Source organism: Mercenaria mercenaria, chromosome 14, assembly GCF_021730395.1.
Source record: "Mercenaria mercenaria strain notata chromosome 14, MADL_Memer_1, whole genome shotgun sequence".
In the NCBI taxonomy this organism is placed as follows: domain Eukaryota; kingdom Metazoa; phylum Mollusca; class Bivalvia; order Venerida; family Veneridae; genus Mercenaria; species Mercenaria mercenaria.
Window position 1 is genome coordinate 4,893,941 of NC_069374.1, and position 68,421 is coordinate 4,962,361.

Below are 68,421 nucleotides of genomic sequence, written 5' to 3' on the forward strand. Positions count from 1 at the left end.
CTCTTATTTGCGCTTAATATCACTTTTTTAAACATGATATGATTTAAGACAACAGCTTACTGTAAACCCACTGAAGAGATTTATCTAAAACAAAGCTTATATTAAGGGTAGACTCTATTAATATCCTTTAGTGATAGCTCCAGTTTGATTTGTAAAACAACATGGTCACTTGGTTGTGGGCGTTGTTAGTTTCCATATGTGTTTTATATAAACACCTTTTTGAGCTGTAAAATTCAGATCAGCGATCATGGCCTTCTTATTTGATAAGCTTATTCATGAAATGGATAAAATATGTTTTGAAGATATAAAATATATAATGTATAATGTTTTTGCTAAACTTTTATATTTCAGAGGTTTTGTAACCATGGCGTCTTCAGTACAGAGAGGCACCAGTAAGTAAACCTGAGAAGCACATGTTGAAAACAAATATGAATTTAAGCAATTTCATTTGCAAAGTGTTTAATAGCTAACTGATACCCTTCGACACGTTGACCGGTTCATTTCATACCACGTTCATTTCATACCACGATAACGAAATGTAGCATGTATATAGGATTTATTTGGATGTCGTCTTGGGTTAGTTGGCCGGTTTGTCCTTTGCAAAACTTTTTGATGCGAACTACTTAACTACTTCTGTATAGTACTTCTGTATAGTAGTATTTAAAGAAATCTAAACTTGTTGCAAATGAATTGTATTGTTATTTGCCTGTGGATGTAGGATGATTTGTATTATTGTATTATTACACATGAGTTTTTGCCATGGTTCAAACTGCTTCCATCTTAAATGGATTCATCTAAAATTGTCGTTCAGATGATAAAAATTAAGTGTAGATATGCGTTACATTTTTTCCGGGATGGACGGAGGGGTGAGGTTTCCTATACCCCAAGTTAATGCGGTTTCCAAAGGGATTCCATTGAAACTTTCACAATTGACTATGAAAAGTAGATATGTTAGTCTTTATACACCCGAAGGGATGTTTTATGTTTAACTCCCTGTGTACATCCGACCGTCCGTTAGCAAGTTGTGTCCGCTTTGTAACTCATGAACACCTTGAAGGATTTCGAAGAAACTTAACAAAAGTGTTCACCACGTCGAAACCGCATTGCTGTGCTCTTGTTTTATTTTGTGAGGATGATAGGGTTGAAGAGATTTGATTAAGGTTAAGGTCACTTGAAACTTGGTTAACTGTCTTCCCAATAATTATTTATAAGCCCCATTCCCCCTATCACATTCCCCATATCTAATTCCCGTCATTTGAAAACAAATTGAGACTCAAATACTTTCAGACAATTGAAAGTGTCCAGTGAAAATACATACACTGGATCACAATGAAGTGCAGATGTGTGAAACATGTTCTTGACTGAACGAAAATAGAAGGCAAAAAAAATAACCATCACTCCCACATTTGTGGGAGATAATTTCTCTGCACTTTCTAAATGGATCAAATGAAATTTTATCTTCATGTGCGTGACTTTATTTTTTGGATCATGGAGTTTTGCCGGCCAAGCCTGTGATAACAGTATTGTAGGGATTGAACGGTATACGGACCGTCTATCTTAAGTTTGAATCAGATCCATTTAGTTATAAAAGGATTATCAGATTATAGGGATCCGACTTAAATCCCTGATATTTTTAGCCCACTAGAGCACGAAGTCCTCAGAATGAGCTATTGTGACTGATCAGCCACCATCCGTCGTCCTTACCTGCACACTTTTCTTTACAAGACATATCTTCTGAAACAGCTGGTCAGTATTGCATCAAACTTGGTCAGTAGCATCCTAGCATGGTCCCCTGTCAAGTTCGTTCAAAGTCCCAGTTCCTTTTAGGTGCCAGCAGAGCTATAGTAGAAAAGTAGAAGATTATCTCTCCAAATTTTGTTCAACTTTTTTGATTGGTGAAGACCAAGCCTTTTCAAATATATGCATGGCTTCCTTTTAGGGGCTACCAGAGCTAAATATAGAAATACCTTTAAACAACCTTCTGGATGCACATAACCACCATTAGAAGGAGACCTTCAAAGACGCTAAGCCTACTTCAGTTATCTGTGTGTATTTTCCATCCAATTTAAAAGACCTAAGAAGCACAATTGTTTGTCATCCGTCACATTTCTGTTATCAACCTTTTTCGACCACCGGACCTTATTAAGGTTCTCCTCCAATAGCCTGTTTAAACCCTTACTCACGTGACCGATCTAGGGCCACCATGGTCCCCTTGCATTTGCTTTTAGGCTGAAAGTCAAAAAGTATTAAAGCTGCATACTTGAGCTATGAAACTCTGGTGAACGAAACAGGGTCATCATGACCCTCTCGTTTTCTAGCTTTCTAATATTTTACTTTCTCATTTATTTCAGCGTTCTCTCTGACTGTTGGATTATCAACCTTTCCAAAAATTGCCATTAAACCAAAACAGCGTATACAAATATTTGACTATATAAAATCACAACGTTTACTGTACAAAAGATCTCCCAAAGTAGAAAAATTGATTTTTTTGTCGTAAGGGCATAAAAAATTTCAGAAATCTGTATAAAATTTGGAATTTCTATATCTGATGAAGAGACTTAAACAGATTCTTCAAATATTCTAGACCATGCAGAAGGACCAAACGGTGATTTTAAAATAGTCTTCAAAATTTTTTTCATAACAAAATTTTCAATAAAATGTGGTTTCGCAGAAACAAAAATCTGCATTTGGGGAATATGACAGAAAAAGAAAAAAGGAAGGGCTCTTGAGATTTGATGAAAAAAAGAAGGAAAGAAAGAAATCGAGAGGAAGAGTAACTTTTCAATTTGTCTGATGTTTTATCAATGAAAAAGTACAATATTTATGATTTTCCTGCTGACTGCGGCCTTAGTAGTTTTAGAACAACTAAAAGTTATAAAAATGTGATGAAGAGATTCAAGTTTAGCAATAAACCGGAGTTTTCTAAATTCTGACAAAACTTCCTAGAACATTCAAGGGGGATGAAAGTTTCAAAGAAAAAAAATTCATATTTTTTATTGATTTTTTCCCATGATAGTATATAATTTGTTTTTTTTGGGCATTTTCCCCCCATTTCCCTTTTGACCTTGGTCGGATGGTCAATGCCGGAAAATTTTAAAATCCACAGGTTTTAAAAACCCAAAGTAATTGACCCAACCAAAACTTTTACTAATCGCGAAGCCGAAAACTTAGGGTTTTTGCCCCAGTCAGACCTACAGTCTTCGGTTGCACTGGGGTACATTTGCCCCTCAAAATTAAACGACACCGGTGTCTTTTTCTTTAAAAAGTTTATAAATAAATACGTTTGTAAGCCAATGTAAAGCGACACGGTGTCGTTCATTGGTATTTACTTTCATTCATAAAGTTAACCGTATGTTTACATTTGTATAAAATTGTTTTAATTTCCCCTTGTACGTTTTGCGTTTTACAGTATTTAATATAATGAAAAGGGTATTTACTTAAATTTTTTTTCTTAAAAATTCCCTTGGTTTGTCAAATATAAGAAACATTTTTTTGTTTTTTGATTAGCAAAAGTACCGATCATATTTTGTTCACAAAAACCCTATTATTTTCCATTTACGGACTTTAAAAAAATTTGTGAAATTTAACCCGAAACCCTTTTGGGTGTTTAAATATTTGACTACTTAAAAAATAAAAAACGTTTTGTGGCGTCCTTGAATAAAGTTTTTTTTATTTCTTTTTGAACCTTTTTATCTTCACTACAAAATCTCAAATATTATACTTTTTTTTTTTTCTGATTCAGATTTCACAAGGTTCAATTTGGTGGGATCAGCGAATATTCAAGTATTTCTTTTGGATCTAATTTAATTTTTTTGAATTTGGTTTAAGTTGTTTTTAAATCTTGTATTTAGTTTGTTCTAGGTTTTTAGCATTAATAAAATTTTACATAATTATAAGAGGTTTTCGAAGTACGCATTAATGTATTTGTTTTTCCAGATCAACGACCACATTTTAACTTTTCAAAAAACCGGGCATAAAAGGAAAAATTTTAAAAAATTTATGGATTACATTTTTTTGTATCATAATTTAAATTTTCCCCATTTAAAAAAATTTACATTATTTTACAATATTTAATTATCTTACATTATTTACATTATTTTCATTATCTTAAATTTATATAAAACAATCAAAACTTAATGAAATGATAATAAGAAAAAAATTATTGGGGCAAAAGAGAGAGTTTAGAAAAAGAAATAATGAAAAAAAAATAAAAAAAGCTACAAATCGGGTATTATATGAATTTTAACCAAATTTACTGAAAAATAAAAAGTCAAAAAGAAAAATTTCAAGTCATTAAAAACATTCCCGGGAAAAAAAACAAAAATTAGCGTTACTGGGTGATGAAATGAAACTAAAAACATACCGGGTGTCCCCAAGTTTCCAAAAAACCCAATACGATTTACCCAAAAAGACATAGGGTTTAAATGATGAAGATGAAAATTTTGAAGACACTAGGAATTTCCTGAAGAATTGCAAAAGAAATAGGTGAAACAACGATGAAAAAAGAAGAATTTGTGATAAATTTAGATTAAATACGAAAAAGATGTATTGTCAGTTTGGGGGACTTACCTGTATTATAGGTTAGTAATAAACAAAAATAAAGATGATTGGATAAAAACAAGAAAAGGGGTTTTACGAAAAAATAAAGAAGGTCTCAATATAAATAAAATGTAAAAAAATCCGAAGAAAAATTAAATTTTTCAATGCGAACCATGGCTGTGGTGGTTTTTTCGGTTTTAAAATCAGAAAAAAAAAATTTTAAAAATATATGGTAAACTTATCAAAAATGATTGATGACTCAAGGAAATTAAAAAAGGGAAAAAGGGAAATAAGATTCATAACCCATATAAAGTTTCACCAAATGGAAATAGGTAATTTAATTTAACTTAAAATAAAACTTTAGGTCCAAAAAAAATTTGCTAAGGTAGAATAATGGAAAAGAGTCTTAACACAAAAGTTGATGAGTTTTAATTGATTTGATTAAAAAAAGATATAACAATAATAAAAACATTCAAATCTTCAATAAAAAATATTTAAAAAATTTAAAACAGAAAAGTCAGGTTTATAAAATAAAAGATCTATGAATTTAAAAAAAAGTAATTGGGGACAAGGTTATGACTTTGTCCATGTAATCCAGAAGAATTGGTTAAGGGTTTGGGAGTTAATTTGTGGTTAAATTAATCCCGGGAAAAATAATGAAGAACAAAAAAATAAAGGGTTTAGAATATTGAAAAAATTAAAAATGAATTTCTTTTCCCAGAAAAACATGAATTTTATTAAAAAAAAATTTTCTTGAATATAAAAATTTGGAAAAAAAAAATAGTATTAGTTTTGAACAGTTAAAGAAAATAAAAATACCCCGGTGATTTACAATCAGTTTATGTTCTTTAATTTTAGAAAAAATAAATTTTTGTTTTTGGTTTTGGAGTTTTAAAACATGCCTACTCTTGGCATAATATTGTGATGAAATGACAAAAAAAAATTTCGTTATCTAAGGGAAAGAATGGAAGATATCATATTTACAAAGGGTTTCTTACAGTTACACGATTTTAAAAAATTAATTAGGGAAACATTAATAAAATAATGGTGATTTATGAATTTTGATAATTCAGAAATGCTCCATAATTTGGATTTGTTTTTAAGTTTTTTAAGATTTTGTTTAAATTACAAAAATTTTTTAATTGGATTTGGAAATATAAATTTTCATACTTATTGGATTTGAGAAAAAAAAATAGAAAAAAATGAAGGGGAAAACAAAAAACACCAAATATAACAAACTCTGTGGAAAAATTTATATTCATTGTGATCTTATTGATAATTCACTTGTTGTGGTAATTTCAGTGATATTTTTTATGCTTTAAGTACTGCAGATTTAACAAGGTTACCCCTTTAAAAAAGAACCACAAAGAGTTATTCTGAAATTAATAAAATATATTAAAATTCAATTAGAAATAATTAAGATGTTTTTGGTGAAAATTTTTTTAAATGAGGTTGAAAAAGTTTTACAAAATTTTTAAAAGAATTAATTAAAACTAAAGTTTTAAAACTTTTATTAAAATTTGTTTTATATAATGTCAAAAAAAGTTTTGAAAAAAATAAAGGAATATTTATTTATTTTAAGTACCAGGAGAAGAAACATAAGGGAACAGGTATTTTTGAATTTTAAAAGAAATTGCTTTCAAGTTCAGCCGCATTTCATTTGACAGCGGAAAAAAAGTTTTGGAAACAGCAGGAAAGCGCACTTGAAAGGGAACAAAAAGGGTTTGGAACAAAATTTGGGAATTGGCACAAAAAATTGTTGAAAAACTTAAAAAAAAAACCTGCCCGGCAGTTGGTAATTTAATTGTAAGGTTTAAAGAAAAGAATAACAGTAAAAATAATAAGGGGGAAAAATTAAAAAAAATTAAATAGTTTATTGTCAGGTTTCTGGGACTTTAGTCGTGCTGGAATTACTCAACAAAAACGATTAACAGATTAATTTTAAAAACTAATTTTTACTTTAAAAAAAAATAAAAAAAAAAATAAAAAAAAAACTAGAATAAAAAAATAAAAAAATATATAATATATACATTTTTTAGAACGAAAGAATTGTAAAAGTAGAATTAATCCTATTCAATTAGATCGCTTTAATATTGTTTTTGGGAAAATAATGTTAAGCAAAAAAAAAAAACGGATATCATTTTAAATTAATGAAAGAAGTTCATTTGTTTGGGTTTTAGGGTTTTTTTTAAAGTAATTTTTAAAGTAAATAAGCTTGCTAATGTAATAATTTGGATGGAGATAAAAATTGCTCTAATTAATAATGCAGCTTCTTAAATTACAATTAGGGGTTAAAAAAATAAAAAAAAAATTGTTTAGATTGTAAAAATTTTATACAAATAAAAAATGTAAAAATTGGGTTAAATTGGGTTGGGATTATCAAAATAACTGGAAAAAATGATTTTTTTATTTAGATATACGTACTGCTGCGTTGCTGATAATTCGGGTTTTTTAAATTTAGAAAAAATTTAATCGAAGGGGGAAAAGAGGTAAAGCTAAGATTCCATTAAAAAATTATTCTTTTTTTCCCGGGTTTAGAAAAAAAAATTTTTTACCCCCAAAGAAAAATTAAAACCTGCAGCGACAGATGATGATAAATTTAAATTTTAGAGCTAAAGGCTGACCCTGGTAAGAATTTGAAACAAAATTTTCTATGGGTTCACGTTTTTTTTTTAATGAATTTGGTTTGATTAATTTATGAAAGATTTAAAAAAGCAATGGCTACCTTGGGGAAATGATAACAAATCAATGATCCCGACAGACGAACATAACTTTTAGAAAAAGTGGTGTAACAAAACCAAAAACATGTTTTTGTTTATTTACAACGACCGACAAAAAAGCACAAAGACAGAATCCACATTTATTAGATCATTTAAAGTTGATGCAGAGATGATAATGTTTGTATTTTGACTTTGTTCCTTAAAGTTGGTAATGGGTTTTTTATCCAAAACAGAATACCAAGTATATCAAGAATATATGATGAGAAATTTAAATTTTATTTAAACAAATAATAAGATACTGGAAAAGTTTTTAAAATAGATTTTTTTTTAAAATTTTGTTTGGATTTGTTCTTTTTAAATTGGAATAAAAAAAGGGAAATAATAAGAAATCCTAAGAAATTTTACATTAACAGTAATTAAATTTGGGCCCGGCAGCACATGTCCGTGTTTAGCAATTGTATTGTATGGGGAAAAACAGTTTTGAAATAAATACTATTGGAAATAAAATTGTTTTTTTTTTAAAATAAAAAAAATAAAAAGTTTTAATGTCAAAATTTAAATTTTTGAATATAAAGTTAACCTTACAGATGGACAAAAAAAAAAATTACCCGAGCCCAAACAAAAAAACCCCCAAAAAATTTTAGTTTAAAAAAAGAACTTTTTCGTGGAAACTTCCTTTACTTTTTAACAAAAAAAAAATTAATCAAATTAAAAAAGCGTTGCAAAAAAAGGGATTAAAAAATTACCAATTTCAAAGAAACAAATGTCCAGTAAAGGTAAAAAAGGGGGTTTTTTTAGGAGCTTTGGCGGGTTTTGTTAAAAAAAAACAATTCTTCCAATGGCACAAAAATACCCAAAAATATTAGCCCCTCACTTTGGGCGCTTTGCTGGACGGGCCCATATGGGTTTAGTAAAATATTTGGGAAAGGGTTGTTTTCAGTAGCAAGATAAGAAAATATGTATCACATATCTTCCCTAATAAAGAAAGCATTGTGGGTTTTCTGGAGTGAAAAATTAACCCAAAAACAAGACGGTGGTTTTTTAGGTATGTTGGCTTAGTCTAGGAATCCCTTGATTACATCTTTTTTAAAGTGGAAAGGGGAAATGGTCGGGTATAAGTTTGATTCTCAGAGAAGGTTTTCAGACAAATTTCCCTAAGTAAAAAAAAAATAAATTTATAAAAAAACCCAATATCTAACTTTGAAATTGACAATGGGAAAAAAATTTAAAAAATTAAAAACTTTGGGGGTTTTTTAGAGAAAAATTTTTACTAAAATTAAAAGAAAGGTTTTGAATTGGAATTTAAAAATTTTGGACGACTTTTTGGTCGGGAACACTTGGGTTTGTTATTTAAAAATATATATTCGATCCGTTTGGGATTTTCCTCCCCCAAAAAAAAGAAATTCAGTTTATCCCAAATGTAAAATACAAAAATTTTTAAATATCAAGAAAAAACAAGTATGTTTTGGGGAAATTTTTAGTTTTTTTTTCATTAAAATGTTCAAGAAAAGTACGTTGGATTTTTTGTATAAAAACAAAATTCTAATAAAAGAGAAAAGAACAAAAAATCATAAATTTTTTTTAAAAAAAAAGGAATTTATTTAACTAAAATTTTAAACGGGAATAAAAAAATAATGGGAATATTAATAATAAAAATGAAAAAGTAAAAAAAAATAGAAAAAAAAATAGAAACAATTAATAAAAAAACCCCCATGTTTTTTAAAATTAACCCAAGTACCGATGGTGGATTTTTTCAAGGGAAAACTGAAAATGCTGTCCTGGTTTGTTAAAAAGGGAAATAATGTAACAATTATTTTTTTGCATTTTTAATTTATTTCTTGTTGATGCAATTAAATTAGAAAAGGAGAAGCTAAATTAAAAATTAAAAAAAAAAAAAAGTAATTCTTAAAAGTTACGATGAAAAAAAATAACAGAAAAAATGAATCTATTTTTTTAATATGCAAATAAAATTTAAAGTAAATGATGTTTTTTCATTAATTCTTTAAACGTTAAAAATATTCAGTTAAAAATTTATGGTTTTAAAATTTAAAAAAATTTTAAAAAAAACTTTAAAAAAAAACTTTAAAAATTTAAAAAATTAAGCAAATGTATCATACCATTACAAAATTTAATCTTTATATCAAAACATGAAAGATGTTTTATTTTAACTAATGGAAAGATTGGTTTATTAAAACCGAAAATTTTAAAAGGGTGTGTTATTGGGTTAAATTAAAACAAAGTATCTTTAAATTTTATGAACTATGTTTCTTAACAAATTTTTTTTATTCCCTTTACATTTTTTTAATTTAACTTCTTTTCTAAAAAATAAGAATATTTTTTACTTCTTAACCCGACAAATTCAAAAAGGGGAAGCCAGCGTTTCATTTTAAATTTTCCAATTACTTTTTATTATTATCGAAAAAATTTGATTTGTTATCGTAACACTGTTATCAAATAAATTTTGTCCTTATAAAAGTCTTTTATGCTCTTTGTTTTTATTTCTAACATAATGAATCAGGTCAGTAAACAATAATTTACAATTACCCCCGTACTTTTCCCTTAAAATAATTATAATGAAAATATACAAAATATTTTGTAAACCTGAAAGACATTCCAACATAAAAGGGCTGTTTTAAAAACAAAATTTCTTTTATTTTTGTAAAACCCAAAAAGGGTTTGATTTTAACCCTGTTGAACTAAAAAATGAAGGTTTGGTATGTATTTTTTAAAAAATATTTTTATCATTGGTTAATTTAATATTAACCCTCTTGGTAAATTCTCCATCGTCTTCCCAAAAACAGGTTTTCATTAAATTAAAAAAAATCCCTTTTCAAATGAAATTTTTTTTCTTTAGATCTTTTTTGAGTTTAAAAAACAATATACTTTTTTAACCCGGACTTTGTCAAAAATTTAAAACTTTAGTATTTTTGTTATTTTAACCTAATTGTGTTTTTAGTTCAAGATTTTTATAATGAATACATAATTTTGTTTTTTAAAGTTGGAACCCCAAATTCTTTTCTTACTTTTTTTATTTTAAATTCTGTTTTAAAATTTTTACTATAATCGAAACCATTGATCTGGTATTTTAAATTTTTTTAGGAGCTAAAGGTAAACTTTGGGGGTTTTATGTAATTCTTTGGATAGTCAAGATCACATTCAACTATAAAGTTATTTTAACTTTTTCAATTTAATTTTTTAATTTTTTTTTGGGTATAAAAATTAAAGTTCCAGAGGGAAAAGGTTAACAAGCCCAACCCTAAAGGTTTTGGCATCGAGGCATAAGTATTTGCTTTCTTCTTTTTAATTATAAACTTTTTATTTTATGTTTGCTTTACTGTACTGTTTTTAAAAATTAACTTTTCCTCCTCTCGTCCCTTTTTAAAAAAAAAGTACTTCAAAATCATTTTAAAACTAACTTAATTCCCGTCATTTTTAACATTTCATCCCAACAAAAAAAGGGCTACTAAAATTTAAAGACAAGGGTCTAATTGTAGTACTCCAAACATAATTTCTAAAATTTTCGAATACATCAGCTAAAGTAATCTCATTTTAAATATAATCATGATATTTCCCCGTGTTTTTTTTTTTAAATTTTTTCCAAATTTTTTAGCATGTTCCCATTCATTATCGAAATTTAGTTTCTTTAAATTGAATAAAACTTTCTTTTAAAAAGGGAAAATTTTTTTTCTTTGAATTTTTTAAAAAGAACCAGTAATCATATGGATAAACCTTTTGTCTTTTAAAAATTTAACATTTTCCCAAACAAATTCTTGAATTAAAAATTTAAATTTTGGAAAATTTTTTATGGTTATCCAATGATTGGGCATAAATTTGGAAGAAACAATAAAGATCAAGCAGAAATCATAAAAGCCATATATCTTTTCCTATTGTTTGGGGAAAAACATTAATTTTTTTTTTTGAATTTCCCCATTTTTTGCATAATAAAAAGCCGTCATAACCCCTTAAATTATGAAAAAAAAACAGGAATTTTATGTGTTAGTTTTTAAAATTTTAAAATTAATTTTTGAGTGAGACTTCCTCGAATTTTCTGTTTTTGACGTGATCACGTCTGGCACTTACCTTTTTAATTTTTTTTCCCCATATGACAAAACTTTGTTTTTTAAAATTTGGTTTTAATATTTTTAGGCATTCTTAGTTCTTTTTTAAAAAGTTTTTAAAATTTTTTTTACAAATTCCCCCTTCCTAAAATTTTTTTTTAAAAAATTATAAAGATTGGGGGCCCCATAAACTGGGGGTTTGGTTTTAGTTTTTTGTCAAAAAAAAACAAAATTTATAGCGTAAACAAACTATATGATTTTGATATGGTCGTAAATGAAAATTCAGTTGTGGGAAAGCGTTAAAAAATTTTTTTGTTTTGATTCAAAAACAGCATAAATTACAAAGGTAGCTAAACCTTTTTGATAATTTTTAAATTGTACTTTCTTCCCTCTTTTGGCATTTTTACACCTTGGGTACCCTTTAAAAGCTAAACAGTTTGGATGGTTCATTTAATATTCTTTTTGAGTAAAGTGTTGCAGACAAGATCTACAAAAATGTTTTTTGTTTGTTTTTTTGTTTTGTTATTATTAAACATTAAAATCTTTTATCCAAACTAAAGTTGGACTAAATTTTGAGGTTTACAGTCATCATCAGTTAATTTTTTCATTTATTTTTTCATTTATTTTTTCATTAGTAATTAGCAACATGTCACAGTGTTTTCTATTGAATTTTTATTGTACAATGGAAAATTACTATTTTCTTCATAAACCCAATTTTAAATTTAAAAGATATTTCATTTAAAACTTCATTTGGTATTTGATTTTAAAGTAACAGGAAATTTAATTCCAGTATAAACAAGATCGTTTATAGTTTTTTATATTTTTAAATATTTTTAGGTTTTTTCAACAGGAAATTTTTTAGCTAAAAGAAACCCTCTAAACATTTGTTATATCTTTTTAATTTATTAATCCTTTTTATTGGTGTTTTAAGGTTTTTGGAATTCTAAATAACTTGAAGCAGCCCAAAGGGCTATACTTATATCGTTTATATATGACATCAACGATTATTTCCACCCCTTTCCCTTTAGAAATCCAATTAAACCATTCTATTTATTATTTCATCAAAAGCTTGATGTAAAGTTTTTTTATTTCGTTTGTGTTTTAAAAATTTCTAAAAACCTTTGATTGAAAATAATGATTTTTTTAAAAATTTTTATCAGTTTTTTAACCATTTTTTCAAAAATTTTTTTTAAAACAACGTTTTAAATTTTTACTTTTAAAGTTTTAAATTCAATTTAAGTATTTCAAAAAGAGTCTTTATGTTTTTAAAATTTTAAATTTTATTTTTTGGTCTTTTCTTATGTAATTTTAATTTCAAATTTCTTATAATATTGTTTTTTAGATCCTCGTTTTTCCTCTATAAATTTTTATTTAGAAAAAAAAAAACCTAAGGAAAAAAGGATTTAAAAAAATAATTAAAAAAAATAAAATAAATAAAAAAAAAATAAAGTTTAAATTTTCTTTAAATGAATTAAAAAATTTAAATTTTTTCTTTTTCGCTGGTTTTTTAAATTTTCCCTTTTAACTTGGTTTTTTTCCCTTTTCAGCACATTTTATTTCCCCAATTAATTTTAAAAGGCTTTGGATGCGCATAGTCTTTTATATGTTTTTTTTTCATTAGTGTCACAATCGGTTGCAATAACTTTTTTAGGGTTGTTTTTGAAAATTTTTTTTGGTTGGGCAATCACATAACTTTCAGCATTTTCTTCTTCAGTTAATAGACACGCAGTTCCATTCAAATAAAAAAAATTTTTTAAAAGATAAGGATCTTAACAATTTTTTAATTTTTCAGTGACATATTTTTATATTCATCGCTAACATTTTTATTAAGTTTTTATTTAAAAACATTTTTCTTTTAAGAACTTTTTATATGAATTTTCATCTGGGTTCATTATTCTCCCAAATGCTAGATAATTTTGGCAAATTTTTTTACCTTTCTATTAACCATCTATATAAATATACTTTTTAGAAAAAAAAAAACTTTAAAAAACACCGTAAAATTTAATACAGTCTTCTTCTTTTTTTTCTTTTTATCTGTTAAGTTTTAAAATTTCCTTTATATGCATTTCAAGGGGGGTTTAATAAATTTTTTTTTTCTGATTTTTTTAATGTATTTTAAAAAAACCTGAAAACTTTTTTTTTCTTCTTTTTTACTTTTCCAATCCGTGCTTTTGTTAAAGTTTTTTTATTTTGTGGGGAGTGATTTTTTAAAAAAAAAAAAATTTTTCGTCAAGTTTTTGTCGTTTGTAAATATGGTAATTTCTGTGGAAAAAGCGCCAACTGCTAAAAATAGGAATGCTGGGAAAAAGTACTAATGAGTGAACAACCAAAAATATCCCTTTAAATATAATCCATATTTTCTCTCCCCAAAAATTTATAACTTTTTCTGTAAGCACAGCTAGTTTAGTTAAAATGGGAATAATTTAATTGATCTATTGTTTTATTCCATTTTTTTTGAAAATTGATTTTTTTTTTGCTCATTTATATAATTAAACTTTTTATTTTCTAAATTAAATTTGTTCAGTCGGGTAAATGGTACCCAACTATTTAAAATTTTTTGCTATAAACCCTTCCCTTTTTTTCTAAAGCTTTTTTTTTTCTTTATAAATTTTTCGTCTAATAAAACTTTTTCTATTTTCTAAAAAATTCTTGTTAGTAGGTAAAAAAAAATTCTTGTTCATAAAATAAACCCTTTAAATTTTTTCATCTTTAAATCTTTAAAAGGGGTATGTTCGGGATTTGTATTATTTAATTTTATAAAAAATAAATATTTCCCCTGTCCAGTTTTTGGGTGATATCCTTTTTCAAAAAAGTCTTTTAAGTTTTTTCTTAAACGAACTCGAAAACCCAAATTTTAAATTTTGCTTTGTCTTTGGGGTATCTTTTAAAAAACCATATTAAAATTAAAAGTAAACAGTACCTTTTTTTTTTAAGTTTTATGCTTCGGTTGGTCTATTTTTTACTAGAATGTTTTGTTTTGTTTATTATCAAAACCCTATCCTGCCAAAATTTTTTTTAAATAAGTTTTTTTAAGTTTATTTTTCTGTAAAATTTTTTTCCACATTATTCTTTTTAAAATTTTATTAAATCTTTCAATAACCCTACAGCCCCCTTTCCTTTTTATTTAAATGTAGGGACATATTTTTTTTTAATTTTTTTTTTCAAAAAAAGATTCAAACTTTTTATTATAAAAAATTTTTTTCTTCATCTACCCATAAATTTTTTTTTTTTTTGGAAACCTTGCAGTTTCGGGGGCTTTTTTCCCTGAATTCTATTTTGAAATTATTTTTTCAAATGCTTCATAACAGATTCCCAGTTTTTTTTCTTTAATGGAATACCCAAGATATTTTCTAAATATAAATTTAAAAACGTTTAAAAAGTATTTACTCCTTTTTTTATATTTGAAAAAAAAAACTTGATTAACTAAATCAGCTGACCCGTATCATCAATATCATTAACTATCATCTTCGTTTTTCCCAAATTTTCTTTTAATTGGTTTGGTGTAAATTTTTCTGCTAATTCTCGCTTTTTGGATTCCGGGGGTATACTCTACCCCCCCTTTTCCCCCTTTTTTGACTTTTGTTTTTTTCCAACCCGTGTGTATTTCGTTTTAATTATAGGTTTTTAAACAAAAGTTTTGCAATTTTTCTCCCAAAAGTTTTGTTTAGTTTTTTTTAAATTGGAAAAAATTTGCTTATACATGTTTCCCTTTTTTTAATCACGTCATAGCATAAATCATGGTCCTACTCTGATCCCGTTCATTGACAGGGGGTCCCCTTACTAGGGGGTTTCCCGGCCCCCAATAATTATACCTGGAGTGTTTTTTTTTAAAAATTCTTAGGTAAAAAGGGAAACATTGCTTTGTGAATACTAAAATTACCCCCCTGTACTTTTTAAAAACTTTGATTTTTACTTTCACAAGATGAAAGGTAGTTTTTCATTTTTTTCCCCCTTTTTTGTTAAAAATTTTTTGGGGTTTATATTATCATAAACTTTTTCTTTCAAACAATATATTTATTCTGTAAACTCATCATATCATATTATTTTAAAACTTTTAATTGGGTTTTTTAAAACCCGTGGATTTTAAATTGCCGATGACAGTCCTGACCCAAAGGGGCAAAAGGTCAAATGGGGTTTTTAAAAAATGCCAAAAAAAACAATTTTCTATACTACTTCCCTTTAAAAAAGACATTGAAATTCATGAAAATTTTTAAGAAAAAACGTTTTTTCAACAATTTTTTTATTTTTTTTTACCCCCCCCCCCCCCCCCCCCCCCCCCACCCCCCCACCCCCCAAAACGTGAAGGAGATGAGTGAAGAACGTCTGTAACGCCTTTCATAATGTTGTTCGGGAATAAAATTGACTTTTAAACACTTTCAAAAGGAAATGTAATGAAACTATAAATGGACAGGTGCAAAAGAGAGGATGTGCATTTCACAAGAAGCATAACTATGAATTGAACAGTTTAAAATTATCAACTATATCATGTTTAAATTGTCCGGTAACATTTTTTTTTCGTTATTTTAAATACACGAACCGATTCAAAGCACCTTTAGCTTTTGAGCGTTTTTCTGTTACATATGAATGTCAGCAATATATATTTTCGGGAAAAATGCGATCATAGGGCAAAACAAACACCGTCTGCGTGGAACCCTCCAAGGTGAGTAAATAGAGAAGGGGAAAATATGGTAATACAAGATTTTGCTTTTACAAGTATGCCTGACCTTTTTTTTAAAAAAAACCTTTATTGTTGGGTACTTTAATTCTAGCCTGCGTCAGTATTGCTTTTCTGATTTTTAAATTTAAACGCAACAATCGGAATCTGTTTACGTATTTTTTAGCCCAAAGGCTACTCATATACCCTACTTTTTTGCAAAAAAAAAAAAAAACATTATAAAAAATTTTGGTATAAGCTGTTTTAATTTTAAAACCCCCATACTTGATAATCAATGGTCAGAAAAAAAATCAAAGGAAAACCTTTGATGCAAAATGTTGATATTCATGTCAAAACATCTCTAAGAGCAGAACGCATTGTGAACTAAGAACTGTGATTCTATGGAACATGGGCCTATTTGATACATACATGTATTTAATTTATCAATTCGCAAACAGGTGAAGTCTGTTATAAAACAATTTGAAGAAACAGGCACTGGACATACAGGCATTACAGAAGACGAAAACGGCCAGGTAGGACATTATGACATTTATGACAAAGCATGCTAGAAAATATAACTTTAAGAATTAAAATTGACTTATATTCTGCACGGAGGGGCACCTGGGGTCTTCCTCCACCATTAAAGCTGGAAAGTCGCCATATGGCCTATCATGTGTCGGTGCGACGTTAAATCCAAAATTAAATATCTTTTTGTCATATAAAAAGATATCAAAAGACGAAGGTGGAATATCAAAATAATATTTACTCACAATTTAGACCCAAAAATGCACCAGAGGCCACCATTGCAATAATAAATTTAAAAAATGAACGTGGGAATACCTTCTTATCCCCTCACGTACCTCAAATTGTGGACAAAAATGCAACAGAGACCATCATTTCATACCTCTGTTTCAAAAATGACTAGGGAGAGACCCTGTGATTCCATTGTCGGGAGGGGGTTAACCCCCATACCTCTAACATTGGACTAAAAAATGCAGCAGGGACCACCATTTTATTAATATATTTCAAACATATTCAGGAGGACACGCCCTGACCTACCTAACGTGAGGGGTTGCCCTCTTCGTACTCAACCCCACTCGGCTCGCCGATGCCGCCTTCATTCTTTAACTGTTGCCGCTCACCGCACCCCAATGGAATATTTCTGGAACCGGATCTGTTATACATACACTTTGTATTCTTAAAACGATATCTGACATATTATTGTACTGTTTTATAATCTCAGATTTTTAGTGAATATAAATAAATTATGAATTTACGGTTCGTTGGTATAGAAAGAAAAATGCTTCTAAAACCCTAACTACTGGTTTCAGATTTAGTTAACTCCACGTTTTATAAGAGATGTCTAAAAAGTATTTGTCGTTTTTTAATGTTGTCGTGTTGGCAGGGTGAAAACACGACAACACAAAAACTCGACAAATACCTAATTTGTCGAGTTTTTATGTTTTGGTGTTGGCAAGGCGCAAACACAACAGCACGACAAAAAAGGGTGCCAACACGACATTTTTATACGCACCAACTCGAAAACTTGACAGATAAATTTGTCGTATCTGTGCCGTCTAAACGTCCACTTTTCACCAACCGACACGAAAACTCGACAAATTAGGTTTTTGTCGAGTGTTCGTGTTTTCGCTCCGCCAACACGCCGACACGAAATGGCAGAAATCTGCCACCATAATATTTTGAGTACAACTTGACCGGGATAATAGCATGATTGGTTTTATGAAGTAGATGACACCTATTGTATTGGAAAAGTCAAGGCTCAGTGCCATGCTGCCTGAACCTTAAAAACGATTTCTGCGCAATAACATGAAAACTCCTTGACATAAAACCTTGAAGCATGACTGGGCTTATGAAGTTAATAACCCTATTGGTTTTGGGACCAATAGGTTGAAGGTCTTAGGCACCTGTACATAGAAATTTAAGTTTGCTCAATCTTTTGAGAACTACTTGACCAAGAACCTTCTTAGCTAATAGCATGATTTGGCTTATGAAGTAAATTACCTCTGTTGTTTTGGGAGTGAGTAAGGTAAAAGGAAAAAACAAAGAAAATATCAAACAAGGAATGCCATATTCCAAGAACGCAGCCTCCCCAAAACGAAACCCACAGCACGCAGACGTGCACACTATAAACACACACAAAGGTCAAGGTCACAATGATCACGGGTCTGAAAATAGGACAACCCATCATGGGCGGGGCGGGTTGGCATATATGTTTTACAAACAGTTTTACATAATTTTACTGTTCTTCAGTGTATAATAAAATGAAAACAAACTTCATAAGTATCATTTGCTTACTTTTGTGTTTTGCCTATTTTAAGTAAGTATGGACAAAAACATAAAGGTTACCAAAAATAAAAAAAAATGTGTAAGTATACATTTAAAAACAGAAAAAGCACTGTTACACCTCAAAATGGTAGCAACGCATTTTGGTAGTCATTACAGTGGACAGAACATTGAAGTCAATTTACGGTCAATAACTTGATAACTATTTGACCTTTGTAGAACCTTCAAACTTCATAGATTGATAGGACTTAAAGTGATGACCTTTTGATTTTTGGGTCACTTGAGCTAAGGTCAAGGTAACAGGGGCCTGAACATAGAAAACATTTTCCAATCAATAACTTGAGAACCACTTGACCCGGAATATTGAAACTTCATGGGATTATTAAACATGCAGAGTAGACGACCCTTACTGATTTTAGGGTCACTCGATAAAAGTTCAGGGTCACAGGGGCCTGAACATGGAAAACCGTTTCCAATTCATAACTTGTGAACCACTATAGACCTAGAATGTTGAAACTTAGTGGGATGACTGGACATGCCAAGTAGACGACTCCTGTTGCATCAGTGTCATTTTGACTTTCGCTTCTGTCCCCTATTGGCTCCTTGCCTATACCACTGTGCATTGGGGGAGACATGCGCTTTTCTACAAAAGCATCCTCTAGTTTTAATCACGTGTGTTCCAATGTTCCAGCTTTACTGAATCTAGGTCCGTTATCTTTTCAAAGTCAAAAGGTCAAAGTCGGATGAGCGGCTAAGTTCCATCATGACTCTCTTTGAAATAATATTGTCCATTTTCCACAAAATATTCTTTTTTAAATCATGAATTTATTATTAATACCGTTTTGCGTTGGATTTGTACAAGTCAAACGCATTTTTTTTTTGTAATCTACCAAATTACGTTAAATGTAACGCATTTTGTAGTGACTACCAAAACTCGAAAATGCGTTGCTACCATTTTGATGTGTAACAATTTTGAGGTGCAACAAAACACTATAGGTTGTCTTGCTTATTTCTTTAATTACAGTGTAACATTCAATTACCTCCTTTTATCTGCAAAAAATGAAAGTTAAAATACAAGACTTGAAACCTTTACATTATTTATGATTCAAAGTCTGCGGTAATTTTTCAACAGGTTTTTCTGCTCGATGCTTTTGTTTGGATTCATAGGTAGCTTATTAAAGAAACCCCCTATGTTGGGAATGAATATGGGATCTGTGGGGTTAAGTCCAAAGTCAGCATAACTTATTTAATGTGCATGCTTTGAAAATTCAACCGTGGCGCAATGTTCAAAGGCGTTGGGCTATTTTACCTTTTGTAATGTTACAGTAGTAATTGTGAAGTGCGGCGGACGATTAATGATTGAAAATCACTTAAACTTGGCCTATGAATTTCGGGTCAATGGAGGCAAGGTTCCGCTCAGTAACTTAAGTTTCGAGTGATGGATTGAACTAGAATTAGATTTATTTATATAGAGTATCTATCTGTACTATTTTTTTGCTGGAGGGGCCTCCGTGGCCGAGTGGTTAGAGTCGTTGACTTCAAACCATTTGCCCCTCATCGATGTGGGTTCGAAACCTCATTTGGGGCGTAGAATTCTTCACGTGAGGAAGCCATCCAGCTGGCTTACGGAAGGTCGGTGGTTCTACCCAGGTGCCCGCTCGTGATGAAATAGTGCACGGAGGGGCACCTGGGGTCTTCCTCCACCATTAAAGCTGGAAAGTCGCCATATGACCAAAAAATTGTGTCGGTGCGACGTTAACCCCAACAAAATAAATAAATAAATTTTTTGCTGGAATCGTCAAAAAGGTGGTTTCTGGTATATAACTTTAGTTACGATCGATATACTGTCACCAAACTTTGTGTTCAGCAATTATTTTACGAAGAGCTAGCTTTGGATTGTGTTTGTATTTAGGGTGCTGTTGAAACATAATTTCTGCTTGATAACTCTTACTTAGGAATGAGATACTGGGATGGACGTTTTTTAAGCTTTTTAATATTTATAACCCCACAAAACATGTTTGGGGGAGGTGGGGCTATATAGGAGTCAGTTTTGTCGCGTCCGGTCGCGAAATCTATTATCTCAGTTATTACTAAATGGATTTGATTCAAACTTAAAATAGATGTTCCACCTTATCACCCTTATCATGTGACACAAGGTGCATATAGTGGGTTTTCAATGGTTAAAATTTGGGGTCAGATTTTATTAAATCTTCCTGGATTTTTTGAAAGTGGGTTTATTTTGTTCTATGAACCTTCTACTTCAAAAAAAGTATCATCCTCAAATTTCATGTCAATATTTTGGCGGCCATCTTGAATTCAAAATGGTTGCCATGGAATTCCGTGATATAACCAATGAGAACTATATATCTTGGTCAATTGTAGGTGTATAAGAACCCTAAGAGTATCAAAATGTTTCTAAAGCATTGCCAGTCCCTTTTCAATTACATTATGTAAATTTACTAATTTGAATATTTATGAATATTAATGAGTATGTATGAAATATTACCAAATTTCGCAAAATAAATGACATATATTAAAGTTATACAAATTATTTCTTGGTAAGTTGCAGTCAGTGAAGACCTCAAACTGTACCAAATGAAAGGTAAGACACTGTGTCCTTAATATTTTATCGGTTTAAGGTCATATCTAGCAGATACCAGGCTTGAGTTTAATCATAAATGGGTGTGGTAAGAAATTGACTTCTGAACACGAAAATCCATTGTGTCATCTTATCTTGATCAATTTAAGGTATATAAGAACCTAAAGAGTATTAAAATCTTCCTAAACCATTGTCCTTCTCTTTCCAGTTGCTTTATTTAAATTAAATAATTAGTGTATTCAGGAATATTAATGAGTATGTAAAAATATGACCAAATGTCGCAAAATATGGACATATATTACAGTTATACAAATTATTTCTTGGAACATTTTAGTCAGTGAAGTAGTCAAATGGTACAATATCTAGCAGATACCAGGCTTGAGTTTTATCATAAGGGGGTGGGGTAAGAAATTGACCTCTGAACAAGAAAAGCCATTGTGTCATCATATCTTGGTCGATTTTTGTTATATAAGAACCCACAGAGTATCAAAATGTTCCTAAACCAATGCCCTTTCCTTTCCAGTTATTTTATGTAATTTTATGTAAATTAATTAATTAGCATATTTATGTTCATATTATTGAGAATGTAAAAGTATGACCAAATTTCGCTAAAAATGGGCATGTATGAAAGTAATACAAATTATTTCTTGGTAAGTTTTAGTCAGTGCAGGTGTCAAATGGTATCAAATAAAATGGTCCACTGTTATTTATAATCCTGCTCAAAAGTAGTTGAGACATATAGCCACATATATCAAATTATTCCTTGGTCTAAGACAGATATAATATGTATGTATGAGACCGCGACTGGATCCGAAAATGACGTCGTCAGTATGGCGACTGATTACGAAAGTAATACTGCTAAACAATGTCTGAAAAAATCGGTAACATTGCTTATAATATCGGATATCGTGTCATTCAACCAGCCAATGTGACATTTCAAATGAAATTTACATTTTCTCTGTCAGAATAAAAAAATGTTTAATTTATCTTAAGACATTTTTTCTACCCCACCCACACAATGCATTTTTATATGTCGCTTCTACCTCTTGATATTAAATATTTTCAACTATCCTTATGGTGTTGAATTTGAAGTATGATTATTTCCGAAAGTAATAAGAAATATAACACACAATAAGGGACTAAAAGTTACCAATATCTGCTTTGAATAAGTACCGAAGTAAAGGGACTTGGCGAACTTTCAGCGCAAATCAGTGTCGGCACAATTAGTTGTCTATGCTCTGTTTATAAGATTGTGCAATTTAGATATATTGTTTGCAATTTTATCTTTATCAGATTTAAACATGATTAATACAATTGCGCCAAAAAAGTAATACAATTTTTTTTAACTTAATGCAAGTGTTAAATTCATGAAAGTCTTCTTAATTACTCAAAATTTCTAGTTAATTATACTTGACATCAACACTGAGAGTGTTTTACTTAATTCGTCATCAACCCCACGATATCAAAGCTATCTACACACAGTATTATTTATTACCCCTTCATTCAAATGTTCTGGGCTTTCCGCGATTACAGTCTGCTTAACTGCTTAATGCAGAATGAAGGGGATCAGGGGCAGATGGTAATGATGAAGCAATCTTTTCATTGTCTTTCTTTCAATAAAATTTAAACCCAAACACTACAGTCTTAGAACATGTTAAATACCTGATCAAAGTAAAGCATATAGACAGCAAGCTCAAAACGTAAAAGTAAAGGAACGTAGTGCGGCAACGCCTGCAAAATAACGCTTGTATGTTTAAAGCAGTAGGTTGGAAAAAATACTCGCACTAATATCCCAACCATATTCCGATGTTATAGAACAGTATACATGAAATTAAGCCCCTGACAGCTGAATGTCCTTTTCACGCACGGGAATCTAAAGACACGTTATATAAAACACAAAAATGATGGGGTAAATAATTTGTATGAAAAACCGCTGTTCCTTTAGTATTATGGAGTTCATTTAATTACCATAATAGAATTCCGCTTAAGCTGGTGCTAGGACGTAAGGGGTATTTCATCTTCCTTTCTAAACCTCTGATGAAAATACTCTGTCTAACCAAGTCTTCTATTTTTTTTTATTAGTTGATTTCAATACTTTCAAGGGATCTAGGAGCTTTTAGCAAACAATTTACGCATGTTATCCATGATATTGCAGAGAGCAGAACAACAGCAGAATATTATTAAGACCCGACGAATCAGGACAATAGAAATATATCAGAGCAGCTCAGTACCTGTTTAAGAACGACCTATCATGGTTTTGTAGCATCCAGCTGACAAAGGGCTGAATACCAAATATGCACAGTATCTCCAAATAAGCGGGTCAGATAAAACATTTTATCATTTTACCAAATACATTTGGGAAATTTTTCATTGAATTTGATATAAATAACTACTGTTTTGATACATCTTGTAACAGAAGTGTTTTCAAACTGCTATTTAATTAAAAAAACACACACAAGTCTAAATTACGATAGTGACATATCGTAGAATATTCTCTCAGTTGATAATAGCGGTATTAATGCAAAATAACATATTGATAAGGTTCATTTAATTCTTTAAAGTCGCTCTTGGAAAGATGTATTGATAATAATATAAAGGTACAGGAAAAGGTATTTATTTAAAGTCGCATATAACCGACAGACAACATAACTTTCAAAGCTATTGTGCGGCAAACCAGGCATCTAGTACTAGATAGTTACTTGGGCTGATATGTTTCAAAATATTGTATGGGCAACATCCCCATTTAAATAGAGAAAAAATAGAGTAAGTCTGTGTACTGAAATGAATTTTTGATATAGAGATATGTCAATTCTATGCGATGCAGTATTGTAGTCTTTGCATTGTGTTAGTTTCATTCAATAACTGCTTCTCCCCGGCATAAAAATATCAACTATTTAAGCAACAACGGATTGTCTGTATTTGCAAACAACAGCAAGAATGCATTATTTACTGTTAAACGTTTCCTATTTCATTCGAAAAAGTATGCGATAAGCTAGGTAGAGGCAGTTCTCATGGAATAGTAATTACCTCTACAAGATCTGATCTAACCGGATATCAATATTGTTCAAGAAAGGAGAGGGATTTACAAACTGCCTCACAGGTTCACATGGAAAAAATGTTTAACAATGTTACAAGAAAAAAAGGCTTAACTGAAATTAGATGCACAAAAAGTGCGTTTAATTAAAGCGGTTTCTTTCTCATTCATTAGATTATTTGGTAAGTAGGTATAAAAAAGCAAAGAAATCATATGAAACTACCTAACAGCAAACCTTGTATCTGGCTGATTTTATTTTTTCTAGATTTTGCAAGACTTTATACTGAATAAGAATGTTTTTAGCAGAATTTACATAATCGTAGTCGCAATACATGTTCACGTGGTGTAAAATAGCAGTTTACTGTAAGTTATATGATTAAACAAATAAGAAGTGGGACATGTATAAGAGGTTAAATTAGCTATTAAGCGAGCTTAATGTGATTGTAAATGCAATTAAGGAATAAAACATCATCTAGCTGATCATCTCTGCAAACTTTAAAAATAAAAACTTCAGGGATGTGATGAGTGACCAAATCCTGTTCTTTGGAAGGACTCAAGGTGTAAGTTTTATTACTATTAATTTTCTGATGTAAAACGTAAGACTTCTTTATTAATCGAACATACTGCGCCATTAAACAAATATTTGGTCACTTTTTTTCCCGTTATTTAGTCATTTTCTTACTTTTATGGATATTTTTTTATTTCAAGCATAATAAATTCCATCTTCTATTTCATATAAGTGTTTTATCTGCTTGAATGAATAGAATGAAAATTACATTTGGTAAATATATATTTTTAAGGACATTGTCACCTGTAATTATTCAGCAGTCATACATTTTCTTTCTTTCTTAGTTTCTCTTTAGCCACCATATTAATAACGTCTTAATTTTTTCTAGTCTCATGTCCGGAAAGAGATACCTGGGAAATTACGATAACTTACCTCAATCTACAATTTGGCATAGGTCTCTTAATTTTTAGCTCACCAGAGCACAAAGTGTTCAATTTGAGCTATTGTGACCGGTCATTGTCCGGCGTCCGGCGAGTCCGTCGACGTGCGTCGTCCTTCAACATTTGCCTTGTGAACACTCTAGAGACCACATTTTTGACACAATCTTTATGAAACTTGGTCAGAATGTTTGTCTTGATAATCTCTAGGTCACGTTTGAAACTGGGCTATGTGGGGTGAAAAACTAGGTCAGTAGGTCAGATCAATGGAAAAGCTTGTGAACACTCTCGAGACCACATTTTTAGACACAATCTTTATGAAACTTTGTCAGAATGTTTGTCTTGATGATCTCTAGGTCAGGTTTGAAACTGGGTTATATGGGATTAAAAACTAGGTCAGTAGGTCAGATCAATGGAAAAGATTGTGAACACTCTAGAGTCCACATTTTTGATCCAATCTTTATTAAACTTGGTTAGAATGTTAGTCTTGATGATCTCTAGGTCAAGTTTGAAACTGGGTCATGTGGGGTCAAAAACTAGGTCACCTGGTCAAATCAAAGGAAAAGCTTGTGAACACTTTAGAGGCCACATTTGTGACTCAACCTTTATGAAACTGGGTCAGAATGTTTATCTTCATCATTTCTAGGTCAAGTATGAATCTAGGTCATGTGGGGTCAAAAACCAGGTCACTAGGCCAGATCAAAGGAAATTCTTTTCAATACTCTAGAGACCACAATTTAAGTTTGAAACTCATGGGAATTAGTCAGAATGTTTGTTTTGATAATCTATAGGTCAAGTTCGAATATGGGTCATATGGAGTCAAAAACTAGGTCACGAAAAGCTTGTGAACACTCTAGAGGCCACAATTGTAACCAAATCTTTACAAAATTTAGTCAGAATGTTTGTCTTGATGATCTTTAAGTCAAGTTCAACTCTTGGTCATGCGGGGTCAAAAACTAGGTCAGTAGGCCAGATCAACTCTTGTGAGCGATGTATAGGGCCATCATGGCCCTCTTGTTCAATAATTTTCTCAAAGCGGCCCATATCTTCACAATTCGCCATGTACTATAATAATTTGGATACTCATGCTTTTGTAATTATTTGGTAACATATTATTTTCACGGACATTACATGATGTAATATTATGTAACTGTCCAAGAAAATATGTTTTAAAACAAAATTCAGTCATTCTGAAAATGAATCCTGCATAGAATCACACAGTTATGACGCTAGTTGTAAAATTCTATATTAGAACAAAAACTTATACTTGTGTAACATAGATTCTTGTAGCGTAAATTACAACAGTTACATAGCCACTATTATCACACAGTTTTAAAAATCTTGAAGTTACCACATATCATAAATTAGTAATTATACCAAGCTAAAACTAGTAGTTTGTTTATTCAAGATGCATTGAAAAATAATGGAAAAAACTGGCTCTTTTGAAGCAAATGGTGGCCATTTTGAAATAAAAAATGGCTTAAATGACCTATAAAGTTGATGAAAAAATTGACATTGGATCCTAACTTAGATGTGTCATTAAAATAAGATAATTATGCACACAGTATAGCACATTTGAAACCTTCTTCTTCAACATTTAGAACGTATTTAAAACAAAAAATGGCGGCCATTTTGTTTTTAAAGATGGCCGTCATAAAAGTAACATGAAAATTTGAGGATGATACTTTTCTTTTTTATTAAAGGTTATCCTTTCATAAAAACACAGTTTCAGAAAATCCAGGAAGATTTAAAACTAATTCACCATTCATAACCCACTAATAACTCTGACTCCATTTTTTCATGAACTATGCCCCTTTTTACTTAGAATTTAAGGTTAATTTTGAGGCATTTTCACTATATATCATTCTGATTGGCTTAGAGCCAAAGTGAAGTAACCTTTTTTAACTTTTGTACTAAGCTACTTTCCCTTAAATTCCAAGAAGTCTTTTTTTAGAAACTCTAATTTCAGATTTTCAATATTTAAGGTATTTTTCTAACCTTTTTATAATTAGTCCTTTGTAAAACGTAAATGTGGTAACATGTGTCGGTAAGACATTTTTTGTATTCACTTTTAGTGTATCTCTAATATTAGAGATTTTTATATTTACCTCATCCCTCATCCTGGGCACATATACTAGTATAACATATGTGCCGAGGAAGCCCAGAATAAAGTACTCCAAAAACGAGTATTTAAGTTTTTTTTAAGTATTAAGTTTTTTTTTACGTTTTATATTATTCTACGTATTTTTAGAATTTCTTATGGTTGCCATTTTCTGTGACAAGACCGTATTTTAGGGGTATAAGTCACTCCTGTGACAGTTCTAGTTTCTTCTTCTTTCTTTTCCTATTTTGATGATACTTAAGTTATAGAAATGCTAAAATATTAGAATACCCTGGTTTCGTGGAATTCCCATGTCTCTTGTTAAAAAATGAATCGTTGAAATAGTACTGAGATATCCATAAGATGAAATGGTATTTCAAGTTTGTGAACACGATTTTCATAAGTAAATTTTCTACTAGGTGAATTTAGAAACCATAGAAATTGAAGACAAACTATCGTCACCATGGTGTGACACAAATTTAAAACTGTTACATACTCGTCATCCATATTATTATTATTATTATTATTATTATTATTATTATGCTCATTCGTGTAATAAGTTAAATGTACTGTTATTTTGACTTTAGCAATTTAATATCTCAAAAGACAATTTCTTCCTAAATGAAAAATGAATTCTTGCACCTTTTGACATGATAAACATATATTGAAACGAAAATGAAAGATAGTTAATCAAAATACTAGTAAATCATTTTCCGTGCTTTGAAAAGTCACAACATCAGGGACTTCATTTCAGACGTTACAAAAAGTACAAAACCAACCAAACTTCTACTTTACTCATATTCTAGCCATTTCTCTTGTAACCTACAGCCGCATTGTCGAAGCATTGTAAGTATTTTGGCTATGCGCCAATCCGATACAATGTCACTCCAAGTGACCTCTGAGAATGAATGTATTTAGATGTTCAATGTATTCGTGCTTTTGAGTAATTAGAATTTATTCTTTATTTTCAGGACAAACGTATTTGGATGACATTCATTATAGATGTACCGGAAGACAAGGAGGTCATCTCCGTTAAAATCAAATGTCGTTCTATAGATGCGTTGAATTGTGAAATGAAAAGAAAAGAGAAGAATATATATTCAGTAGATATTGAATTACCTGCGCAGTATGACCCGACTGCTTGCTACTGGTATGAATTAGTTTTCAAGGATTCTGTCCTATATTTCTTCAACAGTTCGACGAAAGTAAAAACACTTCAGTTCACACTAGAAGATAAAACTGTCCACCGTGATGTTCTTTGGGAGGAAAATAGCATAGTCTCACATTTGCTTGATTTAGTGCAGTCGATTTCTGAACAATACAGTGAAACTGAAGTGTACATGCAGATTGAAGATATTTGCTTGCAAGGGCGTTATCATGATGAGGAATTCATAATAAAGGCCTTACTGAACAGTAATGTATTACACATGCATAAGTATCGCATTCGATTTGCATTGGCGGTAGGAAGGCTTTGCATGACCTACCCAAAAGCCATTTCCAACACAATAAATTCGACAGTTGCTAATGACATTCTTGATGCATTATTGCAGAAACGCCTCGCAGACTTCCCAACTTCTTGTTCGGTTTATATGCCAGCGCTATGCAAACATCTGTTTAAAATAGGATATAGCAAGGACTTTTGTATGCTGATATTTTTAAGTCGTGTTTTTCCTTTTCTGTCCGGAGACTTGGTACTACAGGCTCTTAAAGAATGCATCTCTAGCAAAGAAAAGTTTGTTAATGACAATCCGTATTGCGAAAAAATTGCGCACGATTTATGCAGATCATTCTATATTGAATATATCAAGACGGGAAGTAATGCTTTCAAAGAAATCATTGAATATTTATTCAGACATCTACCTTTGGAAATGACATTACCATCTTATGGACAACTTACCCAAATTTCAGAATATGAATCTGATAAGATTACACCAAGAGAAGAGGATGCTCTTATAGCAATTACTGCAAGTATCAAGTCTCAGGTACTGCACTGTTCAAACAAGGCATTAAAAGAGAAGAAAGTTGTATCATTGTTAAAAGTAGCCTCTGCCTTAGGGAAGTTTGAACTTTGCAATGATAAAAGCATTCGAAACAATATCGAGGAAGGAGTGATGAATTGTTTTTCATCACACGGTCTTAAAGAAACCACGGAGCTTAAGCAGGAAGTACATGCATTTCTACATGAATCTAGGTGTTTTGTGGAGTTGGAGTCTCAGTTGTTGCTGTTGAAATGTATATCGGAATCCAGAAACCCAGCTGCTCGAAGATTATTTATAGAGTTAAGCGAAGAGCAGTTCCTTGCAAAAGCCTATGGATGCCTAGAAGTTGACGTGTATAAATCATGGCTGCTGAACGAAATTAAGACAAATCAAACGCGCAACGAGGACGAGCTATTTTATACTTTCCGGACTTTGTGTGAAATACTAAAGCTGCCTATTATGTCCGAAAGAGCAGAAATTGGAAAAGAACTTGAACTTGTGACTATGAAATCCCTGGAGCGGTACACGTTGAAGGAGATGCTGAATCACGTAGAAAAGATTGAACATTTCTGTGACAATGAGCCAACCGTTTCTCATTTGTATAAAGAACAAGTTAAGGGGCTTTTAAAGGACAAAGGTTTTTCACCAACGGAAGTACTAAGGCTGTTCTGCTCCAATGGATCTTTGAGAGTAAACACAAAGTAAGTTACTGCCAACCACGTTTAATGTTTAAATACAACTTAAAACTAAACTCTGTTTGGTTTTAATGTGCTAAATATCATTCCAGGTTAAGAAAATTTGTTTAGAATAAGTAGCAGGATTATTTTCTAAAAAAAATGCCAAAATTACATGGAAATGACTAGTAGTAATTGTAGCGTTTTCTTAACATTTTCTAGTAGCAAATCTTACTTCATTCGTCGGCATCTCAATGTTATGTTTTGATTGTGCGCTGGTGTCTTCACAATCATTATGTGATTCCACTAGTTTGTTTACAACTTGCACAGTTTTCCCCACAGATGGAAACAACCAGATTGAAGGCGAGATAATCGTGCATTTGTGGACTTACATGTTCTGTGCATCATGTCTAATGAATTTTTAGCTTTTGATTAGTTAAGTTTTAAAGAGTTAACATATTTTCCGTTATGTCAGATTTTTATTGAAGCTGCAATTGATGTGTTTTACATTATATATAGCTTTTGCCTGCCATTGTCTGTCCAACTATATCTTGAACGCACTTCATCACTGTAAACTGGCCGTCCTCAGGAATTATTAATTTTTATTCGTTGCGGTGTTATGGTCTCTTAGCTACCTGGTTTATTATTACCGGATCATAAGGACAGTTTCCATACCATGCTCCATAACTTCTGTTTTAACAGACTTATTTCCCCTTTTTCATTTGGAAAATATCAAAAACGTTACCCTTCCTGTCTCAAGGTATTTTGAATATCTCTTGCACCAGTATAGGTATTATTTTAAAAGTTAAATCAGCTTTACATGGTCTGGCAAACTCCCATACCATTACACATAGCTTTTACTTGTTTTAACTTTGACATTTCATATTAATGAAACTTATGCTCATTTAAATTGAAATTTAACACGAACCTTTGCGATGACAGTGCAGTTTAACACTCCAATTTCCATAACGATGCCTTATATTTTACAAAGTTCTTCCCCTTCGGACAAAGAAAATTTGGCAGAATTGTTGATTTCTGTAAATAGCTCTAGTTGACGTTGAAGTTGGCACAAAAGTATTTGAACTGCAGTTCACAGAATCCGACATTATATCTTCAAAGCTGATGCCATGTCAATAGAAGCAAAATGGACCTGTCTTGCCCGGGCACATACTCATTACCCCTAATGCGAACTCATTTAAACTTGAGATGTTAAAATAAGGACGGATAGACGGGCGGTCACAAATGCAGGCAGAGAGAATGTATCTTCATCCCGCATTCTTGACGGGGAAAAGTAAAATCGCATTTAACAAGTTAATGCCATGAATAGGACTAGAAATACATCCTGCACGCCCACGGACAGAATGTCTAGCTCGCCAGCTGTCTAAAAAGGAATATTTATTATACTATTTGGCGGTGTTAGAACTGATTTACACTAGTACCTTTATTTGCATATGGATTTTCTTTTGACCAATCATAAAAATATCTATATAACTTAAGTCCACACAAAACTCCTTACTACGTAGATATTGGTCAAAATACACCTAAAATTGGATATAACATGCATGTTGTACCACAGAAAAGCGGTCTTAATTTTTCCACACGGTCAGTAATAAAAAGATTACAATATAAGCTATTTATAGTAACAACAAAGGGAATAATTCTAAAAGCAAAATTGCCTCATGATGATGAACATATGTGCGAAGTTACATCAAAATCCCATTATGCGTAAAGAAGACGTACTTCAGACAAGGTCATTCTTTTATCTGACCTTTGGCCTCTAAGTGACACCTTGACTTTAGACCCAGGGACCTGGTTCTTGTGCATGACACTTCTCATAATGGTGAACATTCACGCCGAGTTACATCAAAATTTCACCAGTCATGAAGAAGAAAAGTTCCGAACAAACTTCAGTTTGACCTTTGACCTCCATCTGTGACATTGGCCTTGAGATAGGAACATGGGACTTACGCTTGACACTCCTTCCATTGGGGCTAAACATTGAATTTGGTTCATACATGTCAAAGTTATGGTCCAGACAAAGTTCAATTTGACCTTTGACCTCCAACTGTGACCTTGACTTTTGAGATAGGAACATTGGGTATGCGCCTGACACTATTTCTCATTGAGGTAAACATTCATGCAAAATATAGATAAGATTGGCCCATGCATGTCAAAGTTATGGTCCGGACAGAATCGGACGGACGGACGGACGCACGCACATACACCAACCCGCCAGAAAAGGCGATCGCAAGAGGGCTCAACCACACAGTAGTGTGGGAGACATATTGATTCACTACTGTGTGTCTGTCTGTATGTGTGTGTGTGTGTCTGTCTGTCTGTCTGTCTGTCACAAAGCTTTCCGCACTCTAAGTCGAACATTTCTCATCCGATCTTCAATAAACTTGAACAAAATATGTCTGACCATTAGTCCTCGGCCAAGTTCGCTAACTAGCTTAATCGGCCCAGGCGCTTCAGAATTATAGCCCTCGAACATAATAACCAACAACTACCGGCGCAGCATTGTAGACGGTTACTCCCCTCCGCTACCACCGAACTGCATTATACACAGACACAGAATGGTGGACCGGTTACTCCCAACATGTGAATACAAATAGGCCACAAACATTATACAAAGACAGACTTACTATTCAGATGATTAGGCAGTTGTGGGAGACATGCGCTTTTCTCAAAAGCACCTCTAGTTTTTTCATATTTCCTCATGTTGTGCAACATTCATAAGCAAAATGATAAACGAAAAAAAAAATGGGGGTCAGTGCAAAAGATTTTTAGATATTACATTTCCCAACAAAACTTACCGTCGTAATTTTATTACAATTTAACGTCGAAACTGAGGCAGATTAGTTTAATTTACGTTCTTTATGTTTGGTCATTTATAAATATCATTTTAATATTAATGTAAACTAGTGGCTTTAGTAAAACGAAAAAATATACTAACTAACTAAATGTATTTTATTACAATTTCTTTTCACATAGATTGATTTTTCTGTAATATCTTATTCTAGTGACTGTTCCCAACCTATTAAAAATACTTAACTCCATCTTTTGCTGCTTTTTCGTGCAGACAATAACTTTCAAAATAAAACATGTAGGCCTTCACATTCTGATTGGCATTCTATGCTTCGAAAGGATCTTTTTATAGATTTTATTAGCAATAAATTGTTCGCAGGATTTCGGATACTTCTTCTCATTTACAATCTTATTTTGATTTCTTTAATGGAATATATTTTCATTATTCTTCTTCAAAATTTTCAACAGTTTTTAGCTCAACTATTCATAGAATAGTGAGCTATTGCACTCGCCCATGCGTCGGCGTCCGCGTCCGCGTCCCGATTTTGGTTAAGGTTTTGTATGTAAGCTGGTATCTCAGTAACCACTTGTGGGAATGGATTGAAACTTCACACACTTATTCACTGTGACAAACTGACTTACATTGCACAGGTTCCATAACTCTATTTTGCTTTTTTACAAAATTATGCCCCTTTTTCGACTTAGAAATTTTTGGTTAAGGTTTTGTATGTAAGCTGGTAACTCAGTAACCACTTGTGGGAATGGATTGAGACTTCACACACTTATTCACTGTGATGAACTGATCTACATTGCACAGGTTCCATAACTCTATTTTGCTTTTTACAAAATTATGCCCCTTTTTCGACTTAGAAATTTTTGGTTAAGGTTTTGTATGTAAGCTGGTATCTCAGTACTTACTAATGGGAATGGATTGAAACTTCACATACTTGTTCACTATCATGATCTGACATGCACTAATCAAGTCCCATAACTCTACTCTCTTTTTTTTCAAAATTATGCCCCTTTTTTGACTTAGCAGTTTTTGGTTAAATTTTTGTATGTAATCTGATATCTCAGTATCCACTAATTGGAATGGATTGAAACTTCACACACTTGTTCACTGTCATGATCTAACATGCACTGTGAAGGTCCCATAACTCTACTTGGCATTTTTACAAAATTATGCCCCTTTGACTTAGCAGTTTTTTGTTAAGTTTTTGTATGTAAGCTGGTATCTCAGTATCCACAAATTGGAAAGGATTGAAACTTCACACACTTGTTCACTGTCATGATATGACATGCAGTACAGAGGTTCAATACCTCTACTTTGCATTTTACAAAATTATGCCCCTTTTTCAACTTTTGTATTCATTCAATTGACAAGGCTGTTGAATAGTCGAGCGTTGCTGTCCTCCGACAGCTCTTGTTTTAAAAGCCCTGCCTGCGCTGTGCACATTGTACACAGGTTCTAAGATATCTTTCACAAGATTCACCCGATTGTATCCGGCCTTAATTTCTTTTCTGTGATGTTCTTGTTGAAATAAAGTAAGTTTGTCTCCAGATCCTTCGACAGTTAGAAGTTTCTAAAAGAATTCATGAGGACTTTGAATTGAATAATACGTTATGTGCAGCTATAATTAATTTTCCGAATGATTCTAAAAAAGTTAAACATTAATTAAAACTGATCGGGTATCCGTTGATAACACACATTCGTAGTTATGGGACATATTTTCCATGGATTTCAATATTTGTACTTTAGCTCACTTGTCACGTAGTGACAGAGTGAGCTTTTTTGATCACCGTTCGTCCGTTGTCCGTCCGTCCGTTCACAATTTCCTTGTGAACACGACAGAGACCATAATCATTATGCATTTGATTTTTATCAAACTTGCACTCAACTTGTATAGGCATAATATCTCGGTTCCTTTCGAAAACTGGCCAGATTCCATCATGGGTTCCAGAGTTACGGTCTCTTAAAGGGCCAAAAATTGCAATTTTGGCTTGTGAACACGATCCCATCATGGGTTGCAGAGTTATGGCCCCTTAAATGGCCAAAATTTGATATTTTGGCTTTTGCAGCAGTACAGATACTTAATTTATGGTTTGATTTGATACAAACTTGCAAAATATCTTCAACAACAATAAATCTTGGTTTCCATGATGAATCTGTCAGATCCAATCATAGGGTCTGGAGTTACGGTACCTGATTGACCCCTGAAAGAGCCAAAATTTGCTAATTTTTTCTTGTGAACACGATAGAAGTAACATTTTATTTTTTATTTTAACCACGCATTACACACAACTTAAGTCACAATAAGATCTCAGTTCCTTTCGAAAACTGGCTAGATTCCATCATGGGTTATAGAGTAATTGCCCCTGAAAGCGGCAAAATTTTCTATTTTGGCCCTTTCAGCCATACAGAGGTTTCATTTGTGCTTTCATTTGGTACAAACTTGCACAGAATGATTATCTTGATAATCTCTAGGCCTGGATCGAAACTGGGTAATGTCGGCTCAAAAACTAGGTCATCAGGTCAAATCAAAGGAAAAGCTTGTTAACAAACTAGAGGCCACATGTATGACCCTATCTTCATAAAACTAAGTCAGAATATTTATCTTGATGATATCTAGGCCAAGTTTGAAACTGGGTCATTTGGGTCAGAAACTAGGTCATATGGTCAAATCATAGGAAAAGCTTGTTAACATTGTTGTGGCCACATTTATGACCTAACTTCATGAAACTTGGTCAGAATGTTTATTTTGTTGATTCCTAGGCCAAGTTTAAAACTTGGTCATATGGGTTCAAAAGTAGGTCACCGGGTGAAGTCAAAGAATAAGCTTGTTTACACGGTAGGGGGCACATTTTTAGCTCGACTATTCATAGAATAGTAGAGCTGTTAGACTCGCCCATGCGTCGGCGTCGGCGTCGGCGTCTGGTTAAGATTTTGTATGTAAGCTGGTATCTCAGTAACCACTTGTGGAAATGGATTGAAACTTCACACACTTATTCAGTGTAATAAACTGTGTTACATCGCATAGGTTTCATAACTCTGTTTTGCTTTTTTACAATATTATTCTCCTTTTTCGACTTAGAAATTTTTGGTTGAGGTTTTGTATGTAAGCTGGTATTTCAGTATCCACTAATAGGAATGGATTGAAACTTCACACACTTGTTTACTGTCATGATCTGACATGCACAAAGCCGGTCCCATAACTCTATTCGTTTTATTTTTTTCAAAATTAGACTGAGCAGGTTTTATGTTATGTTTTTCTGTATGTAAACTGGTATCTCAGTATCCACTAATGGGAAAGGATTGAAACTTCACACACTTGTTCACTGTCATGATATGACATGCAGTGCAAAGGGTCAATAACTCTATTCGCATTTTACAAAATTATGCCCCTTTTTAACCCTTGTTTTTGGTTAAATTCTTATATGTAAGCTGGTATCTCGGTACCCACTAATGAGAATGGATTGAAACTTCACACATCTGTCCACTGTCATGAGCTGATAAGTACTGTGCAGGTTCCATAACCATGTTTTGCTTTTTTTACTAAATTATGCCCCTTTTTCGACTTTTGTATTTATTCAATTGACAAGGTTGTTGAATAGTCGAGCGTTGCTGTCCTCCGACAGGTCTTGTTTATACTAGGTTCATAAAATTTGTTCAGAATGTTTGTTATCATATGTCTTGGGCTATTTTAAATCTGGGTCACGTGGGGTCAAAAACTAGGTCACTAGGTCAAATCATAAAAGCTTATATACATTCTAAAGGCCACATTTTTTTCTTCAATCTTCCTGAACCTTTGTCAGAATGTTTGTTTTTATGAAATTTTGGACAAGTTTGAATTTGGGTCATGTGGGGTAGAAATCTAGGTAACTAGGTCAAATCAAAGAAAATGCTTGTTTACACTCAAGAGGCAACGGTTTTTTGGTCCAATCTCAATGAAAATTGGTCCGAATATTTGTCTCCATGAAATCGTTAGATAAAACAGTTTACACTGTTATGGTGTGTTACACAGGTGAGCGACCTAGGACCATCTTGGTCCTCTTGTTTGTTATTGCTTATAGAATCACGCCATTTGTTATTCATAGCAGCTACATGTATGTAAATGATACTTGCATCGGCTTTTGAAATCAATATCATGAATTAAAATTTCATCTATTTTTTTCATAATTGTTCACACATGTAAATAAATAGTTATTTGGTTCTTGACTGCAAATTAATTGTAGGAGAAAATGTGATGACTTATCATCAATTTCTAAAACCGAAAAACTTACAGTCGTCTTTTTAAATAAAGAAGAAGGAACCGGGAACATAGAAAAACATCCTTACCTCTTGACATCTTGTTCAAGCAATCTAAACATTATTTTTTTTTGTTTACAATTAATGAATACATCAGCTTAAAAAGTAGGAAAATATAAAAGTATAAGTTCCTACATTTTATCTGTATATTATGATATTTTAAATGCACATAAATCATAACATCTGTTTTTATATAAACGTTTAAAAATATCACAGACTCTTCTTAAAAATAAATAGATAAATAAAGGCTTATTATTTGATCTTAAAGATGGTATACGCCCGAATTTATCAAACCTAACTCCCAGATTTGAATTTAATAAAGGGATGTAATAATGAAATATATTTTTTAATTATTTGCATTCTGTCGCTATAAAAAAACTTTTTACGATAAATCGGGAAATATATAAATATGAGACATTAAAATGGAATAATTCAATAGTTTAGAGATTGTACAAAAAACCATGTATTTAAATGAACTACACAGTATAAATGTTTTTCGAAAACTGTAACTGATCCGTATCAACGCGGCAATAATTTTACGTTTAACCACTGGTACCAGACCAGAAAGGAAATGCCTCTGTACATGTTATACCCTACCCCTAGGTATTCTATAAGAACTATGGACATGAACGGGAAAATATACTAACCCGTTTCAATCGCGCATTTCATGCCTAAAACATGCAGTTCGGAAATATATACTATGACTATTAAACAAGTGATAATTTATCTTCCATTGTGTACCAGCCACATTTCTTCAATATTTCTTTTTTTAGAGAAACAACGCGTAGTTTATAGTTTTTCCAACGTTTCCCTGGTGAAGTGTATTTGAAGCATAAATGTGCAAGATGAATTAATAAACAGAGTAGATGTATGCCAATGTATGACTTCAAATTCAAAATCATCTCTTAGATAAATTTCATTCATCATTTCGAGTTTTATTGTAAAACTGTGAATATTTTGCATTTTGTTTTTGTTTGTTAACATTTCGCCTTACATGTACACACTGCTTTGATCTCTAGACCGGATGTTCATTAGGGAAGTTCACGAAAGTTTTTTTTGTAACATTTGGGGAAGCATAAAATATGTGGAGTATCTCAGCAATATTGAATATTGAGACAATGTGACTGGTGCACGATAGAAGATAAATTATCGCTTATTCAATATACAGGTAGCCATTCACCGAACTTCGCAGTTTAGTTGAGAAACGTACGATTGAAATGGGTTAGTGCACTTTCCCGTTCATGACCATGGTTCTAGAATACCTAGGGTTAGGGTATAACATGTACAGAGGTATTTTCTTTCTGGTCTGTCCGTTTGACAAGACTGTGGTGGTTTCTGAATTAACATTGTCAGTTGATACCAAATCTAGTCGTCTTTATATTGAAAGGGTTGTTAAATTTCCAAGAAGCTGACATTTTTTCTGGGCTCTTAAGCAACCGATTTTGTGTCGATTCTCCATAGATGACGACCATTCTTAATATGACATATGAAGATAATCAGCGAAAAATTTATTATGCCCCCTTCGAAGAAGGAGGGGTATATTGTTTTGCAGATGTCGTTCGGTCGGTCGGAATGTAAACCAATCCGTTTCAGGATGATAACTCAAGAACGCTTGGGCCTAGGATCATGAAAGTTCGTAGAGAGGTTGGTCGTCACCAGCAGATGACCCCTATTAATTTTGAAGTCTGTATGTCAAAGGTCAAGGTCACAGTGACCCTGAATAGTAAAACGGTTTCCGGATGATAACTCAAGAACACTTGGGCCTAGGATTATGAAAGTTGATAGGAAGGTTGGTCATGATCAGTAGATGACTCCTATTGATTATGAGATCAGTATATTAAAGGTCAAGGTCATAGTGACCCTGAACAGTTAAACGGTTTCCGGATGATAACTCAAGAACGCTTAGGCCTATGATCACGAAAGTTCATAGGGAGGTTTATCATGACCAGCAGATGACCCCTATTGATTTTGAGGTCAGTATGTCAAAGGTCAAGGTCACACTGACCAGGAATAGTAAAAAGGTTTCCGGGCAATAACTCAAGAACGCTTGGGCCTAGTATCAGGAAAATTGATAGTTAGGTTGGCCATGACCAACAAATGACCCCTATTGACTTTGATGTCATTAGATCAAAGGTCAAGGTCACATTGGCCAGGAACAGTTAAACGGTTTCTAATCTTCTTGTCCAAAAACCATAGGGCCTAGGGCTTTGATATTTGGTATGTAGCAAAATCTAGTAGTCCTCTACCAAAATTATTTAGATTTTTTCCCTGGGGTCAAATATGGCCCCACCCCAGGGGTCACATGGTTTATATAGACTTATATAGGAAAAAACTTTGAAAAACCTCTTGTCCAAAACCACAGGGCCTAGGGCTTTGATATTTTGTATATGACATCATCTAGTGGTCCTCCACTGAGATTGTTCAAATTATTCTCCTAGGGTCAAATATGGCTCTGCCCTGGGGGTCACATGGTTTACATAGACTTATATAGGGAAAAACTTTGAAAATCTTCTTGTCCAAACCACAAAGACTATGGCTTTGATGTTTTGTAATGTAGCATCATCTAGTGGTTCTCTACCAAGTTTGTTCAAATTATCCCTCTAGGGTCAAATATGGCCCCGCCCCAGGGATCACATGGTTCATATAGACTTAAATAGGGAAACACTTAGAATCTTCATGTCCATTACTTACATTATTCAAATTTGGACCACATGTATAGTTTTGAGTGGCAAAATGAACCTTAACATGAGTTGACCTTGACCTGCTAGTGACCTACTTTCACATTTCTGTAGCTACAGCCTTCAAATTTGGACCACATGCATGTTTGTGTACCGAAAAGAACTTTGACCTTGTTATTGACCTAGTGACCTACTTTCACATTTTTGAAGGTACAGGCTTCAAATTTGGACCACATGCATAGCTTTTGTTCCAAAATAAAATTAGACCTTGATTTTGACCTAGTGACCTACTTTCACATTTCTCCGGCTTCAGCCTTCAAATTTGAACCACATGCATAGTTTTGTGTACTGAAATGAACTTTGATCTTGAGATTGACCTAGTGACCTACTTTCACATTTCTGAAGGTACAAGCTTCAAATTTGGACCACTTGCATAGTTTTTTGTTCCAAAATATAATTGGACTTTGAATTTGACCTAGTGACATACTTTCACATTTCTCAAGATACAGCCTTCAAATTTGAACAACATGCATAGTTTTGTGAACCGAAATGAACTTTGATCTTGAGATTGACCTGGTGACCTGCTTTCACATTTCTGAAGCTACAGGCTTCAAATTTGGACTGCTTGCATATTTTTGTGTTCTGAATTGAAATTTGTCATTGATTTTTACCTATTGCCTACCCTTACATTTGTCAAGCTACAACCTCCAAATTTGAAGCACATGCATAGTTCTGTCTACCGAAATGAACTTTGACCTTGAAATTAATCTAGTGACCTACTTTCACATTTCTCAAGCCACAGCTTTCAAATTTGGACCACATACACACTGTTTTGTACCGAAATGAAATTTGACCTTGATTTTGACCTTGAGCTAGTCTCGAAATTTGGAACATTCAAAAATGGCTCAGTGGATGACGCCAAGATCACTCTGTAATCTCTGTTAGGTTAATACGTTAAAGGTCAAGGTCAGATTAAACCAGAATAATAGAACTTTTGTTTACAGTGAGCATATAATTTCTGTTACTTGTGCAATTACTGAATGCATCAAGGGGAGCATTTCGTGTTCGATGAGCTCTTGTTTGTCAGTGATCATTATACAAAATAAAGTTGCTAGAATTAAATGTCAGATACGTTCTTCGTTATTTTTTCATTTTATGTAGGTTGATTGTGATTAATTTCAAATCAAATACATTTGAAAACACTACATTCTTACGTGTGCGATTTTTATCAGATTTCGTCTACAGTCGAACTTCTGTTTAAAGACCACCTCCAAACAAAGACCACCCTATGAATTAAACCCATCTGGGATAAAACAATGTACTAATGATTCATTTAAAGTAGAAGCACCTGTAATGCCGAAAATTAATGACGGTTTTACAGATACTAAGGCACTACTTATTATGTCCAAATAATAAAACAATGTTCCAAATTATCTTTTCTATTTTCCTTCAGTGAAAAACCAACCAGTTTTAAGTAAACAATCTACAGTTTTCACACGGATATCCGTTAAATATAACAATTAAGTATAAACAATTCTAGTGTTCCATTGGAAAACCACAATGTTTCTACTTGGAAATCCAAATCTAATCTCCTAGAAACCTGCTGTCTTGAAACTATATTTTCTCTCAACATATAATAACTGACCAGTTGAAATTACCCTTATTGTGACTGTAAGTAACCATATAAACCAATCAAATTCAAGAAAGTGTACATGGTAATAAAATTACAAGTATTTAAAATATTAACCAGTCAGGAAGTCTTTGTCAGATCATCGTCACAAAAACAAAGAAAAGTATGGTAACAGCAAAGTTGCGGCTAAGACATGTTTTAATTTTGTGATTTAGGATTAATTGTTTAACTGTACATGTCTAAATGGTTATGTATAGTGTAGATGTGAATGTCAGTGTTATTATTTTTATGCGGATTCTATAATTAATTGCCATCACTTTGATATATTTGATGTGTAACGTTTTTATACTGTTATGTAAATGTATTGAAAAGAAATAAACGAATAAAATCAAAGAAACTGCCGAAATTATATAAATTTTGATAGTTTGTTATAAGTTTTTGAAAACTTCCAATGCTTTATCACGGTGTTTATGTTTCATGTCTAAATAGGTGCTTGCATAATAATAAATTTATTGCTTCAGTCATAATAAATAATTTTTTCAAAAATGTCTTATTCATAAAAATATTTTGGAAAAAGTGGGTTTAACTTTTCAACAGGGAAAAATAGTCCTAAAGCAAATGCCGTGACTAAAAAAGAAAAAGAAATTTACTTACGTTAATAAATTTCGCAACACAAAAAATACCTATGTCGGCGTATCAAAAATAATTTGAAAAGTCTGTATTTGTGATAGAATACACTGGTGTACAGTTGAAAAACATATAAAAACGGTTTTATATAAAACCATATAAACCCCGTTTATTGTTACAGTCTTGACTTGCTAAACAGTGTAATGTTGTGTCTTGTAACGGCTTGTCCTGTAACGACGTGATATAATGTTTTTAAAAACGTCGCGCTTTTCGACAGAGAACACATGCCTTTTATAATTGATCATTTTAAAAAGCGAGCCATACCGCAGACGCTTTAAAAAATAAAACATTTTGACCGTACAAAAAAAGATATCGGACAAAATGCACAAATTTGCACGTACAAATTTTATAACGATTTCGGCGTCAGCTTATTTGTTTTCAGAAAAATGACGGTCTTAAAATGCAGTTAATACATTTAGATTTTGTCAAATACATTGGAACAAACAACTCAATGCGCAATCGAAAAAAAATGAAAACGCAAAAATATTAGTGAAATAATGACAGAAAAACAAGTAATTGAGAGAAAAATCGGGTGCCACCAGGTGGCCTTTTAACGTGAACGCACAAGTGTAAAATCAAAAAATATACATACTTTCTGAAAATATAGAGTTTGATCTATAATTGAGCCAAATTTCATTACTTTTTCGTCAAGGTTCTACCCAGGTTCCCGCTGGTGATGAAATAATGCACGGAGGGGCACCTGGGGTCTTCCTCCACCATCAATGCTGGAAAGTCGCCATATGACCTATAATTGTGTCGTCGCGACGTTAAACCCAACAAAATTAATAAATAAATTTTTTCGTCAAACTTCTGCATTCCGCTCCTTAGGTGTGGATCGACCTTAAATATCATTTGACACAAATATTCTCCTGGATTAGACAGCATGCCGTACGCAAAACTCGGACTCTTAGCTGAAAGGTCAAGGACACACTTGGAAGTCAAATGCCAAAAGGGTTTTATTTCTGTCCAGTCTGTAACTCAATGATCCTTAAAGGGATTTTAATATTACTTGACACAAATGTACCCCATGATAAGACAATGTGTCAGGCATAACACCCTCACTCAAAGGTCAAGGTGACACTGGGATGTCAAATGTCGAAAGGGTTTATTTCCTGTATGAACAATAACTCTTTATAGAACTTCACACACTTCAGGTTTTTCCATAATAAAACAACTTGTCTTATGCAACCCTTTATCCCTAACTCAAAGGTCAAGGTCACTGTCAGAAGTCAAAGTTCAAAATGATTTTTTGTCCTTTCTGGTCTAAACCTGTGTCATCAATTAAGGAATTTTAATATTACAGTCGCCATTGTATTAAAAGGCTGCCCAAGGGACTGCTAAAAAGTGGTCTCTTAATGGAATGGTCTCTTAATGAATTTCAGTCAGGTGAAGAGAAAAGTTATTTGTAACTGTTAATGTAACTGTATTTATTATAAACATAGATACTTTTGTTGAATATTTTACCTATCGGGACTACATTAATGTGGTTACATTAATGTGGTCCCTAGTTGTTGAATAAAAAAGTCATTTAATGGAATGAATTTATTTACTGAAAACGTTCGGGAGGGATTTTGACCGGTCGTTTAATACAAAAATCGCTTAATAGAGGTGGTCGCAAGTACGATCACGATACTACTTGACACAAATAATCACCATAATAAGACAATGTGTCATGTGCAATAACCAAACCCCTAATGCAAAGGTCAAAGTCACATCTGAAGGTCAAAAGTCAACATTCATCTTTTAATGTCCAGTCTGTAAAATATTTTATATAAGATCATTTGCCATTATATCCCAATATTTTAAGGCATACTGAAAGTCAAATGAAAAGGCATGAGTGGAGGGTACCTATATCTAAAGGACACATATCTAATTTACAGTGAATCACCTTGTACTAGCAAAGGTTTTACAGATTTCCCTCAGTTGCAATAAATTTTAAGACCTTAATGACACATTGAAACAATTTTTTGATTCAGCAGGATCCGCCAAGTATTCAAGCTCTCGTATTATTGTGGTACACAGGTGTGTGATTTATTTTATTGAAAGGTTGTCATTCCTGTATTTTCAGGACAACTTGTGATATAGTGTGCACAGTAATTGACTTGTTTTTCGAGAAATCAACACAAGACACAATATTTGAAAGCTTCATCAGTCAAATACCCCATGCTGCCTTTTGGCAACTGATCGTTGATGGTGAAGGTTCGCGAATACAAGATGTACAAAACAATTCGACATACAAACAGGTAATATTTTGTATTAAACGTGTGACTCTCTTACTGAAAAATGGTGATGTAGATGTTAGTTTTATGTCAAAACTCAAAGTTAAAGATGAGATGACAAAACAAACACTTAAATTAGGAGGAATGCAGAGGAAAGATATTGAAGCTATGCAGAAAACCTTCACACAAATGGTTGAGAAAGTGACACAGGACATGAAGTGTGTGAAAGAAGTTCTCCAAGAAGTGCAAGTTAGAAAGTCTGATACGATTCCGAAACTATCGGCTTTATTAGAAAAGGTCGAGGCGATGAAAGCGAAGATAGAAAGCGGCAGTCTTTCAGTAAAGGAATCCACTTCTATAGGATGGCTTTGGGGTGATCTTGGCGAGTTACCAGAAATATGTTGTGCGTTGCATCCGGTAATAAAATCAAACTTTTTCTGGAATGTAGCAAAAAAAGCTGTGTTTGCATCTTTTGCACGTTACCTTCGCACTGGGACAACCTTGGATGGTCTCCTTTCGATTCGATATCTTTTTGATGCTGAAACCGACGATGACGACGTACAGGAAATTAAACACACAGATCAGATTGTTTGCTTTTTAAACATCTTGATGACGGAAGGCATTGACTTGTTCGAGAAACAGTGGACATCTTTAGAGACTGACAATACCATAGCAATGAAATTCGTACAGACAATGTTTGAAAATGCACATGTTCCGGACGAAATCAAAATTGCAGAAACATTTCTACAAAAACGTATCAAATACGCTGTGAAAACAACTCTCCTCCAGCTATGGAGGAAACACGAGGTTTTAGAAACAGCGCAAGCTATGACGTCTGTACTTGAAGCATTCGGCTATGATATTTCAAAGGATAAAGAAGTTCATTTAGCACTTAAATCGTTTGAGGAAATTATTCAGCAAACTCTATCTGAATGTACTTTGCACGACGCCCAAAAAGCACTGCAAACGGTATTTTCATTGGCAGACAAATTGACTGATGAGACGGTTTACATTATGGCAGAAATAGGAAAATCATCACTTCTTCTAGAATTTCTCAAAGAAATTGCAATCGAAGATGTTCGAAATTTGATAGATGCAGTAGAAGATATATCAGAGTCTCACGTACAAGAGTCGACTGTTTCTGCTCTCATTGAAACCAAACGTTTTTTGCTCCCGTTACTTACACCTACAAATTTACAAGAGAAAGGCAGTCGTTGGATATTTCAAACGCTACAGAAGCAAACAACTTCACAGGGGAAAAATGCAGGCAGTATACCAGGCAAAATAAGCGATTGTTCTCTGAACTTGCATAACCTGAAATCACTTTATAATAATGTTGCAAATCGAGGTCAGCAGACAAAAGAAGTGATTAAGAGCATCATAACAAAAGGAAGGTTTGCATTTATGCTATGTACTGAACAGGATCGAGCTATGTTTGAAATTACATATAAAGAAAACAAGAATAAATTTTCGAAACAGGAGGCTACTATATCGGATATTCGAAGTCGAGCTCTTCTGTTGCTAAACACTGAACGACAGTGTACTGAGAGCACTTTCAATCAAGAGGAGTTCAGAATATTTATAGAAGCTGTAGATTTATGCTTAGAAATACGAGATATACTCAATGGCCTTTTTTCCACAGGTCATATTAGATATAAGACTTTTAGACTTAGTCTACAGTCAGGGGAACTCAAACAAACGAAAGACACGCTTAAAGGAGAATTAGATGAATGGATGATTAGCATGCATCGTGCTAGAAATGAATATTATTTGATGAATTTCATTCAAGGCTATTCGTGTTATATCAGATTTTCTGGAAAAGGGATCCGGCAGAGATTCAGTAGAGGCAATACTCAAATACATTCACCCGTATTTAACTGTCCAGACACTATCCACCACGTTCAGAAAGGATATTTGTCTCTTAAATGAAAGTTTGATGCTTGATGAATTAGGAAGAGCTCTTCACGAAATGTATGCAAACTTTAAACTTTTCGTACGAGATATGAAATGCGACGAATTCACAACGAAGATTACCGAATGCGTCCACAAAGGCAAAGTTGTGGTCGCCCAATTAGACGAAAAGAGTGAATATGTTATAAGGACAGTCCTTGCTTTGTATAGAAATACAACTCATACATTTCCTGAGCCAAATCAGTTATTGTTTTGCACTAGAGATACTACATGGAATGAAATAGAATTACTGCTTCAGAGATGCAAAGGTTCGTATTGCTTTTACGGGTCATTGGCATTGTATTGTTTAGCAAACGTTGAACTGCTGTCAAACGAAGTCCAGTTTAGAGTAGTAGAAGAATTACAGAACCTTAGAGGTCGTTCAGACTTTCTATTGGCAATAGTATGTCGCGGCTCAAAAAATCACCCCTTTGTGGATCAGCTAAATGAGAATGTAGTGACAATTCAACCAATATCGAATCAGGCAATCGAAAACTTATTTCATGTTCATTATCCAAATGTATTTACCTCTACATCAGAAGTGGCTGGCCTTGGAAAATCAACTGATATTTGCCGAAAATCTGTATCTGCTGGAAGGAGTACTGCTACACTTCATATTAGCGGGCAGATTAGAAAGAGCACGCTGATATCAAATTTGAAAAGACTCAAGGTACATGACTTCCATACCTTGCATTTTGATATTGGGATAGTCGATGAACCAGGTGAACTCGATATATTTTTGTTTGAGTTAGTCGTATTGAAATTCGTGGCATCGGGGAAACTAGCATTTAGCATGCCGACAGAACATGTCTGCTTCGAGATAGGAAACACAATAAATAACGCACTTCGAAATGATTTAACGACAGTAACGTCTTTTAGAAGAAACCATTTACTCTGGAATGATTTTTCTGACTTCATCTGTAGTCAAGAAACTAACAGTCCCGTACAGGTTGTTTGTCAGTACTTAAAGGCACTCGAGAATGGACTGCTTGATAGGGAAGACCTGTCGTTTTCAAGTAAACATCCTTTGAAAACTTTACCAGCAGGAGAATGTAGGATGCTACTGAAGAAACATATGAATATAGCATCAGATATATCTTTTGCAGTTGTCCATATATTCCTTAACGTTTTATCTGATCAGCTTAAAAAGCTATCCGGTAGCGCCTTTTTCAAGGTGTCTCGCATTTCAGAGATGATCGGGAAGTCCTCCGTTCCTACGGTCAGAAGTAGTTTAGTTAAAGCGATGATCGATGTGTCTATGGAATTTGCAACTAGGTCTGTGAATGCATGTAGATCAACACAAAGCTCAACATTAGAAGGAAATATGCCTGATGGAGCAAATGAGAGAGTAGATGATGATTTAGTAGGCAAAATAATGCATCGAGTCGAAGGTATGATACGATGGGAAGAAAGCAATCATTTGATCTATGTTTTCCATAATCAGAACATAAACACACTTTCACCAATGTATCGTAATAGGGATAAAGTCCCTGAGCATATTCGAAAACTTTTTGAAAGTCAAATGAAGAGGACACTCCCAGATTTTAGCGAAATGAAGCAGATGGAACTACAAAATATGCTTCAGAGAGTTGCAAGAACAAATCCCACTTCCCTTCAGGAGAAAAAGTTATATGAATTGTCAAAGGAATATGCTCTTACCCCAGACAATCTCCTGAAAATGGTTTTGATAATGATGCGGATACAGTCGAAGGTACCCGTTTTGATAATGGGGGAAACTGGTTGTGGTAAAACATCCCTAATAAGATATCTAGCATGCATTTGTGAAGTTCCATTTAGAGTATTTAATGTACATGCCGGTGTTTACACAAAGGAAATAGTCGATACTATTATGCAAGAGAATGCAAAATGCCTGGATAATGTTGGAACTCAAAGATGGTTGTTTTTGGATGAAATTAATACATCCGAGAACATAGGATTGATGTGTGACATAATTTGTCACCATAGATGCATCGGATCAATATTGTCACCAAATTTAGTCATAATGGGTGCTTGTAATCCATATAAGCTGCGGACAGTAGAAGCAATACACACTGCTGGGCTTACAGGTAAAGTTAAAACAGATGAGCTGTCGAAACTAGTGTATAGAGTTCTTCCACTGCCAGAATTGATGGTAGACTACGTGTGGGACTTCGGGAGTCTAAGCGAAAGCGATGAATTGAAGTATATACAAAGAATGGTAGAAGGCGTTTTTGAAAATGGAACAAGAGAACATGCCTTATTTAGCGACCTCCTATCCATTTCACAGACGTTTGTCCGGAACACAGAATTGTCGACTTGCGCCGTTAGTTTAAGAGATGTACAAAGGTGTAAGACACTTGTACCTTGGTTTATAAAAATTCTAAAAGTCAAAAGTATAAAGAAGAACTTTATGAATCCCTCACACCTATATGTAGAAATTAAAGCTATCATTTTAGCTCTTGCTCACTGCTATCATAGCCGGTTCATAAACAAGTCAGTACGGGTGAAGTACCGTACAAAACTGCTTGAAGGTTTTGAAAGGAACAAATTTACCTGCTCATTAAAGGAGAGTGATATCCACGACGTTATCAAAGAGGAACAAAAGGACATTTTAGACAGAATGGACTTACCACATGGTACCGCGAAGAATACAGCTCTTCAGGAAAATGTCTTTGTCATACTGGTATGCATATTAAATAAGATACCAATATTTGTGGTTGGAAAACCAGGATGTAGCAAATCATTAGCAATGCAAGTTATCAGAAGTAACCTGAGGGGGAAGGATTCAAGGGATGCATTTTTTAAAACCTTGCCGCAGTTGTATTGTGTTTCATTCCAGGGATCAGAATCGTCGACTTCAGATGGAATCATAAAAGTGTTCGAGAAGGCTGAAATCTACCAAGAAACGAATAGCAAGGATTCTGTTTTGTCTGTTGTGATTTTAGATGAAATAGGTCTGGCTGAAATTTCACGATTTAATCCTTTGAAAGTTTTACATAATCTTCTTGAACCGGAAGGAAGAAGTCGACCGAATGTAGCTGTTGTGGGTATTTCTAACTGGGCATTAGATGCATCTAAAATGAACAGAGCTGTGCATCTGTCTCGTCCTGATATGGACGAAGAAGAATTATTCGAAACAGCCATGTCAATAAGTAATTCGTTTATAGAAAACATACAGGTTCATGAAGGTTTGACTTGGATTGACAAGACGAAGAAAAACGCGCTGTCTTCAGAAGATATAGAGCAAGAACTACGGCTTGTAGCAAATTCTTATACAACCTACACGAAACAACTTCAATTCAAAAGTTTTCATGGGTTGAGAGACTTTTACTCGCTTGTAAAATTCATCGCTAGGAAACTTGCAGAAGATTTCAAGAGCCTTACTTCTCAAAAGAAGTCGGCTGTAATAATTGAAGGGCTTCTGAGAAATTTTGGTGGTTTGAAGTCAGGTCGTCAACTTTTGTTTGAGCATTTTAAGGACTGTTTCCAGAGTAGCGTTAAGGTACGGTTGTCCTCCGTTGAGCTTATTGGAAGTAACATAGGCGACACGATAGCAAGGCATCTTATGATTATCACAAAAGGGGATTCTGTATTAGGAATTTTAGAACAGAATCTGAGAGAGTCTGGTAGAGAAAGGAAAGAAATCATCTTTGGAAGTCAGTTTGAAGAGGATCTAACAGACGATTACAATTACAGGATTCTTAGTAGAATTATACTCTGTATGGAGCAAGGAATTGTTCTTGTGTTGAAAGATCTAGAGAATATTTACGGTAGCCTGTATGATATGTTGAATCAAAATTATACAAGGATAGGAAAAAAAAACAACTGTAGAGTTGCACTTGGGCCGTACAGTAATCCATTTTGTCATGTTGAAGATTCCTTTCGCTGCATTGTATTGGTTGATGAATGCAGCGTAGATTACACAGACCCTCCTTTCCTAAATCGATTTGAAAAACAGTTTCTCTCCTTTGCAGACGTTATGGATTATGAGGAATCAAATTTTGTGAACGAATTAGAAAACTGGATTGAAAGTATTACGACCATTGCGGGGAAACCATTCTCAAAGTGCAGTGCATTGCCTTATTATAATGAGGAATTGATTATCTCACTTATTTTGTTTTTCAAGAGAAAAAATGATCAGTCAAGTATCAGTTTAGTAGAAAAATGCAAAACTGAATTATTGTGGATCTTAAGACCAGAGATTATAGTTCGGTTGCCACATGTTGATAATACCACTGTACGACAGTCAAGTGAAAAGATGAAAAACGCGTATTTCCAACTACCTCTGCATGATGGTCTTGGAAATTTGATTAGATATCAAATAGAGGAAAAGCATGAACAAATGACAGTAGTTTTCACCAACAGTAACATTTACACAAAAATTGATTATGAACTGAACACCTGGCGTTGTCAGTCAGAAAAGCTCGGTGCTTTCAAATCAGAAAAGCAATTATCTATAAAACTACAACAGTTTTGGGACAATCCAGACATGCAGATATTGTTTGTTCATTGCAGTGCACAAGAGGATGACAAGCATATAATGTTGACAAAGTCATTGATTGAAAAATACCGAACAGAGTATTTGGAAAAGTCCGATTGACCATGCTTCAAGTTGGTGTATCTCATTGTTCACCTAGGCTGTAGAAATGTTTCGCAATTTAACGAAGAGTCGTCAAAATCATTGTCGCAGATGAATTACCTTTCTGGATGGAAGTTACTTCTGTTAGAAAATCTTGAACGTCCAAAGACATCACTTCCGGCTTTCTGCTCGAAGTCACTGCTAGATACGATAAAAAGTATGTTACCAATGACTGATTTCTTGAAGGAGGAGCTGTTTTGGGCATTTACTAGAATACAGTACGGGGTTCATGGACGTGATGTCGAAAGCATAAATAGAGTCATTGATAAGGTTAATGACTCTGACGACTTTCTCCAAACCTTGGGTGAAATGATCTGATCATACGTAAGGGAATCGAATAGTGGTCAGACTGATGCAGACTGGTTTGTCAATGTTGCTTGTGATACACAAGCCTTAAATACATCTGCATGTCTTACAGATGCATTAGAACGTCAGATTAGAAGGGTTTTGAAGATCCCATTGGCAAAGATCGTCTATAAACTGGAGCATATGGGTGCTATTGATAGTTACTTTATAGAAGATGAATTTTCCACAGAGAGAAAGGAGATCTGGTATGCAAACATTAAAAATGATAACTTATTTTCGTATTACGTAGACGGTAAACCGATAAAAGATGCTACTGGACCTGAATGTTACCAGTGTCCCACACCTGATATTGGTTTGAAATTGCCGATTAGTCGTGTCATATTTGAAAGCATTGAAGCTACGAAAGATTTATTTACAAATGAGGTGACGCGTGCTAAACTTAAATGTGATTTGGACACTGATGATAGCCTGCCAGAGGAAATAATGGGCGAAATTGTCATGCAGCAAGAAAGCTTCATACTGAAGAGACTATCAGATATTCTTAACTATGATGACACGTTTGAGTTGTTAAACAGAGACTATGTCACCGATTTTTGCAATTTATATTCTTACAACTTGTCATTAGTCCTTGATCGAGATACAAGAATTGAATATATGAAATGGATAATAGAGCAAAAGGCACATTTAGACTGTACAGATAGTATACAACTGCTAACAAATATTCACTGCGCAGGTTGGTCGTATATTTCTATTTTTGGATCAGTAATTCAACTTCTAGAACTGTGTGGAAATGTTTTCGTTGGGGAAAACTCAAACGTTTTGGTACTGTTCCAACAAGCTGTTAAGGTCAGTGATGGACTGACAGTGTTTGGAGCAAATGAACAACAAAAGGAAAATGACCTGCTGAGTGACTCAAATTCAGGTAAACTGCAGTGTAACGAGGAACAAGCTGATGGGTTAAAAGGGAAAAACCAGAATGATAGTATTCCTGTAGTTACTTTTGAAACGGTTTCAAAAACGAAACATATCGCTGACGAATTTAGACAAACACAGATTATAGATGAAGACAATAATGATGACGAAGATGACACGTATGTGTACGAACATGAAGCAAATGCAGATGAAGTGAAAACATTCATAAAAACTGATTTAACTAAAGAATGTTACAGCCTTAAATATTCTGAAACACCACATAATACAAATATTGAAGATTCAAACATAGAATGTACACATGCTAATATTGAAGAAGTTTTTGATATGTGTCACAAAGAAAACAATGCTGAATGCAGTCAAGAAAGCGACCAGTTTTGTGTACCTGAGAAAAATGAAACGTTTAAAGAAGACAAATTGTATGAATACCATGACGAAAGTGTAACTGGAAATGAAGATTTTAACATTGAAAACTTCACACAAGATCATGAAAATATAGGCCAGTACAATCCATGTGACTTACATTGTGAAAAGGATGAGCCTCCAAAATGTCATGCGGAAACAATGTTAACTTGGTCCGGCGATTCAATGCAAGACCTAGTTTCATTTGTTTGTTCAAGAATGATTCCAACGACAGCAAATTTAAGTCAGTTTACTGGATTAATACACTGGCAAGTAACAGTAAGAAACGTTTTAATTGTTGCAGCTGAAGTCTCAACTGATTCCGAAGCTCTTCATGCATTAAGACTGTGCAATGACATTGTTACAGATCTGGTAATGCCACACAAATTAAATATTACCTCCTTGCAAAATATTGGAAATAGCCTACTATCCGGTAGAATTGACTCTGATGAAGTGTTCTCGGGTTTACTACTTATTTTCCAAAATGTACAGTGTGCGGAGTCTTCAACTAATACTCAGAGAATAATTTGCCAGTTTTTGATAAGATGTTTGTCTGCAGACACCGACACTACGGCCTACACCTATCTGTTTAATGCCATCACAGACAACAGTATCCCCGAGGACAATCTTCAACTTTTAAAAGCCCCATTAAGCTTCATGTTACAACAGGAACTTGGCGAAAATGAGAACTTACTTAGAGAGGTGCTTGCAGATAGTAATGAAGATGACAACCTTGGAAAAGAATCATGTGAATTTTTTAGCGCTCTAGACTGCTGTCTGCGTAGTCTTTTCATACAAGGCCGGATTGAAAATCCATTTGTACTTCTCATTGTTGACTTGATACAGGAAACCTTTGAAACAGATGATGACAGGGATAACTCCTACGAGTTAATGCTTACATCTGGTAAAGTGCTCCAGGATAACAATATTGGCTTAACTTTCATCACAGCAGTTGCGTATTTAAAGGCTGCAATTTGGTACGTTACAGATATAATTTCAAATCAAGTCCAAACCGATACTTCGAGTTTGCTTATGGATCTAAACGCCGTTTTTTCCGGATTAATTGATAGTCCTATAGTTAAGTCGTTGTTAGAATATTTCTTAAAAGGACTTGGGAATAACTCTTCAATTTGTAAAGTCAGGAAACACTGCAGCATTATCTCAGAAGAATATCCATTCCTTGAAAGTCTTGTTTGGACAGATGGATATCTATCAAAAACGCTTGAGGGCAATCCGTTGGCATTGGATGTACCCATTGAAATGTTACTTGAAGGCGAAAAGTACATGGAAAAAGGACAATCGACAGAATCGTACAAAACTAGTATGCTCAATCTCATGGATCTCGCTACAAACGACTCTGTGTCTGGGCTTTTACTTTTGTATTCTATGGCAATGAAGGAATACTACTTGCCAAGATACTGTGGGATGCTTCATGACATAGAGAGGACCAGTGCATCCATATTTTTCGAGCAGTTCCAGAAACATCAGTATTCATTTGAGCAACAAACCTTGATGGAGTGTGTACTGGGAAAGCGTGATTTTATGTGTAGTCATTTTATGCATGAAGAAGAGTCTTCCTTCCAGCAGTACATGCTAAACTCCATCTTAGTGTCTAGTTTTGCACATGCTCTAGGTTGCTGTAAAGAAACACATAGACAACCATTTTCATATTTGAAAAGGTGCCTTTTAAAACCTTTACAGTTGAAAAGTTGTTTCTTACCCGGCTTTCCAGACAGGACAAATGTAGACATAATTGAAAAGAAAAAGACTTTCATTCAAGAAGGTTCAGTTTTTACAGTGTGTGGGTGTGACAGGCGGCTCCTATATCGTACGCAAGAAAGAACATTGATATGTGTTGTTTGCAGAAAAGAAATTCCAGAAGAAAATAAGCAAGTCAACGTCCCATTCAAGACGTCGCATCATGCTTCTACACCTGGTTTCACGTACAGATCACATCTTGAAGAAATGCAGATGACAATAAGAAATCTATCGGACCTTTCATCCAATATTCTACAGCTACTTGCAAAGGGATGTTTACTCGGATCATTTGCACTTGGAATATCAAACAAAGCGGACTTAGAAGAATTAATTGCTGACACGCCGTCAGAAACCGACATAAGCAGTCGGCTGGAAACAGAAATTTACCATCATTGGAAGATGTTAAAAGACTTATTGAACATGGATGACCATGACGTAGGAATGTTTTTACATTCGGTATTACATCTAGGTAGACATATTCTATTTGAAGAACAAAATGTGCTCGTAACTGCTACTCACAGAGATCTCTGGGAAACGAAATTTGAAACAATTATTTCAGAGTTACTTGATAATCGTATTCAAACACTTCAGAACAGTATTACTAGCTGTAACAGTCTATATGACTTGCCGAATGATTCGGTAGAGGTAGTTATACGTGAAGCAAATGACTTGCAGATAACAGCAGATCAAAATCACCACGAGCAACTACCGTGTCTATTCAAAATATCAACAAAACCTTCGAAATCTGATTTTCTATGCCAGTTGTGGCCTCACAGGGAGACATATCCATTCTTGGCCATGTTTCTCAAGCAAGAATCCCAGCTCATGCTTCCTAAACACATACACCAGATACTGCAATGGCATATGTCTACTGTTATAAACGCAAGTTACTCTTTCAAACGGTTTGACTGTCTGAAAATGACAGTTCGTGAATTCCATGATAGTCTCGTTGATCTGAACAAACGGAAAATGAGTAAGAGGAAATTTGAAAACTTCAGGAGTTCTTGGAATATAGTGAAGAAAGCACTAGAAAACAACGAGGGGTTTGAATCTCTTATACACATGAACTACGACACAAAAATGAATGATTGTTTGATACTTGACACTAACTGTGATATATATAAGGTATTGTCCTTCCTGATAAGCACACAGAATGATTTCATTGATAGTGCTATGCAGCTTTCGTTTACTTGTAAAAACCTTCAGTTTCTTCTTCGGGATACTGATATTGCCTGTTTTAAGTGTGTGTCGGTGACAGAACTAGAGAAGGAAAATCTTATTGATACGAGCTTCGACTGGAAAGAGAATCTGGTACAGGAGTCAAACAGTGGTTTAGGGTATGGACTCGGAAAACAAGTACACTATGATTTCTCTAATATTGAAAAGGAATTGTCTATTGACCTACTCGTTCGCAAGGTATATATAAACCTAGAAGCTCTTCCAATGATTGTTTTTACCGATGAGTTATACAGGAATTTCGTTACCCTTCTCGCAGATGTGCATCATTCCATACCGCAAGAACCACTTCCCAACGACATAGAAGTGGCACTTACGAAAACAAATAAAGATATGGCAAACATGTCCCTTGAACTTATCAATTATCTCGATATGATTCTGACACTAATAAAGAAAGTGAAATGTGATGCACAAAAGTCTTTGTCACAGTTTGTGAAGGAGCGTACTAACATTTTAGGACAACGATTTCCCTCACAGTACTTACCTAGTCCTGAAGGTAGAGTGAAAATCTGCCATATAGTTTCCTTGCACGAGTTGCTAGAAGAGCTGAGTGTAGATCGCATCATTGGGAGCTTAGGAGAGGCATATAGCACTGATTTAGAAGCAGATATGGAAGACCATTTTACGAATATGGCTACTGCAAGCATAAGGAAGTCAGAGTATGTATTAAAGGCAATAAAAAGATTTATATATAGATGTATCTTCATGGGAGACACAGACCCGGAACAACCACTGTTACAATTTCTTAGCCACGAATCTTTCTGGTCAATGTCTATATACAAGGATGGCAAATTGAAAATAGATGGTAAAGAAGAAGATATTAAAGACATTATTCTTCCTGACGTCCTTGTATGCCATGTTGTATCAGCTGTCTCTCAGCTGCATGAAAGCATAGAGGTAAGCTGTTTTAATTATAAATGCAGATGCTCACTAATATGAACGGTCTATAACTTTTTCCGCTGTGAGTCTTTAAGTCGCAGTGCATTATGAATTCTAGATATCCATGATAAAAATGGATTCTAAAGTCGTCTCCAAGTTATGATTCCTAATATCTGCACTTGATTTTCTCTGTAGTCTGAATAAAAAATAGTTTCATGTTTTATGCATGTTATCTGCTGCGTGACTTTATTTTACAGTTGTTAAATTCACAAACAAAACCGCTTGAAGTACAGTAACATAAGAATTCAGTTTACTTATTCACATATTAGAATATACGTTATTGCCGCTAAGAAATGATTCAGTCATTCACTGTTTATTGTTTACCTCAGCTAGTTAAATAACTACGCTAAGGAAAACATATTTTCAGATTTTGAGTTATGTAGCGTTAATAAATACTGTTTATTTATATCTGTTGATTGAATCGTCTGTAGAACAAACAAGGTGAATGCGATGGACGTATATTCAAGCTGAGAGTAAAGTGAAAGTCAACAAAGTACACGTCAGAGGAAAGCAGTGAAGAAACTGCGAAAATCTTAGTCTAGATATGGTACGTCTGTACTAGATATTTCTTATAAATAGATATTCCAAGTTGGTCACGTTAACTTATGTAATAATCACAAAAGATAAACCTGTAGATCTATTCCGATTTTAGTACAGCTGTGTTTGTTACTAGATCTACATCTAAAACGGTTTTGAACTTTGGTATAAACAAATCTTATTAACTTTGGTATAAACAAATCTTATTAGTCATCTAAAATAATAATATTACAGAAAACGAACTTGAATTACGGTACAAAATTGGAAAAACAGCTTTCGTGGCTTGGTTGAATTACAAAATAAGCAACAGAAATAAATAACAACTGTAGATTGTTCTTAACGAAAAACGTTCAGCAAAATGTGTAATCACTGAACCATAATATTCCAACGAATTACACAACTAGGCCCGCCCGGGCCCGGATATCTGTGGATCAGCGCTCTCCCTATTAAACTAAGCGGGCGGGTGTAACGCGTTGTATGAATTTGAGTGTAAAAAATAATAATCAAATCATGTTTATTCCAGGAATGCCATGAAAAGGACGTTGAAGGTTGTTTGATGGATACTGGGGAGACCTCATTAGACTAATGGTTATTTGTATAATAAAAAAGAACTTAAATGTGTATGTTTTATGGATAAATGGATTGTATCAGTTCAAAACATGCATGCGGCAAAGGAAATGAATGTCAGCGCCGTTTTGGTATAAATGTTTATAGTTATTTAATCTTGTTTTATATTTGTATTTGCTATATAAATGTGATTTTATCCTTCATACAATAATATTTTGTGTCAGATATGTTGATGTATATGGTAAAAACGTTTTACATATGTAATAAGAGATCATGCAGTTCAAGGTTGATAGAGCATATGATATGTCTGAGATCATGATTCGCCATATTAAAATGATATAGCATGTTTAATTTCATTATTCCTGTATATGGATAACTAACCATGGCTCTTATTAGTACCGTTGGTAATTTGTTGTATTGATTGAATGCTCATTCAATAGTGACTCTTGTTTGATAATTAAGCAATGGTTTTGGCTAAAGGTATTCATAGTGGTACTTTCTTCGTTTTTTCCATTGTTTTTTTTTTTCGTCAGCGTATGTACTTCATACTTTGAAATGATACTCTGTCAAGATTATTTAGCTAATTACATTTAGACTTACCTGTAGAAGAGAATGTCATGTTTTTAGCTCACCTGAGCAATGGTCAGGTGAGTTTTTCTGATCGCTTGATGTCCGGCGTCCGTCGTCTGTCTGTCAACATTTACCTTGTGTATGCGATAGAGGCTGTATTTTTCAACTGATCTTCATGAAATCTGGTCAGAATGATTACCTTGATGAAATCTAGGGCGAGTTTGAAAATAGGACATCTGGGTTCAAAAACTAGGTCACTAGGTCAAATCAAAGAAAAACCTTGTGTATGCGATAGAGGCGGTATTTTTCAATTAATTTTCATGATTTTTTGTCAGAATGATAATCTTCATAAAATCTAGGCTGAGTTTAAAAATGGGTTATCTGGGGTTAAAAACTAGGTCACTAGGTCAAATCAAAGAAAAACCTTGTGTTTGCGATAGAGGCTGTATTTTTCATTTGATCTTCATGAGATTTGGTCAGAATGATTGCATTAATGAAATTTAGGTCAAGTGCAGATAAAAGTCATCTGGGTTTAAAAAGTAGGTCACTAGGTCAAATCAAAGGAAAACCTTGTGTATGCGATAGAGGCTGTATTTTTCAATTGATCTTCCTGAAATTACATCAGTAGGATTGCCTTGATGAAATCTAGATAGAATTTGAATATGGGTCAGCTAGGGTCAAAAAGTAGGTCACTAGGTAAAATCAAAGAAAAACCTCGTGTATGCGATAGAGGCTGTATTTTTCAACTGATCTTCATGAATTTTTTTTTTCAGAATGATAGCCTTCATTAAATCTAGGTCAAGTTCGAATATCGGTCATCTGGGTTCAAAAACTAGGTCACTAGGTCAAATCAAGGAAATACCTTGTGTATGCAATAGGAGCTGGGGCTGCATTTTACACTGGAATTTCATTACATTTGGTCACAATGATAAACTTGATAAAATCTAGGCCAAGTGAAAATATGGATAGTCTAGGGTCAAAAACTAGGTCACTAGGTCAAATCAAAGAAAAACCTTGTGTATGCAATAGAGGCTGTATTTTTAAATTAATCTTCATGAAATTTGGTCAGAATGATAGCCTTGATGAAATCTAGGTCAAGTTCGAATATGGGTTATCTGGGGTCAAAAACTAGGTCACTAGATCAAATAAAATAATACTTGTTTATACTTAAGAGTTTTGCTCCAATTTAATGATAATTGGTCAGAATATTTTTTTCCATGAAATCACTAGGTCAAACATGTTTACACTGTTTTGGTGTGTTATGGTGTGTTTCTCAGGTGAGCGACCTAGAGCCATCTTGGCCCTCTTGTTTGTTAGTACGGTTGATGACTTGTTGTATTGACTGAATGTACTTGTTTGATAATGGCTTAAGATATTCGTAGTGGTACGTATTTTACTTTCATGTTGTTCATAGAACTTGTATATTTGTTTTCCAGATTTAATCGTAATAACAAAGTAACACTTTTAAGAATTCTAATGACACTATTTACACAAACAAAGCACCTATTGAACTCGGTTCAACATGGTTCACAGGACCTATATGTTGAGCGCAAAATCCAATACAAAAGTTCCCATGTTTTAAAATAATATCACATATCGCGTGCAAAATTGCCTAATTTTGTGGATATCGTAACTGTTACAATTTCTTGCTTTAATTTAGGATAGTAAAACAAATGTTCATCGTATCTTTATTTATCTTCATGAATTGACCTTTCAAACTTCTTATCATTTCAATCTTTTATTTGTAAATGCAACATTGTTCATTCTTGACCAAATCGTATATTTTAATATTGAATGCTTATTAAAGCTATTGATGAATATATGTACATTTAAGTCTAATATTTGATAAAATTGTTGATTGATGAGAAGAAAAGTTGATGAAGAGAAAAACTCAAAGATCAACTAATGAGATGAAAAGTTTATGGTCAAGTGTGTTCTAACATAACAGAATATGTGACAAGTATCTGACAAGTGCGACATTTTTGTACGAGGGATCATATTGGTCACATGGGACATTGAAATGACTTGGCAATGTCCTTAAATTTAGAGCTACTATGTTGTATTATGCACATTTCATACGAAGTTGTATTTTGCACATTTCACACGAAGCTAGTGCTAATCTGAAATTGATCAAATATTTGAAATTTCTTTCAATTTTCAAAGAAACGTTGTCATTACTAATTTTGGTAATCTCTCATCTTAGTTTCTTAAACAGTCATAAAAAATAATTGAAAAAGAAATCCTGTGACTTTTTACCATCTGTATGCTCATAACTTTATTTGGGGCCCTCTTTTCGTAGAGACTTGTTTTGGTTTTACATCTAGTTAACTGCCTGATATGATAAAGTGTGACTTGCGTATGATTATTCAACTTTCTTTTTTTGTGTACATGTGTGTGTTATTTTGTGTCCTTATTATCTGTTGTAGTATATGTAAGTTTTAAAATCATTGGTTTTCATCACTGTTCTAAGGTATGTACATAGAATTTGGCCACTTGAATTTTGTACTCCTCTATTACGTAATGGGCCCATACAATTTAAGTATATCTTCCATATATCTGATATTTGCCAGTCTTTGTACTATTTGTAGTACACCAGAGCCCACAGAAACATGCCGGATATAATATTCTCACAGTATTTCGTATCTATTCTATTTAAATACAGAATTTACATGAGCCGAATAAAAAAGAACAAGTTGAGACATGGCCGAAACTTGTATTTGTCGTTATTTCAGTTTATAAAGACAGTAACCCGTTTTATTCACCCTACCTTCTAATTTAAAAAAAAATTATTCATCAACTAGGTATGTGTCTTCTCTAAAGCAGTTTTGCTCTGTCACCGTTTATTTACAATCGTTATGCTGTGTGTTGGTTTACTAAAGCCTGTAAATACTGAAATAATCATCTGCTGTTTATGACTTTATAGATATACATTGTCACTATACATACAAGTGAATCAAACAAATAATTATGATTTCATAAATGCAAAGTGTAACATATTATGAATGACGCGTGACTTTGGAATTATACCTACTTCTCTTTATATTGTGTTTATTTGTATATTTATGCTTTTCTCTTATACAAGTATATTTTGAAGTTTATATCATTTATAGTATTCTCATTGGTTTTTCATCAACGTGTGAATTTCATACTTTTGAAATGATATTTAATCAAGGTTATATAGCTAGTATATTTAGACTAACCTTTAAAAGAGAATACCATGTTTTTTATTAGTACCGTTGGTGATTTGTTGTATTGATCGAATGCTCATTCAATAGTGACTACTTGTTTGATAATTAAGCAATGGTTTTAGCTAAAGGTATTCGTAGTTGTACATATTTTACTTTCATGTTATTCATAGAACTTGTATATGTGTTTTCCAGATTTCATCATAGTAACAAAGTAACACTTTTAAGAATTCAAATAATGACTCAATTTACACAAACAAAGGAGGGTTCCTATTGAACTCGGTTAAATAGGATTCACAGGGCCTATATGTTGAGCGCAAAATCCAATACAAAAGTTCCCATATTTTTATCACGTGCAAATTTGCCTAATTGTGTGGATATCGTAACTGTTACAATTTCTTGCTTTAATTTAGGATAGTAAAACAAATGTTCATCGTATCTTTATTTATCTTCACGAATTGACCTTTCAAACTTCTTATCATTTCAATCTTTTATTTGTAAATGCAACATTCTTCATTCTTGACCAAATCGTATATTTTAATATTGAATGCTTATTAAAGCTATTGATGAATATATTTATATTTAAGTAAAATAATTGATAAAATTGTCGATTGATGAGAAGAGAAGTTGATGAAGAGAAACCCCAAAGATCAACTAATGAGATGAACCGTTTATGGTCAAGTGTTATTTACTTTTATACAAATCAGTGTTTGTTCATATATATTTACAGTCTGTAGTATAAATAGTTTTGGTTTGTTTTTAATGTATATATGTATTATAACTGAAATGTGTTTTTATTTCGATGTAAATGAGATGTGGAACCAAAATTTGTAGTCCTGTTTGGCGCCATATAACCTATACTGTGTTAGTGCGCCGTAGAACCCAAATAAATAAATATAACTGAAATGATTTGTCAATTTTTTAACTTTAATTTGTACAAAATATCTTGTATCCTGTAAAGGAATTCTGTTTGTATATTTTTGCTGGGGTGTAAATGGATAAAACGTAAAAGAACAACAAAATATATTAATCAGATATGGCACTAGAAGTACGTGTAATGTCTAGATTTCTATTCATCACCAAAAAATTGAGATATTACTGCCTTAATTCTAACATAACAGAATATGTGACAAGTATCTGACAAGTGCGACATTTTTGTACGAGGGATCATTTTGGTCACATGGGACATTGAAATGACTTGGCAATGTCCTTAAATTTAGAGCTACTATGTTGTATTATGCACATTACATACGAAGCTAGCGTTAATCTGAAATTGGTCAAATATTTGAAATTTCTTTTTTCAAAGAAACGTTGTCATTACTAATTTTGGTAATCTCTCATCTCAGTTTCTTAAACAGTAATAAAAAAATAATTGGAAAAGAAATCCTGTGACTTTTTACCATCTGTATGCTCATAACTTTATTTAGACCCTCTTTTCGTAGAGACTTGTTTTGGTTTTACATCTAGTTAACTGCCTGATATGATAAAGTGTGACTTTCGTTTGATTATTCAACTTTCATTGTTTATTATTTATCCTGTCACTTGCAGTATTTTCGACCCGATATCAGGGTGCCGTATATCTTTCTTGATATACCGTCAGTTGATCATGTGACCAGTGATATACGGTCAGTTGATCATGTGACCTTATGATCGATATTGTTGTCATAAGAAATTTTGCAACGAAACCATCATCATTGTGTTGGAAATGTCCGAACTAAGAAAATGAGTGGTCAAATAATGAGTTTTTATTCAAAAACGAAGAAGTTATTGCGATTTTGCCGGTAATCACGTCATTATATAAGTGACGTCATTACGAATATGACGTCATTAAAGCGGTTGTCGCACACTTATTTTTGTAAAATAAATTGCCAAATATCGGAAAATGAAGTAATGACAAGATAAATAGAATAATAGGTTAGTGCCTAAGATGGAGAAAGTTTATCTGGCTCGGCTCCGGACGTTATCAGGTTCGCCTTCGGCTCACCCGATAACCTCCTCCACCTCGCCAGATAAACTTTCTCATCTACGGCACTAACCTATTATTCTCTATATAGATCTACCTGTGTGTGTTATTTTGTGTCCTTATTATCTGTTGTAGTATATGTAAGTTTTAAAATCATTGGTTTTCATCATTGTTCTAAGGTATGTACATAGAATTTGGCCACTTGAATTTTGTATCCTCTATTACGTAATGGGCCCATATAATTTAAGTATATCTTCCATATATCTGATATTTGCCAATCTTTGTAACATTTGTAGTACATCAGAACCCACAGAAACATGCCGGATATAATATTCTCACAGTATTTCCTATCTATTCTATTCTATTTACATACAGAATAGCAGGTTACTGTTTTACATGAGCCGAATAAAAAAGAACAAGTTGAGACATGGCCGAAACTTGTATTTGTCGTTATTTCAGTTTATAATGACAGTAACCAGTTTTATTCACCCTTCCTTCTAATTAAAAATAAACATGCATCAACTAGGTATGTGTCTTGTCTAAAACAGTTGAGCTCTGTCACCGTTTATTTACAATCGTTATGCTGTGTATTGGTTTACTAAAGCCTGTAAATACTGAAATAATCATCTGCTGTTTATGACTTTATAGATACACATAGTCACTATACATACAAGTGAATCAAACAAATAATTATGATTTCATAAATGCAAAGTGTAACATATTATGAATGACGCGTGACTTTGGAATTATACCTACTTCTCTCTATTTTGTGTTTATTTGTATATTTATGCTTTTCTCTTGTACAAGTATATTTTGAAGTTTATATCATTTATAGTATTCTCATTGGTTTTTCATCAACGTGTGAATTTCATACTTTTGAAATGATATTTAATCAAGGTTATATAGCTAGTATATTTAGACTAACCTTTAAAAGAGAATACCATGTTTTTTATTAGTACCGTTGGTGATTTGTTGTATTGATCGAATGCTCATTCAATAGTGACTACTTGTTTGATAATTAAGCAATGGTTTTGGCTAAAGCTAGGTATTCGTAGTTGTACATATTTTACTTTCATGTTATTCATAGAACTTGTATAGTGGACGCATTGTATACAAACTTACTGCATATAAATATACATGGATACCCAAAGCACCCCTTATTCATACTAATGAAATAATCGATATGAATAATCAGCCTGAGGTCAACCATCGCGGTCAAGTTGCGACTACTATATATGTGTTTTCCAGATTTCATCATAGTAACAAAGTAACACTTTTAAGAATTCAAATAATGACTCAATTTACACAAACAAAGGAGGGTTCCTTTTGAACTCGGTTAAATAGGATTCACAGGGCCTATATGTTGAGCGCAAAATCCAATACAAAAGTTCCCATATTTTTATCGCGTGCAAAATTGCCTAATTTTGTGGATATCGAAACTGTTACAATTTCTTGAAAAAATTTAGGATAGTAAAACAAATGTTCATCGTATCGTTATTTATCTTCATGAATTGACCTTTCAAACTTCTTATCATTTCAATCTTTTATTTGTAAATGCAACATTCTGCATTCTTGACCAAATCGTATACTTTAATATTGAATGCTTATTAAAGCTATTGATGAATATATGTACATTTAAGTCTAATATTTGATAAAATTGTTGATTGATGAGAAGAGAAGTTGATGAAGAGAAAAACTCAAAGATCAACTAAAATGAGATGAACCGTTTATGGTCAAGTGTGATATACTTTTATACAAATCGGTTTTTGTACATATATTGACAGTGTCTGTTGGTTTGTTTCTTAATGTAAATATTTATTATAACTGAACATATTTGTAAATTTTATTAACGTTCATTTGTACAAAATATCTTGTATCCTGTACAAGAATTCTGTTTGCATATTTTAACTATATGTACGTTTATGCTGGGGTGTAAATGGAAACAACAAAATATATATTATTCATATGGCACTTGAAGTACTCTAATCACAAACAGTCATAAGAAATAACTGAAAAAGAAATCATGTGATTCTTAACCTGTGTGCTCATAACTTTATTTGGACCATCTTTTCTTAAAGACTAATTTTTGGTTTTACATCTAGCTGACAAAACGGAGAGGTAATAAGCCTGTGGAGCATAACTCAGTGAATTATTCTATGCGACGTTTAGCCGATTCGGAGCTTTTAGAAATCTTAAAAAAAAAGATTTTGCCATATTTTATTTCGATTTTAGTTCGTCTTATATGTGAACAAATGGATGAAATAGGGAAGCACTATTTACTGGCGCATGTATGGTGCCAAATAATGGACCGACGTAGCGTTATATTAACGTGCTGTAATAATATTAAAGCACATCATGGGGTTATATGTCCAGCGAAATAATCTAGGAGTGCATAGACGTACAAGAAATTATTCTGTGCCCTTATAATCGATTCGGAGTTTCTCAGTTAAGTATTACTGTTACATCATTTTGATTCTGAAATGTCTTTTATATAAAACAGTAGCTCATATATGGTAGCACTCTTCCCCGGCGCCTGTGTGACGCAAAAGAACTAACGCTGTATTTTAATGAAAGTGTTTGCGTTTTTTTTTTCATATTAAAATTACCTTTACTAATGGGTAATTAATTGATTTTATTATCGTACGATTTTATAATATTGAGGTTTTATGTCTCGGTATGATCAAAATATCGAACTATGTGAAAAACAAAAACGCAAAATTCTCTTTCTCTAAATTACATTTGTCTTTTACATACGTGTAAGTGATGAATATTAATAGCTGTAAAAAGACGGTTGCTTTACCATTTAGGAAGATGCTGTTTTATTATTATTCTGGAACTTTAGTTTGATTTGTTGGCACTATTTATTGTTGTATGCCGTTCGGGAGTCGATTTGTGAAAAACGTAAATGTTTCCAAGCTCACATTTACTATATAGTCAGACGTAATATCATTATTCCAAAATAAAAAATAGTAAATTCAAACTAAACTTGCGATGAAGAAGAATTGTAGCTTGGTATTTCAATTAAGCAATTTTAGTATTTCCTTGAACTTTAGAAATTATTGCTACAAGAACACCACTAGAATTCAATGTCTGGAGAAGCTGCGAGGTGATGTTTGCAGCATTGATTACTGCAAATATTTTCCATTATCAAAGTCTTATTTTATATTTGTATTATTTAGTGTTTAAATTGTATATTGACATGTATTTTAAACATTTTGAATTTAAATCGGAATGTTAAAATGCATTTTTAAATTATAGTTAGTCTTATTAGATAAGCTAAAATTATTTTTAAAGAACTATTGTTGATATAATTATATAAATTGAACTTTTTACTTTCAACCTGTACTTAAGTGTTATGGCAATACGTAATCTTGCATATCGAATGATCTACGAAATGTTTTTTATATTGCATATGGCATTGTCATGTGCAATATGTTTAGGACTGATTAGTAGCATTTAGGTATATTAGAAAGGACAGACATAATTTTGGCTCATTTCGTGTATATATGTATGGCACTCGCGTTATCTATAAGCTGATGTTTAAACAAATGACGTTTATACGATATCATGTGTTCTTTATATATATGCATGAAACAATAAAGATTAAATTTAAAACTATTTGTGTTTTTGAGTATTTCGAAAGAATAGTCATTATTTTGGTCACGATCAGTATTAGTTGCTGTATATACCTAACTGATTCGAACTTGTACAAACGATATACAAAAAGACAGATACGAGACTTGTTGTTTGGTGGCAACGTTCATCCATCTATTCGCCCTTCCGTTTACTGTACTTTTTAGCGCACTGCCTGTAGATGTTGAGCCCAGTTCTGACGAAAACTCTGTAGTGATGATGTACAGATAAAGTTTTACTTTGATTCCGACAACATAATTTAATAGAAAATCCCTTGCTTTTATTTGTTTTCCACGCTGTTATCGCCCTTCACAAATTGACCTGATTTTCTGTTTTTACCAGTCTTACATTTAATATTATTAAATTATAACAGTATACGTTTTCCGCACTCCCTTTCATCGTGCATGGAAATATGCATGTAATTTTGTGTGCCGGTGTGTTATGAAGAATTTATCATTGTGTGCTATTTTGGTTTCAGTCAAACGGTTTTAGTAAAGTTGTGTTAACTTGCATCTTACAATTTATATACGCCCGTTTTAGAAAAAAAATGCACGCATTATGAGATGGCGCGTGCGTGCGTCCGTCTGTCCGTCATATTTCGTGTATGGAGTATATATCTAAATGACCATTTAAGGTATTAATTATGTCTCCCCCCATAGATGGAGGAGACATATTGTTTTGCCTTCGCCGTCTGCTTATCCGTTCGTTCGTCCGTCTGTCCGCATTAAGCTAGCCTGCCTTTTACAGGCCAAACTGCTGGCCGGATTTCTACGAAACTTAACTGAAGTGATCAGTACCAACCCTAGGTGTGCATATCGCCGACATATTTGCTTCGCTGCACAAAATGGCCACCAGAGCTAAAGTTAGAAAAATGTTATCCGACTTCCATTGGTCAAACTGCATGCCGGATTTCGAAAAACTTCACGGGAGTGATCAGTACCAACCCTGGTTGTGCATATCGCTGGCATGTTCCGCTTCGCTGCACAAAATGGCCACCAGAGCTAAAATAGAAAACAGTCTTGTCCGGCTGTCACAGGTCAAATTGCAGGACAGATTTCGACGAAACTTGACAAAAGTAAGCAGTACTAAGCCTAGTTGTGCATATCACCAACACGTTCCGCTTCGCTGCACACAATGACTTCCAGAGTTAAAGGTATACAAACAGGAGGGCCAAGATGGCTCTAGGTCGCTCACCTGAGAAACACCATAACAGTGAAAACATGTTTGACCTTGTGATTTCATGGAAATATTCTGGCTAATTTTTATTAGGACTGGACCACAAATGTGGTCTCTTGAGTTTAAACAAGTATTTTCTTTGATATGACCTAGTGACCTACTTTCTAACCGCAGATGACCCGTATTCAAACTTGACCTAGATTTTATCAAGGCAATCATTCTTACCAAATTTCATGAAGATCAATTGAAAAATACAGCCTCTATTGCATACACAAAGTTTTTCTTTGATTTGACCTGGTGACCTATTTTTTGATCCCAGATGACCCATATTCGATCTACACCTAGATTTTATCATGGCAATCATTCTAACCAAATTTTATAACGATCAGTTGAAAAAAACAGCTTCTATCGCATACACAAAGTTTTTCTTTGATTTGACCTAGTGGCCTACTTTTTGACCCCAGATGATCCATTTTCAAACTCGACCTAGATTTTATCAAGGCAATCATTTTGACCAAATTTCATGATCAACAGAAAAATACAGCTTCTATCGCATACACAATGCTTTTCTTTAATTTGAACTAGTGACCTACTTTTTGACCCCAGATAACCCATATTCAAACTCGACCTAGATTTCATCAAGACAATCATTCTGACTAAATTTCATGAAAATCAATTGAAAAATACAGCCTTTATCGCATACATTATGTTTTTCT

The 68,421-nt window shown here is 33.1% G+C and overlaps 1 protein-coding gene across 1 annotated transcript; it reads left to right on the forward strand.

Annotated features, from left to right (window-relative positions):
* The first annotated feature begins 364 nt into the window (after nt 1-364).
* Nucleotides 365-46,004, forward strand: LOC123526205 (uncharacterized). The gene is made up of 5 exons (XM_053523996.1): nt 365-392; nt 2,352-2,470; nt 16,430-16,504; nt 27,926-29,634; nt 43,785-46,004. The coding sequence occupies exons 1-5, from the start codon at nt 365-367 to the stop codon at nt 45,862-45,864; spliced, it is 4,011 nt and encodes a 1,336-aa protein (XP_053379971.1). The 3' UTR covers nt 45,865-46,004.
* The last annotated feature ends 22,417 nt before the right edge of the window (nt 46,005-68,421 follow it).

What these genes read in the sequence shown, in the direction of transcription:
- LOC123526205 (XM_053523996.1), top strand. Translation starts at nt 365, where the DNA reads ATGGCGTCTTCAGTACAGAGAGGCACCA. An exon ending in TTCAGTACAGAGAGGCACCA is followed by an intron (nt 393 to 2,351) that starts GTAAGTAAACCT and finishes CATTTATTTCAG; the next exon opens with CGTTCTCTCTGACTGTTGGA. An exon ending in TCTTTGAGAGTAAACACAAA is followed by an intron (nt 29,635 to 43,784) that starts GTAAGTTACTGC and finishes CTGTATTTTCAG; the next exon opens with GACAACTTGTGATATAGTGT.